Source organism: Lactuca serriola, chromosome 2 (assembly GCF_051521515.1).
Source record: "Lactuca serriola cultivar US96UC23 chromosome 2, Lser_US96UC23_V15, whole genome shotgun sequence".
Taxonomy (NCBI): Eukaryota; Viridiplantae; Streptophyta; class Magnoliopsida; order Asterales; family Asteraceae; genus Lactuca; species Lactuca serriola.
In genome coordinates this window covers 163,515,827-163,587,915 of record NC_136409.1, presented here as the reverse complement: position 1 = coordinate 163,587,915, position 72,089 = coordinate 163,515,827, and the positions used below count along the sequence as shown (strand labels likewise).

The 72,089-nt window shown below is 37.1% G+C and overlaps 1 protein-coding gene, 1 long non-coding RNA gene and 1 pseudogene across 3 annotated transcripts; all 3 read left to right on the top strand.

Annotated features, from left to right (window-relative positions):
* The first annotated feature begins 3,428 nt into the window (after positions 1-3,428).
* On the top strand, positions 3,429-4,356 carry LOC145090550 (uncharacterized). The gene is made up of 3 exons (XR_013701643.1): positions 3,429-3,602; positions 3,745-4,003; positions 4,087-4,356. It is a non-coding gene; the product is annotated as an uncharacterized LOC145090550 (long non-coding RNA).
* A 196-nt stretch (positions 4,357-4,552) lies between these two features.
* Positions 4,553-5,413, top strand: LOC145089732 (carbamoyl phosphate synthase small chain, chloroplastic-like; annotated as a pseudogene).
* A 30,012-nt stretch (positions 5,414-35,425) lies between these two features.
* LOC145090549 (DNA polymerase kappa-like) lies at positions 35,426-36,909 on the top strand. 2 transcript variants are annotated; one of them, XM_079028706.1, is made up of 5 exons: positions 35,426-35,648; positions 35,734-35,916; positions 35,988-36,114; positions 36,191-36,416; positions 36,684-36,909. In XM_079028706.1, exons 2-4 carry the CDS (start codon positions 35,884-35,886, stop codon positions 36,385-36,387), a joined length of 357 nt encoding a protein of 118 aa, XP_078884832.1. In that variant the 5' UTR covers positions 35,426-35,648; positions 35,734-35,883; the 3' UTR covers positions 36,388-36,416; positions 36,684-36,909. The 2 variants fall into 2 exon arrangements, with proteins under 2 accessions (XP_078884832.1, XP_078884833.1); XM_079028707.1 differs by lacking the exon at positions 36,684-36,909 and adding an exon at positions 36,498-36,604.
* The last annotated feature ends 35,180 nt before the right edge of the window (positions 36,910-72,089 follow it).

The following is a 72,089-nucleotide window of genomic DNA, read 5'->3' as shown; positions in this document are numbered from 1 at the left end:
GCTAATAGACTCAGCCTAGTGATTGGTTCTGTTTTGAATCAAGAACAATCTACTTTTATAAAAGGGAGGCAAATATTAGATGGTCTGATGATTCTATACGAAGTTTTCTCTTGGTTTAAGACTTGTAAATATAAAGTACTTGTTTGTAAGGTTGACTTTCAAAAAGCATATGACTCGATTCGTTCGGATTATCTTGATGATATTTTGTGGTTTCGGCTTTGGAGATAAATAGAGAATATGGATTCGTGACTATTTGTCCTCGTCTATGGGATCTGTTTTAGTTAATGGTGACCCCAACGAATGAGTTCCAGTTTCATCGTGGTTTACGCCAAGGAGACCTCCTCGCCCCTTCTTGATTTATCCTCATCATGGAAAGTTTACATATTGCTTACTAAAAAGTTACTAACAGAGGATTGCTTATAGGTCTTCTTGTGGGAACTGGGAAGTGATGATCGGGTTTCCTTTGTCTCACATGTCTTATGCGGATGATGTTATCTTCTTTGGCTAATAGTCTAAAGAAAATGGTGTGACCATCATTAGAATGCTTCATTGCTCTTACCTGATCTCATATCTCAAATTAATACTTTATAAAAGTCAGATTATGGTTATCGGTGTCAATCAATCAGTGTTAGATCAGATGATCGCTTCAATTGGTCGTGTGGCTAGCAAGTTCTTGTTTACATATTTAGGTCTTCTTATGGGAAAATACGTCTTTGGTGGAAGCTTGGAGTGATGTTATTTGTAAAGTTACTTGTAAGCTGTCAAATTGGAAAGTTAAATCTCTTTCAGTGGGTGGTAGATTGACATTCTTAAAATCAGCCTTTGGTGCTCTTCCCACTTATTTTATTTCTCTTTTAAGGCTCCGGAAGGTGTTCTTAAAAACCTTGAATCTATAAGAGATTCTTTCTTTTTGGGGGATGATTTGTAAGAAAATAAAATGATTTGGCTGAGTTGGAAGAAGGTGATGGCGCAGAAGGTTCATGGGGGTCTTCGGGTGAGCAACCTATTTTCTTTGAATCGTGCTTTTATTTTCATGGGTTTGATGTTTTATTTCTTCTCCCACTACTTTATGGGTTCAACTTGTTATGGCTATACATTGTGTATGTTTGTTCACAACCTCTATTCGGGGAGTCCGTATTCAATTTTGCTAATTTCTAATCTTCACACTTTGAAGCTGCAAATTTACATCCTTTGGGTGGACATATCAAGTCTTTACAAGAATCAGAAAGATTGTTTGGAAACATGAATCTTTCTACGATACAAGTTCTATGGAAATTCCAGAATGTGCTAATATTTTTTATAAAAAAATGGTACCTTCGACCAAATCGTATTCCAATAATTATTTTTATTACTATTGTTATTATTATTTTTTGCAAGGAAAACCTAAGTTCAAAGCAAATAGGGTTGTTGATTACTATTGCCACCTTTTTTTTAATCCTTTTCGTTGTAATGTTTAAATTTTTAAACATTGATCAAAGCAAGATACCAATGAAACTATAAGATGAAAAAGAAAACTGGTGTTGGTGTTATTGTTAGTATTGGTGTTCCACATATTAAGTAAACCGTCATATCCTGAGTTAAAAGAGTCACATGTTTACATTAGTTCAGTAAGATGTAAAGAATATGTAATAAAGGAACGATAAATATACCCAAAAAAAGGTAAATAATGAACAACTTAATTAATACCTTTTTAAGTGTCTGGATTCATAATACAACTTGGAGTGAATTCACAATCTACAAGTAGGATGCTATGATAAGCAAATAAAACAAAGTTTGTTGCAAATTTAAATATTCAACCAAAAGAAGAAAAAAATAATATTTCTTTGATGGCTTTGATACATTTATAGTCATGTAGCATGTTATAACAAGCAACTAAAGTAAGATGCTACAAGAAGCAAATAAAGAAAAGTACATTGCTATTTTTTTTACTTTACTAAAATCGGAAATATGATATTTTCAAATGGATTTGATACATCTATATTCATTTAGGATTCTATAATAATGAAAACACAAAGTACACTACTAACTTTTAGTTTAACAAAATTAAGAAAAAATAATAATTTCTAGTGGTTTTCACACATCTATATTAATCATGTGGGATGCTATAACAAGCCAATAAAGAAGAATGCTATAATAAGCAGATAAAGCAATTCATGATGGTATTTTTTGAGTTTAAACGAAAATATGATATTTAAAGCACGTTGGTATTTTTTAAGTTTAAACAAAAGTAGGAAAATATGATATTTTCATGTAGTATTGATGCATCAATAATTATGTGGAACAATATATCGTTACTAGAAAACAACCACTTTAATGACACGGATTGTGTATGATAAAGAGGTACGGATGACATGAAAATAGGTGTCATTAAATCCCCAGTCATAAAGGAGGGCGACACACATTTGCGTGTGACAAGCTTACGGCACGTATTTACAACACGCTACGCATTGCATGTCATTATAGTCTTTATCATAAAGGAATACGACACACATTTTTGCATGTCACGATATTAAATGTTCTAAAAAAATATAGTGGAAGGCGAGGGTTGACTTAGAGTTTGTAGAGAGAATGAAGGGAGAGAATTATGGCCGGCGTGTTGAGATCTAGAAAAGAGAGTGACGATATAGAGGAAGGCGAGGTACTTCAAATTTTTGGGGCTTTCATTCCCCTCCTAATTATTTAAAAGCGAGGGGCGCCTCAAATGTCGTGAAAGGCTTATATTTTTGTAGTGAAAAAGATTATAATGTAGGATGCCATAAAATCATATAAAGCATACTACGTTAAGATGCTTTATTTGCCACAATTTCCTTATGTAAAATCTTCAGTTGTTCGGTTTTCAGTTTTTTGGTTCTTTTTTTATATCACGGTTTTCTTGTTCTTCAGTTGTTTTTTTTTTATATCATAGGTCATTTGGTCAAACAAAAAAGGAAAATTTATATCATATTTTATAATGCCATGTTTAAGGCTACACTTTAGTCCTAATATTTAAATAATGCTTAATTAAAATGGTCTTAAGTAGGTACATTATATGTGATAATGTCATGTTTAAGTCACAATTTCTTCCTAATATTGAAATAATACTTATTCAATATATTGATATATTCACGACATTATTGTTAGTCATGTAGTAGTAACCATTATTTTTTGTACATATTATTTGCTAAATACCATGTTTTGTTGATAGTTATTTTTGTAAAATATATAGATTATCGTATTCACATGTTTTTATATTGAACTTTTTTGAAACACATGATATTATTAAACTAAGCAGAAATTATATATATATATATATATATATATATATATATATATATATATATATATATATATCCTCTCCTATCCTAATAAATAAGAGCTTTCTTTTTCACGTGGCATACTCTAAGCCCCTTCCAATCTATTTTTCCCGCTCCAATGTTTAAAGTGAAATACCAACGCTGCACTCTTATCATTAGGTTATGATTACGATTGCGATAAACTCCATCCTTCGCTTCATCTTCACATTCTTTTTAGTTCTCCCTTCATTTTACCTCTGATCCTTCTCCGATGTTTATTCTTCTCCATAAAATCAAAATCAAAATTCTAATTCTTCCAAATGAATTCAGGTATATTTCGTTTTTCCCTAGTCTTAAATATCAATAATTTTCTTCCTCTTTTTTTCTCTTGCTTCCAACGACCTTAATGGTGAAACCTTCAATATTAATCATTTTCCTAATGTACTTAACAATCTCTATATTTATACTATAGAGATTCCATCCAAGCCATTCGAAAACCACTAATCGGCCCATTCCGGTTTTGAAAGGGCTTCAGGTTAATTCGTAGGTTTTTAGGTTCGATAAGAGGTACAACGAGTGCCAATGTATGGATATAAATCAAAATTCAAACTCTCTCAAATGAATTCAGCAAGTTACGTTTTCCCCTGATCTTTAATATTAATCATTTTCTTCTTCTCTTTTTCTCCTGCTTCCAACGACCTTAATGGTGAAACCTCCACCCACTGAATCAGGTATACTAGAGTTTTAGTTGAATTGCGACCTTTATCACATTGTTCTTCCCAAACCCATTTCTCATCTTACATATTTGTTGTAGGTAGGGTTTTAATGAGTTTAGACAACCTGTATGACTCCTCATCAGTTCAATTGCAAAATCGTGTGCATAATGGTCTTGTGCTTGGAGATGCAGTGCTGGTAATTTACTGTTTCTTTCTACTTCCACTTTACACACCAACTGTTTGATACAATGCCCAAGTGAAAGTCGTGTTAATAGTTTTCTAATTTTGTTTAAGAAATTAGGTCATCATTTATTATGTATTTGGGAATTCATTCTAATGTATAACATTTACGAAATGTTATTAGCACATCTGTGCTTCAACATCTTTTATCACATTGTTTTCATCCATCTTATTCAAGAAAAACATAAAATTACTTTTATGTGGGATAAAAATGAACTGTTGATTATAACTTTGAATGTAGCTAAAAATTACTTTGATGTGCATATATAATTCTGCTTTATTTCTTCTATTTGTTTTCATTGTTTTGTGTATCCACATAGCTAAAAAGAACATCTGGAGATGTCACACACATGGGATATCGTTGGTAATGGCCTTGTCTACTCTATATGATATGGGAATCTTAAAAAGACCAAAATGTCTTCATTATATATGTTTACGTACGATTCAGTTTTTTCACTGAATTGCATTCCATTTCTTCGACATTTTCTGCAGGTGTGGATTTAATTTCTACCGTCACTTGTAAGAAGCCTTGTGAATGGGTTGGTAAGACCGATATGGAATGAGATTTTAATTTTTAACTCCAACAAAAGGCATGACGCGACTTTTCATGTGAGTTTCTTTTATAAACGCAACCAAGCATCGATGTACATGTTCAGAATTGTTGATTATAGCATCTTACTTTCATTTCTTCTTAATAGTTTTAACTTATTTATTAAATTCCTGTTTAAATGAAGGTGGTGGCATATGATTTTGGAATCAAGCACAATATATTGAGGCGATTGGCATCGTATGGGTGTAAAATCATGATTGTTCCTTCAACATGGCTAGCATCTGAGACTCTTAAAATGAAACCAGATGGGGGTACTTTTCAGCAATGGACCAGGTGACCCTTCTGCTATACCTTATGCTGTTGAGACAGTTAAGGCTATTATGGGAAATGTTCCTATTTTTGGAAATTGCATGGGACATCAGTTGCTTGGACAGGCCTTAGGTGGAAAGACATATAAAATGAAATTTGGTCATCATGGAGGAAATCATCCAGTTCGTAACCTCAGAAATGGAAGTGTTGAGATTAGTGCCCAGGTATTATATATTAGTATCATTATTGTTATTAATAGATATTATTAACTTAATGGGGGAATATATTTGTTGCAGAATCACAATTATGTGGTTGATCCTGAATGACTTCCAAATTGAGTGGAAGTTGACTGTTAGTCAGCTGACTTTTTTTTTCTTTTTTTTTTCAACATAAGATAAAATTATTAGGTTCACTTTTTTTGGCAATTAACGTGTAATACAATGGTTGTTGTACTTTGATTAGTATTATGCATTGTTGTGATACTGTACATAAAGTCCTCCGCCCCCAATGTTTCCGCCGTTCCGGATTGAGAGTGTGACATGTTCAATGAACGAGCTACACACCCATACTTTATTGACAGACAAATGAATCAATATCCAAAACTGAAACATGATTTTAGATTTCAAATTCACCTACCTCCATCATTACTTTTTCAAATCCCTAATAATTTATTTCACTAATTAAACTTCTTCTTTCATAAAAGTTGGAGGCATGATATAGCATGTATGATAAGAATCGTTTGTCAATTTAGAAAATAGAATAGATGAGAAAGAGAAAGACTCAAAGTACGTGAGAAGAAGAAGAATGAATCACATTAATTAGCATGCAAAGTACTTTTGCCCTTTTCGTCTTTCACTATTTATTTCTAAAAGTCAATTTTTTTACAATAGATTATGTTACAATGTAACTATCATCTATATCAAGTTGGTAAATTGGTTACTTTAACAAATTCTCTCTTCCAAATGAATTTTCCTTGTCTGATGTGTCATTTATTAACTTTTATCAATATTCCCCATCCATGTTAACCTTGTCCTAAAGGTTGAAATCATAATAAATTTTTAAGAAGCATTCTACATCTTCCCAGGTAGCAAAACAGAAATGTGACGCATTCCTTTCCATGCTATAATTATAACTGATGTTTAAATTGGCCCTCTTGATTTACCTCTACTTTATCCCATATACGTGACTGGCCTACAATAAATAAAATCTAATGGTAATGGAAAAGGAAATTCCAACGACTTCCCCATAATTTTTCCTTTTCAATGTAACATGAACAACATCATGAATTTGAGCATCAATCCGTAATTTCAACCTGTATGTAAACTCCCTATTTTTTTAGAATCGGAAAACTCCAATATACCTTTTTTTTCTAGCTTGTTGGGCATAGTTTTCAAGTGATGTGGTTACAACTTCACTATAACCAAGTCCCCTTTCTTAAAAGGAATCTTGTAATTCTATGTTATCTAATAATGCAATATGAAACATGGATGGAATGGAATCACATCCTGCATTGACATAGAGTGCTTTGTCATATACTCATATTTCCCTCACCTTGTAGTCGTATAGTCTCTTAGTTACAATTGTAATGCATCGTCAAATCTTTATAATTCAATAAAACTGGACCAAGATGTTGCATCCTAATATTTCAGATCATCTCAACCACATCATTATCCTACTTAACATTTTACTTCCTTTCTTTTAAGCAAATACCCACCTTCCAAAATTTCACCAAATAGTATTAGTATTTAATATAAAAAGTCTTTATTATTATTAAAAATTTTAACTAAAAACTTATAAATAAAAAAAAATTAATAATACCCAATTATTTTTCATTAAACTAAAATTTAAAAAATTATATAAACTTAACTAAAAATTACACCCCATTATCACAACAGTTTTTTGTTATTTCTCTCTTTTTTGCGCCCTTAGCCAAAATCATTCTTTCTTACCAAAAAAAACCATCTAGTACATTATGTCCTCTCAAGATTCTGCATATGTTTGTTCACATCCTCTGTTCGGGGAGTCCCTATTCAGCTTTACTAATTTCAAATCTTCACACTTCAAAGCTGCAGATTTAGATCCTTTGGGTGGATATATCAGGTCTTCACAAGAATCAGAAAGATTGTTTGGATACATGAATCTGAAATTGACAGCCAAAACAAAATGAAACTTATACTCTTTACCAAAATATTGTACAACTTAGTAGTGTTCATCTAGCCAAAAGAAATACTACAAGTTTCTCTAAATAATAATCAGAGTATTCGTACCCTTTTTGTTCTTCTTTTATACCGATGGCAAGCCGCAACCTCCAACATTCGTTCTTCATTTTCCCCTGTCAAACACCAAAACCCAAATACCCACACACAAACACAACCACAAAAAAAAAAAAAAAAAAAAAAAAAAAAAAAAAAAGAAGCAAACAAAACACCCTTGATCGAATTTCCTGTCTATTTCATCAACATGTTTACGGATACCAAATCAAAATAAATAAATAAATAAATAACAGGAAGGCTACCTATCACCACCGATCCCAAATAGCCCACCCCTCACAACCTCCACTTCTCCTTCGGTCGAGCAAAACCCAGCGAAGTGGGTGTTTCCCCGGAGCAAACACGGGAGGCGACAGCCCCCTTTGATCCCTTAACCTCGTACCTTTCCTTTCCTTCCGAGGATCCTTGCTGCCAATCCCTACCGAGGCCAACCACGACGTCGCTGCTGACCTATCCCCTCACGGACTCTCCTTCGGACCTCGTTCTTCATTCGCGCCTCGCAGCTAGACGAGAAAGAGAGAGCTTCGCTGCTTTCGTCTCTTCCCCTCCTTCGGTTCGGCCAGACACCAGAGAAGCTCCCTCATTCAATCGATTACCAACACCGAGACCACCTCCCTTCCGTTTCCGAGCTTCTCTTTCCACGAATCTAGCCAATATCGGGGGCGTATGGTCGCTGCCTTCGTGCCTCTTCTTCCCTCTCTTCGTTCGTCTGCTTGTAGTTGTTCTTCCCTTTGCCCGATAAACAAAAGGAAACGGGCATAAAAAGCCCTAACTTTTTATTAAGTTGGACCTTTAAACACAATTAGTCCCTCGATGAGAATCCTTTTCATAAAAGCGCTTATCCCTTTTAAATTCTATTAAAAATGACAAAATGAACCCTTATCAAAAACATTTATTTGAAATCAATGGAAACCCACAAATATTGGACCCATTTATTCAAAAAAAAGCCCTTCCTTGGTTATTTTAAGGAAAACTTATCCGAATATTCAAAAATTAATCCTATTTGAATCATTTTAGTCCCTCCTTTTATTTATTTTAACCAAAAGAATCTTATTTTTGTTAATTAAATTACTGAAATGGCCCCCAATAGTTTAAATTTATTATGAAATGGTCCTGAGAGTATCTCAAAGTTCAAGAATGATGGATTTGCGGTTTCTCACGACAAGTTTCTTAAAAAAAAAAAAACGAATTCAAACAAATGGAACGCACGCTTCAAGAGTGAGTGCTTACGTCCCCTTTTTAATATTTTTAATTATTTCGAGGGGGGAGTAGTGTGATACATGTGCCTATATGTTTTGTTTATACAAATATATTATCCTTTATGCGAAAATACAATAAATCTAGTTTTAAAAAATCTTATTTACCAATTTTCCATATTTTTACAAATAAACTAGCATAAACTTTTCGTATACGTAGTATAGTTATTTTACCGTAAAATAACTAGTCCACACAACACATCTTGCATGGTACAAAAACATATGATTTTTTTGTGACATTGTATACTATAACAAGCACCTTATAAAACTTTATAGTATTTTAAGGATTCAAGCTATTACTATTCATGTATATTGATATGTTTAAATACCTAAAGTTTATACACGTACATATGTCCTCATCTATGGGATCTGTTTTAGTTAATGGTGCCCCCAATGGATGAGTTCCAGTTTCATTGTGGTTTGCACCAAGGAGACCTCCTCGCCCCTTCTTGATTTATCCTCGTCATGGAAAGTTTACATTTTGCTTACCAAAAAGTTACTAATAAAGGATTGTTTATAGGTCTTCTTGTGGGAACTGGGAAGTGATGATCGGGTTTCCTTTGTCTCACATGTCTTATGCGGACGATGTTATCTTCTTTGGCTAATAGTCTAAAGAAAATGTTGTGACCATCATTAGAATGCTTCAATTTTTTACCTAATCTCATATCTCAAATTAATACTCATAAAAGTCACATTATGGTTATCGGTGTTAATCAATCAGTGTTAGATGAGATGACCGCTTCAATTGTTTGTGTGGCTAGCAAGTTCTTGTTTACTTTTTTGGGTCTTCCAATGGGAAAATATGTCTCTGGTGGAAGCTTGGAGTGATGCTATTTGTAAAGTTACTTGTAAGCTATCAAATTGTAAAGTTAAATCTCTTTCGGTGGGTGGTAGATTGACATTGTTAAAATCAGTCTTGGGTGCTCTTCCCACTTATTTTATTTCTCTTTTAAGGATTCGGAAGGTGTTCTTAAAAACCTGGAATCTATGAGAGATTCTTTCTTTTTGGGGGCTGATTTCTAAGAAAATAAAATGACTTGGGTAAGTTGGAAGAAGGTGATGGCGCAGAAGGTTCATGGTGGTCTTCGGGTGAGCAACCTTTTTGCTTTGAATCGTGCTTTTATTTTCAATGGGTTTGATGTTTTATTTCTTCACCCACTACCCTATTCAGCTTTGCTAATTTCTAATCTTCACACTTCGAAACTGCGGATTTACATCCTTTGGGTGGACATATCAAGTCTTTACAAGAATCAGAAAGATTGTTTGGAAACATGAATCTTTCTACGATACAAGTTCTATGGAAATTCCAGAATGTGCTAATATTTTTTATAAAAAAATGGTACCTTCGACCAAATCCTTTTCCAATAATTATTTTTATTACTATTATTATTATTAATTTTTGCAAGGAAAACCTAAGTTCAAAGCAAATAGGGTTGTTGATTACTATTGCCACCTTTTTTTATCCTTTTCGTTGTAATGTTTACATTTTTAAACATTGATCAAAGCAAGATACCAATGAAACTATAAGATGAAAAAGAAAACTGGTGTTGGTGTTATTGTTAGTATTGGTGTTCCAAATATTAAGTAAACCGTCATATCCTGAGTTAAAAGAGTCACATGTTTACATTAGTTCAGTAAGATGTAAAGAATATATAATAAAGGAACGATAAATATACCAAAAAATAAAGGTAAATAATGAACAACTTAATTTATACCTTTTTAAGTGTCTGGATTCATAATACAACTTGGAGTGAATTCACAATCTACAAGTAGGATGCTATAATAAGCAAATAAAACAAAGTTTGTTGCAAATTTATATATTCAACCAAAAGAAGAAAAAAATAATATTTCTCTGATGGCTTTGATACATTTATAGTCATGTAGGATGTTATAACAAGCAACTAAAGTAAGATGCTACAAGAAGCAAATAAAGCAATTCATGATGGTATTGTTTGAGTTTAAATGAAAATATGATATTTAAAGCACGTTGGTATTTTTTAAGTTTAAACAAAAGCAGGAAAATATGATATTTTCATGTAGTATTGATGCATCAATAATTATGTGGAACAGTATATCATTACTAGAAAACAACCACTTTAATGACACAGATGTGTGTGATAAAGAGGTACGGATAACATGCAAATAGGTGTCATTAAATCCCCAATCATTGTCACACCCCGAAACCGAAGGCGGAAACATTCCGGGGCGGAGGACATCATGAATATCACAACCAATGTATATAGTAAGCAAAGTAAACAACCATTACATTACATATTAGAATTTACATTTGTTTAAAAGTCAAGTGTTACAAATGTGATATATATATATATATATATATATATATATATATATATATATATATATATATATGAAAAAAAGTAAGACGTGTCTTCTACGTACTCCGTCTTCTCCAAAAAGGATCGCGGGTACCTGTCTAATGTGGACCTGAGAATACAAGCAATTTAAAAATCAGCATAAAGCTGGTGAGTTCATAAGCGGTTTTGTTTTCTGAAAATGTACAAGTTTCCTTCCGGTTTTTCTGAAAAAGTTACGAACCCAAGAAAATCCCATATTTTCTTAAAAGTAAAGTTTAGTTACCCGTTTGTTACCCAGTTTGATTAAGAACAGTTTGTTATCTGATTTTTACACACTCTTATTAAGAACAAGTTCAATTATCCCAGGAAAAACCCTTATTTTCCTAAAATGTTTGTGAAGTGTTATCGAATCTGAAAGTAATGTACAAGTATCTACCATACTTAAAGTGTGTGTGTGAAGTTTCCTGAAAGTTTGGTTACCTTAAAATGTACATTAGTTTTAACACGTATATAAAACTAATAAATAAGTATAAAGCTTTCAAAATCTTGATTGCGAGTTCCTTAACCATACTTCAGACCAGATATGCCTCGGAATGGGGCCAATATCTTTTATGACTTTTTTCACCCTTGAACCTTTCGGTTCGGCTGTAGCTAGCAACTAGGTGCGGGATAGTTAATCCCGTATAGATTTATACACTCAAGTCACGCTCTCCCATTCGGAGATTTTGGTTACAGGGATATTCCTCCACTCTCGTATCTAGGGGAAGTGTTCTGAAGGACGTGTCTCCAATCTTAAGATTTATGAATTTAAAACTAAAATTATTAATATAGAAACCCTGTTTTATTGGTCCTTTACTCTCGTATCTAAGGGGAGTACTATCTAGGACCTGACTAAGTTCTAATGATACCTGTCCTTCATACTCGTATCTAGGGGGTGTTTTATTAAGGACATCACCAAAGTTCTATGATTTCTAACAGTATATGTGTGAACAATCAATTGCGAAATGTAAAGTATAACACTATATAAGAAGAATTGAAATTGGTTTGAAAAACAACTCTGCAAGTCAAACAATTTGTTAATATGTTTTCAATTCTTAAAAGTGTACGGATTACGAAACCATTCAAATGAAATAATGAATTTAAGTACAAAATATTTTTGTACTTTTGCTTGTATTCCCCCCCCCCCTGAAAACATTGAAAAAGGGTAGGGGTATGAACTCACCAGGCGAGAAAACGTGACAGATTGGATGCTAAGTGTCGGTTCGGGGCTTGATAACGCGTGAGGTTCCTATGTAATATGAAATGATATACAAATGTATCTAATTAGACTTTGAATCACTAATTAGATATGATTATACACTCCAAGACGCGAAAACACTTCAAATCAAGTGTTTAGAGTGACCCGGGTGACATCTACGGACGAATAGGGCTTAGATAATGAGTTTGCTCTTCAAGAGTAAACTCCTTAGGGAGTTTACGGCCCTAAGACCATGACCACATGAGTTCACGGCCGTGAACTAATGGTTGATGGGTTTTAAGGTGCTAAATGGTCAAATATCACTTGGGGAAAAGTTGCTAGGATTTAATCTAAGGTATAGGAATAAGTTAAACCACCAAAGGAACCATCAAAGGGAGTTTACGGCCCTAAACTAGGAGTTTACGGCCGTAAGCTCCTATACCTTCCTTATATTAATGATTTGGTGGCCTTAGATCAATCACATGTGATTCAAACTAATTTTACAAGCCTTAGAATGGATTTAGGGCATCATTTGACTTGTGTATATGAGTTTACGGCCCAGGAACCCATCCTTGGGGTGTTTACGGCCGTGAAATCCTAAAGGGAAGGTTTTCATCATGTTTAAGGCCCCTAAATCGATTGTGGTTGGTTCTAGACTTTAATGCAAGGCTATTGGTGTGTTTAAGTGACATTTAAACACTTGAAATTGTGTTTACTACCCATGATAATGAGTTTATGGCCCAAGCATGTTCTTGGGCAGTAAACTCATGTTTACTCCCTAAAAATTAAGTTCAAGGTGTCCTAAGTCAAATCCGTTAAGTCCTTAAGTCGAATCCAAGCTCCATAAGTGATTTGGGAGGGTTTTTAGGCTCTAAAACCCAACTTATATGTGCTCACGGCCCAAGAGCATTCCATGGCCGTAAACACATGTTTATGGTCTTAACTCATAGATTGAACACAGATTTGGAAGCTAGAAAGGTTGTACAACAAGTTAGGAAGGTTACCTTGATGATTTTGGAGCTTTAATTTGATGATTTTGGACCTAAAGCTTGGATTTGAGGAGAGAGGTTAGGGAGAGAGTAGTGAGAGAGTGAAAAAGCTTCAAAATGAAGTCTTTTGAGCTTTAAATAGGTTCTAAGTTTGGGACACGGTGGAATTCTACCCGATACTGAAGTTATACGATGCTTTTGGTCGCACCCGATAAAGTTGTCGTAACCAGATATGGTCGATTCTAAAAATTTTCCGATTACTAAAATGGTGTGTTATTATGAGTTCTAAACGCTTTTGGACACCCATTAAGTCATAAAAGCAAGCTCAAAGTTAATGACTTAATTTAATAACGTAAACGGAAACGAATTTGAAAACGACGAATTTATTAACGGTAAGGGTTACAAATGGCGGAACGAACTTTGGGTTGTCACATTATCCCCCCGTTAGAGGGAATTTCGTCCCGAAATTCAGAATTAAGATACAAATCATGGATCTGGAAAGAGATGTGGATACTTCTGTTTCATCGGATCGTCAAGCCCCCAAGTGAATTCGGGTCCTTGCGTGGCATTCCAGGGAACCCTTCACTTATCAGGAATACGGCTTGTTTCGTACGTTTAACCTCTCGATCTATGATTTAGATTGGTTCTTCCATAGGGTTCAGACTTCCGTTGATTTCGATCTCATCAAAGGGATTACTATGGTTTCGTCGGGTAGGCACTTCTTATGAATAAAGACGTGGAATACCGGATGGATGCTGCTAAGTTCTGAAGGTAGTCGGAGTTTGAAGGTTACGGAATCGATCCTAACGAGGATTTTGAAGGGTCTAATGTACCACGAATTATGTTTTTTCGCGCTTTCCAAGGCGTACCATGTCTTTCCAGAGTAAGACCTCCAACAAGAGGGTACATCTTTCTGTGTCAGAATGGTTAGGGTTTTGACGATTCAGGAAAAATTTTGGATGAACCTGCAATAGTAGCCAACGAGACCCATGAATTGACGGGTTTCTGTGGGTACCTTCGGTGCCGACTAATTCTCTATTGTTTTGATCTTAGGAGGATCCCACATGTATGTCTTCATCGTCTACTACATGACCAAGGAAAATGGTTCGACCGATGTGCATCACTACGAACTTATAGTGATCATATCGAGTCCGGCATACTGACTACGAAACATCACTCTCATGGATTTGTAGCTGATGGTACCTTAACCTAAAGTTTATCTTTGAGAAGTGGCTGGTTCTCTGAAGTGGATCCAGAAGGTCATCTATTCGAGGAAAGAGGATATCGGTTTTGACGATCAACTCATCAAGCTGACTGGATAACTCCTGCATTTCTGCTGGAGCTAAGCGATACGGAGATTTGGCTACTGAAGTAGTTCTAGGAATTAGGTCGATGCGAAATTCAACCTGATGTTCGGAAAGAATTCCCGGAAGCTATATAGGAAATACATCAGGAAAGTCACAGACTTCGGGGACGTTCTCGAGGTCTTTAACTTCCTTTTTCTCGCGCATCACATGGGCTAGGAATACATGGCACTCCTTCCGGGGAAAACTCTTGAGTTTTGAGGCACGAAATGATACGAAGGTTGGAACCGAATTTATCGCTGTAGATCATGAGGGTCTGATCAGAGAGGAGATTGGGAAGGATGGATTTTTCAATGCAAGGGTATCAGCACGATTGGGACTCAACCAGTCCATGCCACAGATAACATCAAAACTATTTATGGAAACTGGCATAAGATCAATGGATGAAGGATGGTCGTTCAGAGTAAGGGTACAACCTATGGATGTATCGATAAAGTTTTCTTTCTCACTGTTAGTCGTCTCGATGGTGAATGTTTCATTTACTAGTGGAGGGCTAAGATTAAGAAGATGTCTGAATGAATAGTTAACAAAATTTTCTTTTAGCACTAGAATCGAAAAGGATTGCAGGCATAAGAGTTGTTGAGGAGGAATATACCTGAGGCGACGGTGGGATCAGTGGCTATCTCCTCTCGTCCTATTGCTAGAACTCTTCCGGTGTTGCCATTCGTTGCTGCCTTGGGGCATTTTCGCTTAAAATGCCCGACTTCTCTGCAACCATAGCAGGCCTGAACAATGCCCGCTCCAGAAGCTTGATTGGTTGATTGAGTTGGTGTCTTGCAGTTTTTCGTAGTGTGACCCTTTTTACCACAACTGTTGCAAAACACCTCTAGACATGGGCTGGAAGTGAGGTGATGATAGTTGCACTTGTCACAACTAGGGAGGGTTCCAGCATACCTACCGGTAGGTGTTCGAGCTGAGGATCCAACAACAGAAACAGCTACAGGGGTAGTAGCAGCGTGAATTGCCACAGTTTGCTGCCTCTTCGAAGACTCCTGCGATGTCTGACTTTTCTTCTTCTTCCTAATTTTTCTTTTCTCGCCACTCCTCTCTGTCGGCTCAGGAGTGGTAACTGCTTCCTCAAGGTCATCACTATGGTCGACTAAGGTTTGTGCTAAGCATTTGGTGTTGTCGTATGTATCCGGCCTCGCAGCTAAGACGTTTCCCTTTGTTGGCTGGGTCAGCCCCCCAGATGAATCTCTCTATCTTCTTACTCTCCAGGGTAACCATTCCCGGGCAGAGTAACGCCAAGTCATCGAACCTGGAAGTGTAAGCGGCAATATCGGAACCCTTCATTTTCAGGTTCCAGAGTTTGTGCTCTAATTTCTACATTTCGCCCCGAGGGCAGTACTCAGCCAGCAGAAGTTCCTTCATGGCTTCCCAACCCATGGCGTTTGTTGGGTTTTAGCCATAAGAACTTTCCTATGTGCGCATGCAAAACCCTAATGCTTGGATCTAGGCTTTCTAATAAATATGCTTTGAATCCAAGACTTCTAATTACTAATTAGGTTAAATAACAACATTGAAACAAATCTAGAATCATACCTTTGAGTTGCTTGTTGATCTTGAGGTCTTGGAGCTTCTAGAGTCACAAGTGTCACTCCTCTAATGGCTTACAAACACCAAAGCAACAAGAATGATTTAGGAGAGAGGAGAGGGGAGGAATTTCGACCAGAGGTTCCTTGCTTTTGGAGATGTGTCGAATTCCCTATGCCATAGGGTCTATTTATACTTGTAGACTCCTTAAGGGTTACAACCTAAACCCTAATTGGATAATCTTCTCTTAAGGCTATCCAAATCGATTCCTAAGATAATCATATGGACGATTTTAGCTATCCTAAACCTCTTAGAATTCGTCCATACCATATCCAAATGGATTTACAGTCTAAAGCTTAACTATCAAACAATTGACAGTTTATACCCCTTTATTTAATTAATCTCTTTAAGTCACCAAATTAATTCTAATTAATTCTATGACTTATATTAATCAAATAACAAATATATTATTCATTATATTATTCACATAATATATTCATAATATTTACTCTCTCTTAATAAATCATCCTATCAAGTTGCTATGGTGAAGGCAACCCAAAAGGACCATGCACAACCGGATCAAATACTTGCCTAATATAGTTGCGGCCTTAGACACTATTCCAACAGTCACCCACTTGGATAAGTCTAGTAACTATACAAGTACAATTCGGTTTGCAATCATAGCTCTCAAAGACGCTGTCAACTCTGATCTAATCAATCTTGTCCTTTAGATAAGGGAACGTACAGTCCTCTGTTAGATATCATGCTGACAATCCTATGGAATGGTTAGTCACGCATTTAGGTTTCTCGATCTCTGATTTATTTGACATAGAACTTAATCGAACACATCAATTCAGTTCTGACCGGGCCCGACACATAAGTCAAATCAAATCATCGAGCGGCCGAGATATCGCTTTTACCTTCTTAGATAAAAGTTACAGATAAACTTCGACTTATATGCATTTACTTATTCATTTACCAACTATACACAACAGTACGTTTTATAACATCAAGTTACTGATGCGTTTTCGTATTATCAATGTACAATTAATTAACAAATAATAAACCATATATCTAGGTTTTAATACTATATGATATTATCGTCTTACGATCACCTTTTATATCGTATTCCATAAGGTCATTCCAGCAAGCGCGGGTTTATTCCAATGCTCAAAACTAGTTCATAAGCACTCATGAACGTTGCAGCAATCCTTTGCTATGTCTAACACCATTTAGACATTCTACACACCAATTCATGACAATCTTCTTTCATATCTACTTCCAACATATGAACGATTGTGGACCATTTGAATAATTCGATTATTCCTAATAACCTCAATTATTCTGGAAGTCAAAACATGCAAAGTGAAACAATAGCTAAACAATTAACATAAGATAGTAACATTACTCATAAATAAAACTCCTTTATTTAATCATCAAATGTCAATTACATTTATCTATTACACGTTTCAAATTCTATCTAATCTACGCTAATATCATCCTTCAGCCTAATACTCCTAGCATGCTGCAAGTGCTTAACCCTACTCAGTCCCTTCGTAAGCGGATCTGCTGGGTTATCTTCTGATGATATCCTCTTCACTACGAGTTGTCCTTCTTCTACACGATGTCTAATGAAGTGATACTTTTTGTCGATATGTCTTGATCTACCATGATCCCTCTGTTCCTTGGTTAAGGCAATCGCTCCTTCATTATCACAGAAAATCTCCATGGGCTCCTTTATGGCAGGTACGACTCCAAGATCACCGATGAAGTTCTTTAGCCATATTGCCTCCTTCGACACTTCCCTCGCTGCAATGTACTCTGATTCGCACGTTGAATCAGCTACGGTTTCCTACTTGGAACTCTTCCATGTCACTGCTCCTCCATTTAGGGTAAAGACCCAGCCCGACGGCGAACAGTAGTTGTCCCTGTCAGTCTGAAAACTGGCGTCACTATACCCTTGCACCTTCAAGTCATCACTCCCTCCGAGGACTAAGAACCATTCCTTCGTCCTCCGAAGGTACTTAAGGATATTTTTCACCGCAATCCAATGTGCTCTGCCAGGATTCCCTTGATATCTGCTAACCATGCTCAAAGCGAAGGCTACATCAGGGCGAGTACAAGTCATAGCGTACATGATTGAGCCAACTGCGGAAGCGTATGGTACTCGGCTCATTTCTGCTAACTCAGCTTCGGTACTCGGACTTTGAGTCTAACTCAACTTGGCATTACTTTGTATCGGTAATTCTCCCTTCTTCGAGTTTTCCATACTAAATCGTTTTAGTACTTTATCCAAGTAAGTATTCTGACTAAGTCCAATTAGTCTCTTACTTCTTTCTCTTACTATCCTTATTCCCAAAATGTAAGAAGCCTCTCCGAGGTCCTTCATAGCGAAGCACTTCCCGAGCCAGGACTTAACCTCCTACAGAGTCGGGATGTCGTTTCCTATGAGTAATATGTCATCGACATATAGAACGAGGAAGCTTACTATACTCCCACTGGCTTTGACATATACACATGATTCGTCTTCGCTTCGTACAAATCCAAACTCTTTGACTTTCTCATCGAAGCAAAGATTCCATCTGCGAGATGCTTTCTTAAGTTCATAAATGGACTTCTCAAGCTTACACACTCTATTTGGATGCTTCGGATCCACAAACCCCTCTGGCTGAGCTATGTAAACATCCTCAGCCAACTTTCCGTTAAGGAAAACGGTCTTGACATCCATTTGCCAAATCTCATAATCATGAAATGCGGCAATTGATAGCATCACTCTAATAGATTTTATCTTCGCAACTGGTGAGAAGGTCTCATCATAGTCAACTTCGGGAGTTTGAGTAAAGCCCTTCGCAACCAATCGTGCTTTATATGTGTGTACTTTTCCATCCACGTCGGTCTTCTTCTTGAAGATCCATTTGCACCCAACGGTCTTACGTCCAGGCACATAATCAACCAAATTCCAAACTTGGTTGTCATACATGGATTGGATCTCGCTATCCATTGCCTCTTTCCATTTTGTAGACTCCGGGCCTGCCATGGCTTCCTTATAGCTATTAGGTTCATCTAGATTTATTAGTGTACCATCACTAATATACGTGTCCCATTTGGTAGTAATATGAAAACCATAAAACTGGGGATGAACTCTAACTCTATCGGAACGTATAAGAGGTAAGGACTCGTCAATCGGTTCAACCGGAGTTTCCTCCTCGGGTTGAGTGCCAGCGGTAGAGGTTCCTTCATCTATTGACTCTTGAATCTCTTCAAGCTCGATTTGCCTCCCACTATCTCCTTGGCTTATGAGTTCTCGCTCTCGGAAAACTCCTCTCCTCGCAACGAAGACAACATTGTCCTTCGGTCTATAGAAGAGATATCCAAAGGATGTCTGCGGGTAGCCGATGAAAATACATCGCTCACTTCGAGGTTCAAGCTTGTCGTGAGTATCTCGTCTTACGAAAGCCTCGCAACCCCAAACCTTGATATGTGCCAACGAGGGAGCTTTCCCTGTCCACATCTCGTGAGGCGTTTTGGCAACCTTCTTGGTAGGGACTCGGTTAAGGATATGGGCGGCAGTCTCTAAGGCATACCCCCAGAAAGAGATATATATATATATTAAAATTACATGATTAGGATTCAACAGACATAGAATTTGTAATTTAACTTCATTTCCTGTTCTTTGTTTGGTTTTGGGCTTGAGGTAGAATTACTTATTCAAATGTCTATTTAATCACAATTAAATAAATACTACATTTATATAAGTATAAAAAGGTTTTCAAACTTGTTAAACAAAAATATGAATTATGCAAACTATTTTAGTACCATTTGGATATAAACATTGGATTTCAAGGAAACTACCAAATTACAGATTTTACAAATTTGACAAAGGTTTTCACTACAGTAAAACATGAACATATAAACTATAGTAGGTATAGTTTATGAAACCTACACATTGCTTTCAAGGTTCAGATTACAAAACAGACAACAAACATATAAACTATAATGAGTATAGTTTATGGACATTATGCACTACTTTACATATTCAGAGTACATTATAGAAAAAAATATGTAAACTATATTAAATATAGTTTATGAAACATACTTACAGTTTGTTCATTACAAGGTAACTTTTCATTATTCTACGTGTAATCATCAATATAGCATTTGTGAGACACACTTCAAGTACATATCTAACAACCAACCAAGTCCTAAAATTATAACCAGAGTCACCTGTAGGGAGAAAGTGACACTTGTCTATAGAGTTATACGGGGCTGACAATCCTACAACAGATTTGCCTTCAACAGCTAGGCTGGGTGGCCTATGGTGAAAAATGTCATACCGATTATGACGCCTGAAGAACGTCGTGTTCAGGCCATCTTAGGTCATCAAGCATGGTTATAATAACTCACAATTTGGAATTGAACAAATTGATTAGTGTTTGAATAAGTAAACAACTTCACATAGTTTTATTTAATAATAAAGCTATCATACACTAGATGATTACAAACACATGGTTTGCATACAAGTACAAATACAGAATACTATTTCAGTACTGAGAAAACATACTTTTCATGGTTTTATGTGAACTAAACTACATTTTACTACTTCATAGTACAATAACATTCACACGTTTTGCTTACAACATACTACAAGAGAAAATATAGGATTTTCTCGGAAAAACATATTTACATTATCAAGGAACAAGAGAACACATTTCAGTTACTAACATGCTTATGAACTCACCGCCTTAATTGTTGATACTATTTTCAAAACTACTTGTATTCTTAAGAAATCAATAAACATGTAGCCACATGTTTTGAGAATACGGAGCTTTATAGACTCATGTCTTTTAACTTGTACTTTTTTGTGTTAATATACAATGGTTTGAACACAGATGTAAACCTTATACTTTGTTAATACAATGGTTGTTGTACTTTGATTACTATTATGCATTGTTGTGATACTGTACATGATGTCCTCCGCCCCTAATGTTTCCACCGTTCCGGATTGGAAGTGTGACATGTTCAATGAACGAGCTACACACCCATACTTTATTGACAGACAGATGAATCAATATCCAAAACTGAAACACGAATTTAGATTTCAAATTCACCTACCTCCATCATTACTTTTTCAAATTCCTGATAATTTATATCATTACTTAAACTTCTTCTTTCATAAATGTTGGAGAAATGATATAGCATGTATCATAGGAATCGTTTGTCAATTCAGAAAACAGAAGAGATGAGAAAGAGAAAGACTCAAAGTACGAGAGAGAAGAAGAATGAATGAATCACATTAATTAGCATGCAAAGTACTTTTGCCCTTTTCGTCTTTCACTATTTATATCTAAAAGTCAATTTTTTACTACAGATTATGTTACAATGTAACTATCCTCTATATCAAGTTGGTAAATTGGTTACTTTAACAAATTCTCTCTTCCAACTGAATTTTCCTTGTCTGATGTGTCATTTTCTTAACTTGTACCAATATTCTCATTCCATCTTAACCTTGTCCTAAAGGTTGAAATCATAATAAATTTTTAAGAAGCATTCTACATCTTCCCAGGTAGCAAAACATAAATGTGACGCATTCCTTTCCATGCTATAATTATAAACTGATGTTTAATTTGTCCCTGTTGATTTACCACTACTTTATCCATATACGTGACCGGACTATAGTAAATAAAATCTAATGGTAATGGAAAAGGAAATTCCAACGACTTCCCCATAATTTTTCCTTTTCAATGTAACATGAACAACATCATGAATTTGAGCATCAATCCGTAATTTCAACCTGTATGTAAAGTTTTTTTAGAATCGGAAAACTCCAATATACCTTTTTTTCTAGCTTGTTGGGCATAGTTTTCAAGTGATGTGGTTGCAACTTCACTATAACCAAGTCCCCTTTCTTAAATGGAACAACACTTTGTTTGAAATCCTGTAATTCTATGTTACCTAATAACGCAATATGAAACATAGATGGAATGGAATCACATCCGGCATTAACATAGAGTGCTTTGTCATATACTCATATTTCCCTCACCTTGTAGTCGTATAGTCTCTTAAATACAATTGCAATGCATCGTCAAATCTTTAACATAGAGTGCTTTGTCATATACTCATATTTCCCTCACCTTGTAGTCGTATAGTCTCTTAGTTACAATTGCAATGCATCGTCAAATCTTTATAATTCCATAAAACTGGACCAAGATGTTGCATCCTAATATTTCAGATCATCTCAACCACATCATTATCCTTCTTAACATTTTACTTCCTTTCTTTTAAGCAAATACCCACCTTCCAAAATTTCACCAAATAGTATTAGTATTTAATATAAAAAATCTTTATAATTTTTAAAAATTTTAACTAAAAAATTATAAAAAAAAAAAGATTAATAATACCCAACTATTTTTCATTAAACTAAAATTTAAAAAATTATATAAACTTAACTAAAAATTACACCCTATTCAACTTTACTAATTTCAAATCTTCACACTTCAAAGCTGCAGATTTAGATCCTTTGGGTGGATATATCAGGTCTTCACAAGAATCAGAAAGATTGTTTGGATACATGAATCTGAAATTGACAGCCAAAACAAAATGAAACTTATACTCTTTACCAAAATATTGTACAACTTAGTAGTGTTCATCTAGCCAAAAGAAATACTACAAGTTTCTCTAAATAATAATCAGAGTATTCGTACCCTTTTTGTTCTTCTTTTATACCGTTGGCAAGCCGCAACCTCCAACATTCGTTCTTCATTTTCCCCTGTCAAACACCAAAACCCAAATACCCACACACACACAACCACAAAAAAAAAAAAAAAAGCATATAGAACACCCTTGATCGAATTTCCTGTCTATTTCATCAACATGTTTACGGATACCAAATCAAAAAAAATAAATAAATAAATAACAGGAAGGCTACCTATCACCACCGATCCCAAATAGCCCACCCCTAACAACCTCCACTTCTCCTTCGGTCGAGCAAAACCCACCGAAGTGGGTGTTTCCCCGGAGCAAACACCGGAGGCGACAGCCACCTTTGATTCCTTAACCTCGTACCTTTCCTTTCCTTCCGATGACCCTTGCTGCCAATCCCTACTGAGGCCTACCACGACGTTGCTGCTGACCTATCCCCTCACGGACTCTCCTTCGGACCTCGTTCTTCATTCGCGCCTCACAGCTAGACGAGAAAGAGAGAGCTTCGCTGCTTTCGTCTATTCTCCTCCTTCGGTTCGGCCAGACACGAGAAGCCCCCTCGTTCAATCGATTACCAACACCGAGACCACCTCCCTTCCATTTCCGAGCTTCTCTTTCTCCGAATCTAGCCAATATCGGGGGCGTATGGTTGCTGCCTTCGTGCCTCTTCTTCCCTCTCTTCGTTCGTCTGCTTGTAGTTATTCTTCCCTTTGCCCGATAAACAAAAGGAAACACGCATAAAAAGCCCTAACTTTTTATTAAGTTGGACCTTTAAACACAATTAGTCCCTGGATGAGAATCATTTTCATAAAAGCGCTAATCCCTTTTAAATTCTATTAAAAATGACAAAATGGACCATTATCAAAACATTTATTTGAAATCAATCGGAAACCCACAAATATTGGACCCATTTATTCAAAAAAAGCCCCTCCTTGGTTATTTTTAGCAAAACTTATATGAATATTCAAAAATTAATCCTATTTGAATCATTTTAGTCCCTCCTTTTATTTATTTTAACCAAAGCAATCTTATTTTTGTTAATTAAATTACCGAAACGGCCCCCAATAGTTTAAATTTATTATGAAATGGTCCTGAGAGTATCTCAAGGTTCAAGAATGATGGATTTACGGTTTCTCACGACAATTTTCTCAAAAAACCGAATTTAAACAAATGGAACGCACGCTTCAAGCGTGAGTGCTTACGACCACTTTTTAATATTTTTAATTACTTTGGGGGGGGGGGGGAGTATGGTGATACATGTGCCTATATGTTTTGTTTATACAAATATATTATCCTTTATGTGAAAATACAATAAATCTAGTTTTAAAAAATCTTATTTACCATATTTTTACAAATAAACTAGCATAAACTTTTCGTATACGTAGTATGGTTATTTTACCATAAAATAAGTAGTCCCTGCAACACATCTTGCATGGTACAAAAACATAGGATTTTTTTGTGACATTGTATATTATAACAAGCACCTTATAAAACTTTATTGTATTTTAAGGATTCAAGCTATTACTATTCATGTATATTGATATGTTTAAATACATAAAGTTTATACATGTACATATGTCCTCGTCTATGGGATCTGTTTTAGTTAATGGTGCCACCAATGGATGAGTTCTAGTTTCATCGTGGTTTGCACCAAGGAGACCTCCTCGCCCCCTCTTGATTTATCCTCGTCATGGAAAGTTTACACATTGCTTACCAAAAAGTTTCTAACAGAGGATTGTTTATAGGACTTTTATGGGAACTGGGAAGTGATGATCGGGTTTCCTTTGTCTCCCATGTCTTATGCGGACGATGTTATCTTCTTTGGCTATTGGTCTAAGGAAAATGTTGTGACCATCATTAGAATGCTTCATTGTTTTTACCTAATCTCATATCTCAAATTAATACTCATAAAAGTCACATTATGGTTATCGGTGTCAATCAATCAGTGTTAGATGAGATGACCGCTTCAATTGGTTGTGTGGCTAGCAAGTTCTTGTTTAATTATTTAGGTCTTCCTATGGGAAAATATGTCTCCGGTGGAAGGTTGGAGTGATGCTATTTGTAAAGTTACTTGTAAGCTGTCAAATTGTAAAGTTAAATCTCTTTCCGTGGGTGGTAGATTGACATTGTTAAAATCAGTCTTGGGTGCTCTTCCCACTTATTTTATTTCTCTTTTAAGGATCCGAAAGGTGTTCTTAAAAACCTGGAATCTATGAGAGATTCTTTCTTTTGGGGGGCTGATTTCTAAGAAAATAAAATGACTTGGGTAAGTTGGAAGAAGGTGATGGCGCAGAAGGTTCATGGTGGTCTTCGGGTGAGCAACCTTTTTGCTTTGAATCGTGCTTTTATTTTCAATGGGTTTGATGTTTTATTTCTTCTCCCACTACCCTATTCAGCTTTGCTAATTTCTAATCTTCAAACTTCGAAGCTGCGGATTTACATGCTTTGGGTGGACATATCAAGTCTTTACAAGAATCAGAAAGATTGTTTGGAAACATGAATCTTTCTACGATACAAGGTCTATGGAAATTCCAGAATGTGCTAATATTTTTTATAAAAAAATGGTACCTTCGACCAAATCCTGTTCCAATAATTATTTTTATTACTATTGTTATTATTATTTTTTGCAAGTAAAACCTAAGTTCAAAGCAAATAGGTTTGTTGATTACTATTGCCACCTTTTTTTGTCCTTTTCGTTGTAATGTTTACATTTTTAAACATTGATCAAAGCAAGATACCAATGAAACTATAAGATGAAAAAGAAAACTAGTGTTGGTGTTATTGTTAGTATTGGTGTTCCACATATTAAGTAAACCGTCATATCCTGAGTTAAAAGAGTCACATGTTTACATTAGTTTAGTAAGATGTAAAGAATATGTAATAAAGGAACGATAAATATACCCAAAAATAAAGGTAAATAATGAACAACTTAATTAATACCTTTTTAAGTGCCTGGATTCATAATACAACTTGGAGTGAATTCACAATCTACAAGTAGGATGCTATGATAAGCAAATAAAACAAAGTTTGTTGCAAATTTATATATTCAACCAAAAGAAGAAAAAAATAATATATCTTTGATGGCTTTGATACATTTATTGTCATGTAGGATGTTATAGCAAGCAATTAAAGGAAGTGTTGGATTAGTGTCTAAGTCTATAACTATTTTGGTATGTACTTGACCCGATTATGAGCATGGTCCTTTTGGGTTGCCTTCACCATAGCAATATGTAGGATGCATTAAGGAAAGAAAGGTTTAAATATGATTTATTAATATATTATGAGAATAATATATTAAAAGAGAAATCATATTGTTTAATTAATATTAGTCAAGAATTAATTAAGATTTATTTTTGTGGCTAAAAGAGATTAACTAAATTTAGGGGACTAGACTGCAATTATTGGATAATTGAGTTATTGGGCTAAGGAATGCTAAAGGAACAAGGGGTGAATGAAATTATGATGGGAGACCATCATATTTTCGTCCATGGCCTTATCCAGAAGGTTCCATGGGCTGCTTAGAGTTTAAGTTGTCCATTAGGGTTTTGACTAAAACCCTAGCAGCCCACACAAGTATATAAAGGACCCCTTAGGCCCCAAAAACGTGGACAACTAATTCTCTAGGGTTTCTAGTCGTTTTTGGGCAGCCTCCTTTCTTCACCTCTTCATCCAAGTTGCATAAGGTGTTTGTGACTCCATTAGAGGTGCAGCACTTGAGGCACTAAGCTTTCTAAAGTCAATCCAAGCAAGGAATTGATTGTTATTGCTATATAACAATCAAAGGTAATTCTCTAAACCCTAATTCAGTTTATAATATGTTAGATCTAAGTTTATTAGTCTTGAATTCATTGCATGTACAATAGAGAAACCTAGATCCAAGCATTAGGGTTTGTATGAGCACATTGGATTTTTCTTATGCCTAAAACCCATCAGTGGTATCAGAGCCTTGATTTGTTTCAGTTGTATGTGATGCTTAACTGTTTTGTTTGCTAAAAATCGATTTTTTGGCCTCTGCCCGACTCAACTCGGCGAGTCAGTATCTGGACTCGCGAGTTGGCCCTACTCGGCGAGTCCAGGTCTGACTCGGCGAGTTTGTGCGCCAAGAAGAGGGTATTTCGGGATTTAGCTGTTGTTTTGACTTGGATTTAATGCCTAATTCGTTTTTTGAAGTTAAAATCCGATTTTTATCTTAAATTAGTGACTATCCTTGCCAAAACTATAGATAATATCAAATCTTTTAGATATTGGTTGTTTATATGATAAATATGGATTATTTCAAATTATTTGGTAATTATCTAGTGACTAAAATAAGATTATGTCAAATATAGATAATGACTAAATTATTTGTTATTTGATCCTTTGTGATGTGAAAAAGTTTCAATTGCACCCTTTAGGTTTTATAGTTTAAATTTGAACTTCAAAGTTTTGTTTATGAAATTTAAATAAGTTAAACCCTAATGTTTTGAATTGTTTCAAAACTTGCCCTCAAGTTTTGGAATTTAAAAGTTGATTAAAAGTTTAATTTTGAAATGTTAAATTCTAAAACCCTAGTAATTTGAAAAGTTCAAATCACACCCTTATGGTTGTATTAATTAATTAAAGTGTATAATTAAAAGTGATTTAATAAACCCATAAAGTTTTGGTTTACATTTAATTAAATTAAAAGTATAATTTACTAAGTTAAACCACCTAGTATTTTAAAAGTGTAAAATACACCCTATAATATATATATAACGTTAAAAGTCTAATATTATATATGTATGAGTAAACAGTCAGTCTTACCGTTAGTAGGCCTCATTCACGAAGCTGGTCTATAAGGGGTGTTTAAGGAAATTGCCTATAAAATGGGGATTGAATGGGTATCCACTCTTACCCACCGCACTCTTGACTAGTGGAGGGTCGTTAACCGAACGGGTAGGATATGACAAAAACCTTCCATTATAACTATAATGAAGTACAAAGTAACTAAATGCTTTTTCAAATTCCCAAATCATAGTTACTTTAGGAAAAATGTGAAATTGTACGCTAATCCATAGAATTACACTTCGTACCCTTGTCAAACATTAGTGGAGCGTGTGTGGTTAACCGGCACACTAATTTGGGGATGACATTAGTAGCGAAGGGTGACTCGATGTTTGTCATAGATCAATGGAGCGTGTGTGGCTAATCGGCACATTGATTAGGTGATTGTAGCATTGGGTGCACCACGTGATTCATATGGTTATTCACACCTTGTTTGTGATCCTCGGCATCCCAGTCACAAATAGTAGGGCATAATCGAGATTAAACATGCCATTGAAAAGTTTAATGAATCTCAAAAGATCTAGGAGTTTCAATTCATTTAAAACTTAATCTTCCTTTTTGTTTTTCATGGTGGAAATTGGTAAATCGTCATTTACCTACCTTCAAATATTCTGCAACTAGATTATGGCATCCCTCTTCTAGGTTGTAGAGTATTGTGTTGGATCCTAGCTTGATGTTTCATTTGGGTGTTGCATCAAGAATTCTAATCAACTTAACTTGAACTTTCTCCCGTTTTGTAGATGTCTAGTTTTGACAATCATGGTCTTCCCAAATCCCATGGAACAAGTTTTCCAAATGAAGATGACATTCCGAGATACGATCAAGGAAATGAGAGTCATGCTTCACTTCCTCCACCTCCTCCAATTGTTCTCCCTAACCCACAAGTTCAAAGGCTTGAAAATTTCAAGCTCACTCAAGCCCTTTTGGCAAGTAAACACAAAGATGGGAAACCTGTGTGTGCGCACGTCTTAGAGATGAAGTCACACATTGATAGGTTAAACATGTTGGGTGTCGAGATTTCAAGTGAGTTGGCTGTTGACTGGGTTCTTCAGACACTTCCTGAATCATATAGTGAGTTCGTTAGAGAGTATTATATGATGGAACACGACATGACCCTAATTGATCTCACCTATTTGCTTATCGCTGCTGAATCAGCAATGATTTGGCATGCTGGTCAAGCAAATTTGTATGGTGAATCAAGCTCCCAAACTTCAATGGACACTGGCAACATTGGAAGTCCAGAAAGAACTAAGTCTGTGATTGTCCAATGTGCTGTGCCAAAGGAGTCCATTTGCTTTTATTGCCAAGAGAAGGGGCATTGGAGACGAAGCTGCTCTATTTACCTGAGAGATCTAAGAGATGGGAGAGTCAAGACGTATGGCTCTACTTCAGGTAAAATCCATTATCTAACTTTTTTAAGTTCCTATTCTAGATTCTTAATACATGATGTGATAAGATTACATTTTGATGTTTTGTAGGATCGAAGAAAAGAGAGGAAGCTTAAGGGAAGAAGTGAGCTGAACCTGATCGTGAAGAAATGGATTTCGATCGCATTACTTGAAGATTGGATTCTTGAGCTACTACTTGGAGTCAGAATAGATTGTTAAGAAATATGTAATAACATAGTTTCTCAATTGAATTGCATTGTAAGGACAAATTTTTTCCGCAATAAAATGATTTTTGATTTTATCTTATTTATTTATCCTTTCAATGGCATGTATGAAAAATTAATGTTTGAATGTTTCTATTATTAGCAATAATGGATTTGATTCTTATTTATATTATTTGTGGAAATATCAAAAGTTTACCAAATAGGGAGTGTTTCTCATTGCCCAAGTTTCAATTGGACAGAAACTTGGAATCATGCAACGTGTATTGTATGATGAATGAAAAGCTTTCACATTTGAGAAATTTAGACTAATTCTTTGACAAAGTGTCAATTGAAGGACTAGGAGATCAAGTACACTGGGTTGTGCGTTGATCAAGTCCACCTCAAGAGTGACAAAGATATTCGTCATGAATTACTAAAGTGTAGTAAATATGATTATACTTATAAGATTAAGTGTAATTCTGAGTTGATTGAAAGAGTTTCAATGAATAGTAGAACGAATAAAGAAGAATCAAGTAGGTAGAAAGATAAAAGTTTCTCTATTCTAAGAAGAAGGGAGATTACCTTTTATTGTGTTTTATGATAAGTCTTAATGATTAAGAACCATGTCTCAATTGATCCTCTAAGTGAGTCTTAGTGCAATTACATGTCTAAGAAGAGGAATCGAGAATTGTAGAAATGGTTAAACCAAGAAGTCAATCATACTTCGTTCCAATATCAAGTCTTAGAGTCAAGATTGTGACATTGAGTGAAAAGTCTTAAGTAGGTTTATAACACTCATCAAATGTGGAATTTGGAAAGATTTTCTTATTCTTGCACATTTGAAATTGGTAAGTTGTGTTGTCTTGGATAAGACAAAGACCAACTAGGACCAATTATGTGAAGTGTTTTGTCTTGATAAGAACTACACTAACTCTTAAATATTTGCTTTGTCAAGAAATGTTTCTTGACAAGAGAATCTTATATGTCAAGGAGTCAGTGGGAGTATTAATGGTCTTGAAAGGTTTCAAGAACAAACCAAGAATAAACCTTATCGATCATCACTAGCACACGACTTGAGGTTTACAACCTATCGTGTTGACATTATTTTGTTTCTTTGCCATTGCAATTGAGTTAATTGTGTATGTGAGTTCTATGAGTTCTCATTTGAACGCATACTAGCGCCTTAGTCAATGGAAAGTACATTGATATGTAAGGACAAGTTACTAAACTACTTGGAAGACATGGTGGACACTCGTGTTACCATAAGGCAAGAAATCAAGATAAAGAAAGTTCACTCCATATGAGTTTGGATTTGTCGCAAACCTTGGTTTTAGCGAATTCACATGGATAGGAACTCGTACACCATAAAATCTAAGTGTCATAAGATTCCCTCCTTCATGAAAATGACTGTGAGGAAATGCTTTCACTAAGAGAGATCTTAAGAAGATAGCAATTGTGAAAATTGTATTCTCAAATTCGATTATGGTTACGACATCCCTTTCCATAGTTCGAATTGTGAGATTTGGCAGTTAGTTTGAACATTTGGAACTTGGTAACATAAGTTCTAAATTGTTTAAGCACACATATGAGCTATCTAAGGCAAAGGTGTATAAGTTTAAGAAGCTTAGATAAAGACTTATCGAAGCATCTGGTATTAGAAATATGAATTTCAGAAATTCAATAGGCATTGTTTTTTGGAAGTTCATTTGTTTTCTAAATACATGTCAAAGCTAGTGGGAGCATAAGTGTTATGCTTATACGATAATCATGATAATGGGAGCATAAGTGATATGCTTGTATGATTATTATGGCGAGTATTGCAAGTTAGCAATATTAATTATAGAAAAACAAAGATTCCATTTGCAAAGTTGCATGGGTTGAAAAGTTGTTTTGCTATAATTAAGGGAGAGAATATTATACTTCATTTCAAAATCTAAAGCTTATATTGAGAAATTTTAATATTTTCAGTCAAAGGATACATTGTGTGTTCTCAAATTTTGATTATGATTACGGCATCCCTCTTCATAGTTCGAATTGTGAGAACATGACACATAAAATATTATGGCAAAAGATTGGTAAAGTATCATATCTTTATGTAAGACATTATGCATCGTGTCCCATACGCTTCGGGTATAGGATCGATTGCAAATGCTATAATATTTTACCATTCTAAAATTTTCCAAATGTCTAGCGCATTAAGAGGGAAAAAGGACTAGAATTGGTTTTGACTAAAATAATTAAACAACTATCAAAGGACGATCCAAAGTTCATTGAGGATTGGTCGCTTGTGAGTAGTTGGAAGTATGGTATTGGATGGACCATATCGACATTATTATGAATAGATAAGATTCTATTAAGAATGAGTTTTCCTATGGCAAATGTGGAAATGTTTCCATATTGGGAGTTGGATATTGAGAGTCTATGCCTAGATTAGAAACTTTTATGCAAGAAGGATGTTCAAATGAATGTACTTTGAATGTGAGACTTCACGTCTATAGAATTGTCTTGTAACAATTTCCGATAGAGTACTTCATAATTTCATTAGCTAAGTCTTGGTGACTTTTGTGCTATGACTTTACGAAAGGATCGTTGCATAAGATGTAAGAATCTAGCATATTCTAATAGTGGCAAAGAACCTTGCATTCTTACACTAATGATAAGGATTGAGAATTGTGAAATAAGCATCATTGAAAAGCTTTTTCAATTGATCTATTTCACAAAGTAAGGACCATAGGAAACATAGTGTGCATGCTTTATGCATGGGATATCTATTGTTGTAATTTGAGTAATAAGTTGATTTTCTGAAACAGTAAACGATAATAATGAGTAATCAATATGGTGGTTAAATAGAAGTGTTTTATTTACTCTCACAAGTTTGAGGCCATATAGGATTAAGTATTATTGTTATGTTTCAAATTTGTATGAGCACATAGGATTGTTCTTATGCCTAAAACCCATCAGTAAGATGCTACAAGAAGCAATTAAAGAAAAGTACATTGCTATTTTTTTACTTTACTAAAATAGGAAATATGATATTTTCAAATGGATTTGATACATTCTATAAAAATGAAAACACAAAGTACACTACTAACTTTTAGTTTAACAAAATTAAGAAAAAATAATAATTACTAGTGGTTTTCACACATTTATATTAATCATGTGGGATGCTATAACAAGCCAATAAAGAAGGATGCTATAATAAGCAGATAAAGCAATTCATGATGGTATTTTTTGAGTTTAAATGAAAATATGATATTTAAAGCACGTTGGTATTTTTTAAGTTTAAACAAAAGGAGGAAAATATGATATTTTCATGAGTATTGATGCATCAATAATTATGTGGAACAGTATATCATTACTAGAAAACAACCACTTTAATGACACAGATTGTGTATGATAAAGAGGTACGGATGACATGCAAATAGGTGTCATTAAATCCCCAATCATAAAGGAGGGCGGCACACATTTGCGTGTCACAAGCTTACGGCACGTATTTACAACACGCTACGCATTGCGTGTCAATAAAGTCTTTATCATAAAGAAAGACGACACACATTTTTGCATGTCACGATATTAAATGTTCTAAAAAAATATAAAGGAAGGCGAGGGGTGACTTAGAGTTTGTAGAGAGAACGAAGGGAGAGAATTATGTCCGGCGTGTTGAGATCTAGAGGAGAGAGTGGCGATGTAGAGGAAGGCGAGGTACTTAAATTTTTTGGGGGATTTCATTCCCCTCTTAATTAGTTAAGAGAGAGGGTGCGCCTCAAATGTCGTGAAAGACTTATATTTTTGTAGTGAAAAAGATTATAATGTAGGATGTGATAAAATCATATAAAGCATACTATGTTAAGATGCTTTAGTTGCCATAATTTACTTATGTAAAATCTTCAGTTGTTCGGTTTTTAGTTTTCTGGTTCTTCTTTTTATATCACGGTTTTCTTGTTCTTCAGTTGTTTTTTTTTTATATCATAGGTCATTTGGTCAAACAAAAAGCAAAAATTTATATCATATTTTATAATGCCATGTTTAAGGCTACACTTTAGTCCTAATATTTAAATAATGCTTAATTAAAATGGTCTTAAATAGGTACATTATATGTGATAATGTCATGCTTAAGTCACAATCTGTTCCTAATATTTAAATAATACTTATTCAATATTTTGATATATTCACGACATTATTGTTAGTTATGTAGTAGTAACCATTAATTTTTGTACATATTATTTGCTAAATACCACGTTTTGTTGATAGTTATTTTTGTAAAATATATAGATTATCGTATTTACATGTTTTTATATTGAACTTTTTTGAAACACATGATATTATTAAACGAAAAAGAAAATATATAATTATATAATATTATATATATATATATATATTGTAATAAATGAAAGTTTTTTTTGCCAGATGTCTTTTTCTCCTTTTATTTGACACATGTAATTTTCTCATAATTTTTGATTTATTTGTTTTCCACATGTAATTTGCTTATTGACTCCATTTTATTTTTAGTGAAAATCATTGAATTAATTAATTCAATTCATTCTTAAAAGAAATTATAATAAATTCCATTCATGAATTCGTTACTTGCTTCTACAAACATGGTTTTGTTTTCCTTTTTTATTTTTATTATTTACATAAAAGTAATTTTTTTCAATTTAGACTTATTTTTACATAAATTTCTATTACTTTGGATTCATTTACATATTTAATAATCAAAGCTTTTTGTATAAAAAATTATTACTTTTCAAATTGTCTAAGGTTTATAAGATTAGATTATTTTTTAATTAACCAGTGCAATACACGGGTCTCACAACTATTATATATATATATATATATATATATATATATATATATATATATATATATCCATTCCTAATAATTGCCTTTCGTAAATGCCACGTGTCATTATAAACACCTGCATTCTACGTGTCAATCTTGCAACTATCTTATCAAATGTTTTCCCGCCCATTGCTTCATTGAAGAATCGACATCATCTCCTACTAATAAGCAATTTGGTTATCTTCAACTCATTCCCCTCGCAGCAATTTCAAAATCTGTCTTTTCCATAAGTACAATCGCATAAAATAAGGTAATTTCCCTATTTGAAATCGCATACACCTTGTACACAAACATTTGAATTCTCGTCTTTTACTTTTGCAGCTCTCTAAAACCCTAGCGCCCAGGAAGAAGATAAACACTTTGATTTGTGCATCAACTACTACCACTTTTGCTGATACAACATTATTCCAGTGCTTGGCTCCTTCTATTGTAAGTTTTGTTTAATCTTCTTGAAGTTCTAGCAAACACGATTCTTAACGCAAGTAACCGAGCATCAATTAATCATGAATTTATTGATGGGAAGCTAATCGCCTATGGTTGTTATGGTTTTGAATGGTTTTTGTTTTCGTTACTTTCCATGGTGGATTAGATCTTTCATGCCTTACATGAAATGCTTATTGCGGATCTGATGATTCTCTCCCTGTATGTTTTCTACCTGAATCTTTGACCCACTCCACCTCTCTCACTTTCAAACCCTATGTATGTTCCAATTTTACATTTCTTTTATATAGGGGTTTTCATTGCTTTGGGTGGTTTTCAGATTCCCTGATGTGGAATTAATGATTGTCACTCCTTTTATTTTTCTTTTTGCTCTCTAGATGGGAACAGACTTGAAGGATGAAGAGATTTCTAGGTCTTTTCTTGCTGCTGTATAGAAATTAGGTAAATACTTTAGTTTGTAAACAATTTTAGTCGCTAACATTCTTTGAACTTAAGACCTTTTACTTTCTTCTTTCATTTTTTGTTGGTTTTTTTGAAAAGGTAATACTCCTTGATTTGTTTTTCAAATATCATACTATACCAAAATTCATTTATCATGAAGGAGAATATTTTCAGGTAACATACCCTTTTATCTTCACCGTTTACTAATTAGAGAATGATGCCAACATATTTGCATATTATGCTCATGAAGATTTGTAAATTAGATCTACTTTGGGTTACACAGGTAAAACTTAGAGAGATAAATCCAATTACCTCATCACAAGAACCAAAAGAAGCGTTAGGAATGACAGACAATGCTCCTCCTCCATGGTTTATTAATATTCACGTGAGTGTGTCACTTAGCTTTGTTCTGATACATCTTTTTCAGAGCTGTTTGAATGTGTGGTTTAAAGTTGAAAGCTTTAGGACTGCGAAATGATATTTGTACATGCAGAATAGAGGCTTGTGTGTATCATTAAAATCCATACCTAATATGAAAGACTGAATTTGGATTTTTTTTTTTTTTTTAAATCTTCTTCGAGAAGAGATGTGGATTGAAGAAGAAAGAAATGGTTTCTCATTTCACTCTAAATACTTTTCTTTCATGAAATATTTCATAAATTCTCCTCTAACTTCAATCCAGTCTATCGTTAATATGATCCAGATTTCACTACTACAAGTCTTGATGAAGCATACCTGGATATCACAAAATTCTGCAAGGAAAGGGATTTATCTGGTGGAAAAGTGAGTCAATTTTTTTCTTTCTTTTCATATATGTTGAAAAAAATAAAAATTGTAAATCTTTTTCTTTTTTAATATTTATAAAAAGGTTACTGAAGAGCTTAGAGAAAATGTGTATAAAGCTACTGGATTAACATGCAGTGCTGGAGTTGCTCCAAATCGGTTACTTGCAAAAGTTTTCTCAGATAAAAACAAGCCAAACAGACAGTTTGTTTTACCTAATGATTGCGTTGCTATAATGACATTTATATCCTCACTTCCTATACGAAAGGTAGTGCATAATGACTTATATATCCTTTATCCTAATTTCACTTTTTTTTCTTACCAAAATTCATCTTTTAGATTGGGGGAATTGGAAAAGTAACAGAGCATATCTTAAAAGTTGTATTTGAGATCAAGACATGTGAAGATTTGTTGCAGAAAAACTCCTTACTTTTTGCACGATTCTCTCCTTCATCTGCATCTGCAGGTATTGTTTTTTTTGAAATTTTAATTTTTGTTGGTAAAAAGACAATACTACCCCTGATGGTTTTTGTACAATGTAGAGTTATTTGTGTCTGTAGGGTTAGGACTTGGGGGAACAGAAGCACCGAATGTTAGATCACGAAAAAGTATGAGCAATGAGAGAACATTTTCTGCAACTAAATATGAGACCTTTTTTAATCAGAAGTTAGGTCATTTATCATTTTATCATTTTTTTCTGCTGACATGGAGAAACAAGGTATACATGGAAAGACATTGACACTCAAACTAAAAGCCGCATCATTTGAGGTACAATTTCGTTCTTTTTTGATAGAAGGGCATTTTTGTCTTTTTCACACAGCCAAGAGATAAAAATATTGAAATTTTTAGGTGAGAACTTGAGCGATGACTTTTCAGAGTTATATAAGGTCAAGTAAAGATATACTGAAGCATGCTTCAAAGCTTCTCAAGGCTAGACTTCCTGTATCACTTAGATTAATCGCTAATGTTTAATGTAAAAAAATTAATTTATATAAACTAATAATGTTTATTAACGATAATAATTTCTTTTTGTAGGATTGCATATGTCTCGTTTTAATGAAGATAAAGGTGGCAGTGGTGTATCGGATCCTACACAAAGAACCCTTTTGAATTTTATAAAATCTGGAGATGATAACAGGGAAAGTGTAGATAACGAGCAATCAGATTCAGATACATGTTTTGATCATTTTTCTAAAAAGAAAATTTATCGCAATATCAAGCTCTAAGCTTTGAAGACTAAAAGAATTTAAGTTATAATTTAATTAAAATTATTTTTAAATTATTCATCTGTGGTGCCCACGGGTTATAACCTTGTGTGTGTGTCTGTGTATATATATATATATATATATATATATATATATATATATATATATATATATATATATAATGTCATTAGTAGTTTTTTTTTACAGAAGTATTTACCTTGTTATTTACGCATTAACTTTTAGTACCATCTGAGATGTCTTAATAAGACATGTGAAAGATATTGTGAATAACTCATTAAACTGTGTTCAAACCCAACCACTGCCCAACCCACATGTTCATGGAGGTTCGCATGCGTCGACTCTTAGGAATGAGTCAAAATCTTATTTTAATTCACAAAAAGAGATGAGTCGTTTCACAAAAGCTGGACTGGAAACGCTTATTAGGAAAGTTCATTTTCCGAAATCAATTAAAAAGATATTAACTTTTCTAAAAGAAAAAATAAATTTGTGTATGTTGAAATAGTTTATAATATTATTTATTATTCACAAATCAAAAGGAAAATTATAGTATATAAGAAGTATAAAAAACTGGGAGAAAAAACAGATTAAAAAAAAAAAAAGATAAAATGCCGCTGCCAGGACTTGAACCTGGACTCCTGGTTTAGAGGAGTGAGTTATGCCCCCAAAGTGGCAGATGTTATGTTTTAAATGTGCTACAGCGGCTTATGATTCTTAGAATGCCCCGTATTTTATTTATTACTACTTTCCCATAATTGTATTAGCTCAAAAAGTCAAATTAAAACTTATATACAATTTATCACATCTTAATCTCCCTCCGTATGCTTTCCCACCCGTTCCCATTCTCCTTCTTATAACATCTTTCCCTTCTCTATCTCTTCTAAGCCTCTCATATTGGCATCAATTCCACGCCAGTCTTCCTACACTTCCCTCAACGACAATATATGCAGTCCTTTCTGGAGAATGATACAGATCACTTCCTGCAGCAACATCAGTGGTTCGATGCTGCTATATATGGAAGTGTAGTAGACGAAAAAGAATTAGGGCAGCAACATTAGAAGCAGGTGAGAAATAGTAGGAGAAGACCTAGGACTCAGAGTTCTCAGTATCGTGGTGTAACTTGCATATGTGGTTAGTTGATTATTACAAATATAAAATACACTATCAACTTCTTTAGGAGTAAATCTCAATTCATGTAACCAATTTTGTTAAAAACCGTTGGTCATCTATTTGTTACAATACAAATTTCAGATTAAATTACCGACAAACATGTGTTTAAACATTGTAGTTTAAACACTTGATGAAAATGGCATTCGGACTATTCATTACTTATTTTTCTTCACAATTATCTATTTAAGCCATCGTTCTATACCTTTTTTGCTTCAAAAACATTGTAGTTTGTTACAATGTGCCCAAATTACCATTTGCTCATAACTCATGTCCATTTTTAATTCTTTTTTATCGGGGAACGTCTATTGAGAATCAAATTTGGTCTTGACAGATTCAACACCCGTACACATCAGCTCGTCATCTCTTTGTTGCAATCTCATTAGGGCTAATTCAACAAACAATTTTTCATCATTATAATCATCTAATGGGTGTTGTTGGAAGGTGTAGATGTAGTATTCTGCAGAAAAACCAGTTGACGGGATAAATGGCAGAAGTAAATACCTACACTCCTTACACATTTGTAACTAATTTGTCCTCAAACTCCTGTTATTGATTTATACCTAACTAGTTCGTTATCACATTGAAAAATCATAGATGTCAAAAGGGTAGATCATGATGCACAGTGAACATATAGTTATGTCGAAAGTTTTACTGCCAGTCCCATGGGTTCTAAATTCCATATTTGGATCAGGTCTTTATTCTAAAAACTTCACTATAATCTAATAAGACGAGAATTTGATGTTTTTTATTTTATTCCAAATCCATTGAACAAAGTAACCCCATAATACTTACTTCGGAAAATAAATTGATGCCAATCCTCTTTTATGACATCTTTCACTTTTAACCATTGAGAAGGAGTCAGTAACTCTCGTTGCCAATCATATTAAGACAATAGTAACTCTAAAAATAACAAAATAACCCTGATAAGTATGTTGATGGGGTGTTTGGGATTTGTTAGTTAACATACCTTATGTTTTTCTTTTAAAAAAGTTTATTAGATTATTCGACCAAAATTGAGTTTTCAAAAGGACATCGTCCAATAAATTCCAGGCTCTTCAATTCTTCATTTCCGCATTCAAAAATCTCAAATTTACGCAGTTCAAAATCCAGTTATCTCTATTATAAGCTAAAAAATATGTTAATTCAAAGAAAATTAATTGTTTTAGCGCAAAATTTACAAAAGACGAAATTTATTGAGTAAAGATTAAGATGATATTTACGTTTGGAGTTGGGGTCACGATACCTGTATCCTTTAAAAAATATGTTAATTCAAAGAAAATTAATTGTTTTAGCGCAAAATTTACAAAAGACGAAATTTATTGAGTAAAGATTAAGATGATATTTATGTTTGGAGTTGGGGTCACGATACCTGTATCCTTTTCGCTATTAATTTCATTTATATTAAGATGTGACGTGATTCAGTTCAATATGATATTTTGCATCACTGACATTGACATCATCATAAATGTTCAACTCGGTCAACGGACCTTAGTTGCAACCTTGGTATGGGTGTTCTGTGACAACCCGTTATTTTCAATCTTGTAAAACTCAACCAAAGTCAACAAAGGTCAAACATATCTAATAAAAGTTAGCTTTATTGTTTTGTTAATTTAATAAAGTTAAAATAATAATGGTTGTATATATAAACCTTTAATTAAAATGTAGTAAGAATTAATAGTAAGATCATCCAAAAACCTAGAAGTCTCGCAAGTATCTTCTAAGTCTCAGACCGAAAACAGCTCCCAACCGAAAACCCTCAGATAAACCTTTATCCTCGCACCGAAAATCCCTCTTTGGCTGTAAACTTACCTCGGACCAAAACCCCTTGGTTCTCGGCCACAATCATGCGAAGCCGACTAGAGTTCTTGGCCGAAGACTACTCTCTCGGGTGGAGTTCCTGACCGAGAACTCCTTTCTCGGATTATGTTCTTGACCGAGAACCACTAAACTACCACATGTTTTCATTTATAAATACATATAACCGAAAACATAAGCTTATTCTTACATCTTTCAACCGAAATCTTCATCTTTTTCTATCAAGAACACATGCAAAATCACTCCATCCTCTTGATTATCATGCGAAAATCCTTTGAATCTTCTTACGATCTTGTGAGAATCATCCATTGTTCTTATTATCATCCGAAAACACCCACCAATCTTCATATATAGGACCTAAAACACCCAATATCACTAACTTTCACGAAGAACACACACACTATTCTAAGAATTTTTGTAACTTTTCTTACAATAATTAAGTGTTGTGTTGCACTTTAAACTTTACTAGATTATCTAATTTTCAATCAATATGATGTTAATATAAATTAGGATTCAGTTTTATCACGGGTTCTAACTTGTAGAATTAAATCTACTACACCATACCTTCACTCGGACACTCACAAAATGTGAGTTGATACCCCTACGTTTTCATAATTTTTAACTGTTTAGGGAGGGGGGGGGGGGGGGGAATACAAGTGTAACACAATAAAAATTGTGTTAATATCTAAATATTTTTAATGTTTATAATTTTTTTTCCGTTATCACAATTATATATATATTAAAATTATATGGTTAGGATTCAACAGACTTAGAATTGGTAATTTAACTTCATTTCCTGTTCCTTGTTTGGTTTTGGGCTTGAGGCAGAATTACTTATTCAAATGTCTATTTAATCACAATTAAATAAATACTATATTTATATAAGTATAAAATGGTTTTCAAACTTGTTAAACAAAAATATAAATTATGCAAACTATTTTAGTACCATTTGGATATAAACATTGGATTTCAAGGAAACTACAATATTACAGATTTTACAAATTTGACAAAGGTTTTCATTACAGTAAAACATGAATATATAAACTATAGTAGGTATAGTTTATGAAACCTACACATTGCTTTCAAAGTTCAGATTACAAAACAGACAACAAACATATATACTATAATGAGTATAGTTTATGGACATTATGCACTACTTTACATATTCAGAGTACATTATAGAAAAAAAAATATGTAAACTATATTAAATATAGTTTATGAAACATACTTACAGTTTGTTCATTACAAGGTAACTTTTCATTATTCTACGTGTAATCATCAATATAGCATTTGTGAGACACACTTCAAGTACTTATCTAACTACCAACCAAGTCCTGAAATTATAACCAGAGTCTCCTGGAGGGAGAACTTGACACTTGTCTATAGAGCTATATGGGACTGACAATCCTGCACCAGATTTGCTTGCAACAGCTAGGCTGGGTGGCCTGTGGTGACAAATGTCGTACTGATTGCACATAATGGTCTTGTAAACTGCGTATTTTTTTTGAATTGGAAAACTCCAATATACCTTTTTTTCTAGCTTGTTGGGCATAGTTTTCAAGTGATGTGGTTGCAACTTCACTATAACCAAGTCCCCTTTCTTAAAAGGAACAACACTTTGTTTGGAATCTTGTAATTCTATGTTACCTAATAACGCAATATGAAACATAGATGGAATGGAATCACATCCTGCATTAACATAGAGTGCTTTGTCATATACTCATATTTCCCTCACCTTGTAGTCGTATAGTCTCTTAGTTACAATTGCAATGCATCGTCAAATATTTATAATTCTATAAAACTGGACCAAGATGTTGCATCCTAATATTTCAAATCATCTCAACCACATCATTATCCTTCTTAACATTTTACTTCCTTTCTTTTAAGCAAATACCCACCTTCTAAAATTTCACCAAATAGTATTAGTATTTAATATAAAAAAATCTTTATAATTTTTAAAAATTTGAACTAAAAAATTATAAAAAAAAAGATTAATAATACCCAACTATTTTTCATTAAAATAAAATTTAAAAAATTATATAAACATAACTAAAAATTACACCCTATTCAACTTTACTAATTTCAAATCTTCACACTTCAAAGCTGCAGATTTAGATCCTTTGCGTGGATATATCAGGTCTTCACAAGAATCAGAAAGATTGTTTGGATACATGAATCTGAAATTGACAGCCAAAACAAAATGAAACTTATACTCTTTACCAAAAAATTGTACAACTTAGTAGTGTTCATCTAGCCAAAAGAAATACTACAAGTTTCTCTAAATAATAATCAGAGTATTCTTACCCTTTTTGTTCTTCTTTTATACCGATGGCAAGCAGCAACCTCCTTCTTCATTTTCCCCTGTCAAACACCAAAACCCAAATAGCCACACACACACACACACCACAAAAAAAAGCGAATAAAACACCCTTGATCGAATTTCCTGTCTATTTCATCAACATGTTTATGGATACCAATTGAAAAAAAAGGAAGGCTACCAATCACCACCGATCCCAAATAGCCCACCCCTCACAACCTTCACTTCTCCTTCCGTCGAGCAAGACCCACCGAAGTGGGTGTTTCCCCGGAGCAAAACACGGGAGGCGACAGCCCCCTTTGATCCCTTAACTTCGTACCTTTCCTTTCCTTTCGATGACCCTTGCTGCCAATCCCTACTGAGGCCTACCACGACGTCGCTGCTGACCTATCCCCTCACGGACTCTCCTTCGGACCTCATTCTTCATTCGCGCCTCGCAGCTAGACGAGAAAGAGAGAGCTTCGCTGCTTTCGTCTCTTCCCCTCCTTCGGTTCGGCCAGACACCAGAGAAGCCCCCTCATTCAATTGATTACCAACACCGAGACCACCTCCCTTCCGTTTTCGGGGGCGTATGGTCGCTGCCTTCGTGCCTCTTATTCCCTCTCTTCGTTCGTCTGCTTGTAGTTGTTCTTGATAGGTTTTAGCCATAAGAACTTTCCTATGTGCGCATGCAAAACCCTAATGCTCGGATCTAGGCTTTCTAATTAAACATGCTTTGAATCCAAGACTTCTAATGACTATTTAGGAATAAGAACAATGTTGAAACAGATCTTGAATCATACCTTTGAATTCCTTGTTGATCTTATTGTCTTGGAGCTTCTAGAGTCGCAATTGTCACTCCTCTAATGGCTTACAAACACCAAATAGCAAGGAGGATGATTTGGGAGAGAGGAGAGGGGAGGAAATCGGCCAGGGTTTCTATGCTTTAGATGAAGTGCCGATTTCCCTTAGCCATAGGGTCTATTTATACTTGTAGACTCCTTAAGGGTTACAACCTAAACCCTAATTGGATAATCTTCTCTTAAGGCTATCCAAATCCATTCCTTAGATAACTCTTGGACGATTTGAAGTATCCTTTAGCTTCTAGAATCCGTCCAATCCATATCTATATGGATTTCCAGTCTAAAGTTTAACTATCAAACAATTGACAGTTTATACCCTCTTATTTAATTAATCTCTTTAAGTCACCAAATTAATTCCAATTAATTCTATGACTTATATTAATCAAATAACAATATATTATTCTTTATATTATTCTCATAATATATTAATAATATTTACTCTCTCTTAATAAATCATCCTATCAAGTTGCTATGGTGAAGGCAACCCAAAAGGACCATGCACAACCGGGTCAAATACTTGCCTAATATAGTTGCAGCCTTAGACACTATTCCAACAGTCTCCCACTTGGATAAGTCTATTAACTATATGCATAAGTACAATTCGGTTTTCAATCGTAGCTCTCAAAGACGCTGTCAAACTCTGATCTAATCAATCTTGTCCTTTAGATAAGGGATCATACAGTCCTCTGTTAGATATCATGCTGACAATCCTATGGAATAGTTAGTCAAGCATTTAGGTTTCTCGATCTCTGATTTATTTGACATAGAACTTAATCGAACATATCAATTCAGTTCTGACCGGGCCCGGCACATAAGTCAAATCAAATCATCGAGCGGCCGAGATATCGCTTTTACCTTCTTAGGATAAAAGTTATAGATAAACTTCGACTTATATGCATTTACTTATTAATTAACCAACTATACACAACAATGCGTTTTATAACACCGAGTTACTGATGCGTTTTCGCATTATCAATGTACAATCAATTAACAAACAACAAACCATATATCTAGGTTTTAAGACTATATGATATTATCGTCTTGCGATCACCCTTTTATATCATATTCCATAAGGTGATTCCAGCAAGCGCGGGTTTGTTCCAATGCTCAAAACCAGTTCATAAGCACTCATGAACGTTGCAGCAATCCTTTGCTATGTCTAACACCATTTAGACAATCTACACACCAATTCATGACAATCTTCTTTCATATCTACTTCCAACATATGAACGATTGTGGAGAATTCGAATAATTCGATTATTCCTAATAATCTCAATTATTCTGGAAGTCAAAACATGCAAAGTGAAATAATAGTTAAACAATTAACATAAGATAGTAACATTACTCATAAATAAAACTCCTTTATTTAATCATCAAATGTTAATTACATTTATCTATTACACGTTTCTAACACTATCTAATCTATGCTAATATCATCCTTCAGCCCAATACTCCTAGCATGCTGCAAGTGCTTAACCCTACTCAGTCCCTTCGTAAGCGGATCTGCTGGGTTATCTTCTGATGATATCCTCTTCACTACGAGTTGTCCTTCTTCTACACGATGTCTAATGAAGTGATATTTTCTGTCGATATGTCTTGATCTACCATGATCCCTCGGTTCCTTGGTCAAGGCTACCGCTCCTTCGTTATCACAGAAAATCTCCATGGGCTCCTTTATGGCAGGTACAACTCCAAGGTCACCGATGAAGTTCTTCAGCCATATTGCCTCCTTCGACGCTTCGCTCGCTGCAATGTCCTCTAATTCTCACGTTGAATCAGCTACGGTTTCCTGCTTGGAACCCTTCCATGTCACTGCTCCACCATTCAGGGTAAAGACCCAGCCCGACTGCGAATGGTAGTTGTCCCTGTCGGTCTGAAAACTAGCATCACTATACACTCGCACCTTCAAGTCATCACTCCCTCCGAGGACTAAGAACCATTCCTTCGTCCTCCGAAGGTACTTAAGGATATTCTTTACCGCAATCCAATGTGCTCTGCCAGGATTCCCTTGATATCTGCTAACCATGCTCAAAGCGAAGGCTACATCAGGGCGAGTACAAGTCATAGCGTACATGATTGAGCCAACTGCGAAAGTGTATGGTACTCGGCTCATTTCTGCTATCTCAGCTTCGGTACTCGGACTTTGAGTCTTACTCAACTTGGCATTACTTTGTATCGGTAATTCTCCCTTCTTTGAGTTTTCCATACTAAAACGTTTTAGTACCTTCTCTAAGTAAGTATTCTGACTAAGTCTGATTAGTCTCTTACTTCTTTCTCTTACTATCCTTATTCCCAAAATGTAAGAAGCCTCTCCGAGGTCCTTCGTAGCGAAGCACTTCCCGAGCCAGGACTTAACCTCCTGCAGAGTCGGGATGTCGTTTCCTATGAGTAATATGTCATCGACATATAGAACGAGGAAGCTTACTATACTCCTACTGGCTTTGACATATACAAATGATTCATCTTCGCTTCGTACAAATCCAAACTCTTTGACTTTCTCATCGAAGCAAAGATTCCATCTGCGAGATGCTTGCTTAAGTCCATAAATGGACTTCTCAAGCTTACACACTCTATTCGAATGCTTCGGATCCACAAACCCCTCTGGCTAAGCCATGTAAACATCCTCAGCCAACTTTCCGTTAAGGAAAGCGGTCTTGACATCCATTTGCCAAATCTCATAATCATGAAATGCGGCAATAGCTGGCATCACTCTAATAGATTTAATCTTCGCAACTGGTGAGAAGGTCTCATCATAATCCACTCTGGGAGTTTGAGTAAAGCCCTTCGCAACCAATCACGCTTTATATGTGTGTACGTTTCCATCCATGTCGGTCTTCTTCTTGAAGATCCATTTGCACCCAACGGTCTTACGTCCGGGCACATAATCAACCAAATTCCAAACTTGGTTATCATACATGGATTGGATCTCGCTATCCATTGCCTCTTTCCATTTTGCAGACTCCAGGCCCGCCATGGCTTCCTTATAGCTGTTAGGTTCATCAAGGTTTATTAGTGTACCATCACTAATATACGTGTCCCCTTCGGTAGTAATATGAAAACCATAAAACTGGGGATGAACTCTAACTCTATCGGAACGTCTAAGAGGTAAGGATTCGTCAATCGGTTCAACCGGAGTTTCCTCTTCAGGTTGAGTGCCAACGGTAGAGGTTGCTTCATCTATCGACTCTTGAATCTCTTCAAGTTCGATTTGCCTCCCACTGTCTCCTTGGCCTATGAGTTCTCACTCTCGGAAAACTCCTCTCCTCGCAACAAAAACAACATTGTCCTTCGGTCTATAGAAGAGATATCCAAAGAATGTCTGCGGGTAGCCGATGAAAATACATCGCTCACTTCGAGGTTCGAGCTTGTCGTGAGTATCTCGTCTTACGAAAGCCTCGCAACCCCAAACCTTGATATGTGCCAACGAGGGAGCTTTCCCTGTCCACATCTCGTGAGGTGTTTTGGCAACCTTCTTAGTAGGGACTCGGTTAAGGATATGGGCGGCAGTCTCTAAGGCATACCCCCAAAAAGAGATAGGTAGTGAAGCACGACTCATCATTGAGCGAACCATATCCAATAAGGTTCGATTACGCCTTTCTGCCACACCATTCAACTGCGGTGTCCTAGGAGGCGTCAATTGCGAAACTATTCCACACTCCTTGAGATAATCGTGGAATTCAAGACTTAGGTACTCTCCTCCTCGATCGGATCGAAGCATCTTGATTTTCCTGCCACTGTTTGAACTTTTCAAAAGTTTCTGACTTTTGCTTGATTAAATAGATATACCCATATCTACTATAATCATCGGTAAAAGTCATGTAGAAGCGGTTCCCATCCTTTGTGGTTGATCTAAACGGTCCACATACATCGGTATGTATTAAGTCCAATAGACCTTCATCCCTTTCACACGTACTCGTGAAGGGTGACTTAGTCATCTTTCCAAGTAAACAAGACTCACATGTGTCATCTTCCCTAAGACCGAATGACTCCAACACTCCATCCTTTTGGAGTTGGGCTATGCGTTTCTTTTTGACATGTCCAAGACGACAATGCCACAACGATGCTTTATCCATACTAGTGGAAGAATCTATGTTCAAAACATCATTTCCTAAGTTATCAACAATCATAACAGTTTCATAAATTCCATTACATGGTATAGCTTCAAAGTAAAAGACACCATTTAGATAAGCTAAAATAGAACCATTCTCATTATTAAAAGAAAATCTAAAACCTTGTCTAAACAAACCATGAAATGAAATGATGTTTCTAGCCATTTCTGGCGAATAGCAACAATTGTTCAAATCTAAACACAAATTATTCCTAAGCACTAAAGAATACACTCCAATCTTGGTTACAGGCGAAGATCTTCTGTTCCCCATGATTAGATTGATTCTTCCTTGCTCCACATCCCTACTTCTTCTTAGTCCCTGCACATTTGAACAAATGTGATAACCACAACCGGTATCAAGAACCCAAGAAATAGCATGATTAGAATCGTTAGATTTAATTGTGTATATACCTGCGAAAGATGGCTTGATCTTTCCTTCCTTGATGGCTTGCAGGTACTCTGGGCAGCTTCTCTTCCAATGTCCTATCTTGTGGCAGTGGTGGCACTCTGCCTCCTTAGGGTTAGGGCAGGGCTTAGCGGGATCAACTTTGGTCCTACTAGAAGAGGCACCGTCTCGGGCTTTAACCTTGAGATAGTTCTTAGACGAAGCCTTCCTCTTCTTTCCCTTTCCTTTACCAGTAGCCAAGACAGGAGCAGCGGGTGGATTGGGAGTTGGTGCAACAGACTTGTCTTTGAAGTTGCTCTCAGCGACCCTCAAGAGACCTTGGAGTTTACTTAGGGTGACCTCCTCTTTGTTCATGTGATAGGTCATCCTAAATTGATTGTACATCGGAGGCAAAGAGTGAAGCACCATGTCGATCGCCAAGTCTTCCCCGAAGTCAACATTTAACTTGCGAAGGCGGTCGACATACATTTGCATCTTTTGCAAGTGCATGGTAAGAGATTCTCCATGACCCATCTTAGCGGAAATCATGTTAGTGAAAATCTCATAACGCTCTTGTCTCGCGTTCTGGTGGTATCTCTCTAATAGGTCTTGATGCATCTCGTACGGGTACATGTCCTCGTAGGACTTTTGGAATTAGGAGTTCATGGTGGCTATCATGATGCAATGTACCTTCGTTGCATCTCGCTCATGAGTTTCAAAAGCGGTGATTTCAGCCGGAGTAGCGATTTCAGGATTGATTTTCTCGAGCTTCTCATCGAGGACATACTCCTATCCTCATAGCGAGCAATGGTGCGAATGTATCTTATCCATTCGCTAAAGTTCGTTCCATCGAAGATGACCTTTTGGCAAAGGCTCATCAACATGAAAGAACTAGCAGCAGCGTTGTTTGCGTTCGACATCTACGATTAGAAAGGACAAAGATAGATTAGAATATAAATCCCTAATTATCACCCAATAAGAAAATTAGGGCTAGGATCCAACAATAACATTTACATATTAGAAAAGGGATGCCGTATTCTAACATGCAAATAAATTGAAGGTAAGTGAATGACGATTCACTAATTCTCCACCATAAAACCTAACAATTAGTCCTAAATGTATTGAGAATTCCTAGGATCGGACGAGATTCATTGAAACTATTCAATGGCATGTTTAAATCTCAATATGCCCCTCTTGTTTGTGACTGGGATACCGAGGATCACAAAGCGGGTGTGAATTACCATACAAATTCACATGGTGCCTTCATTGTAACGATCACCTATTCGATGTGCCAGTAAACCACACACGCTCCATCGAACTATGATAAACAATGAATCGCCCTTTGCCACCTTTGCTTAGAACCAATTAGTGTGCCGGTAAACCACACACGCTCCACTAACTTCTTAGCAAGGGTGCAAAGTGTAATTTCATGGGATTGCATCAATTCACTTTTCCTAAAGTAACTAAGATTGGGAAATTTTAAAAAATATGTGTAGTTACTTTGTATTACTTATTATACTTTTAATGAAAGGATGAGGTTGCCCTATCCTACCCGTTCGGCTAACGACCCTCCACCGATCAAGCAAGCGGTGGGTGTGAGTGTACACCCATTAAGCATCATTTTATAGGCCGCAACCTTATACCCACCTTATAGATCGGCTTCGTGAATGAGGCCTACTAACGGTAAGACTAGCATTTTAGTTATACATATATATATATATATATATATATATATATATATATATATATATATATTATTCTTGTAATATTATATTAGTATATGTCACACCCCAAAACCGGAACGGCGGAAACATTCTGGGGTGGATGACGTCATGTCAAGTATCACAACACATGCATTATAGTAATCAAAGTACAACCAAAACATTGCATTAATAGAATAATTTTACATGGTTACATTACAATACACCAAAGTAATACAAGTAAATATAAGTATGTACGGCCTGGCACTAAGCTATCTTCATCAACAGCTCCGAGGTGTACCTGTCTAATGCTAACCTGAGAATACAAGTTATTTGAAAAGCGAGTATCAGCATTTTTACAAATGCTGGTGAGTTCATAAGCATTTAGTGACGTTTCATTCAAATAACTTAATAAAGTAATAGTTTAAGTGTTTACTGTGTATTAGAGTTCTTTCCAGAAAATCCTATATTTTCTTTTAATAAAGCAGCCTTCTACCAAGGCTGGTCAGTGGTGTGTGGTAAAAAGTAGTTTTCCCTAAGTTGCTATCATTATCAAAATACTGAATTTGATTATTGAGGAAAGCAAACGACATCAGGGAATACTATATGCCTCAGCAGTGAGGACTGCTGACTAAGGCAAGGAACCATAGACTCCAGGAAATTATCAAACGAACAACACGCCTGGTTCAGTCTAACATGTGAAGACACAGACCCCAGAAGGTACCAAATGAAAGGTACAACTAGTAAGGTCTAAAACAGTGAATACAGACCGCGAACAATATCAAATGAAAGATACGTCTAGCAAGGACTAAAACAATGAACACAGTGAATATAATGAATACAGTGGATTCTGTGAATACAGTGGATACAGACCCCAGACAGCATCAAATGAAGGATACGTCTTGTAAGGTCAAAACAGAGGAGACAGACCCCAGACAGTATCAAATGAAGGATACGTCTTGTAAGGTCAAAATAGAGGAGACAGACCCGAGACAGTATCAAATGAAAGATACGTCTTGTAAGGTCAAAACAGAGGAGACAGACCCCAGACAGTATCAGATGAAAGATACGTCTTGTAAGGTCAAAACAGTGTGACTCTGAAATTGAATTACCAGCATACAGTGTAAATTGCTGGCAAAATACCGTTACCTTAAAGCCAATGAATTATAAGGTAACCCGGGATACTCGTAACCATACTGACTAGAGTACCAGACGCCCTACGAGCATCTAAGATGTAACATTTGTCACCCGTTGGCTTGGTAGGCCGGGACTGTAGCTAGCAGTTTGGGTGCGGGGTTGTCAATCCCGTATAGATCTATACACACAATGTCCGCTCTCCCTACAGGAGACTCTGGTTACCAACTAGACGACGGAGAAGGCCGTGTCCTGAAGATGCATCCCAAATAGTGGGTAGAGACTTCCAACTAGTGGGTTTCTAATGTAAGTGCTGAACTAGAGGTATAGACTCTTAACTGAATTGACTGAAGTAAACCCGTATGTCTATGCTTGTGTACATAATATATAAGTAATGAATCAAACGACCTTCGGATGGACATCCGATCCCACCAGACCACATCTCAACGAAGAAAAGGAAATAGGGCGGACAAGCCTTCCTAAGTCCTTCAATCATTATCTATATGCATCTATACAAGCACGGACATACATCTAACTACAAATGAGTGTGTATCAAGTAGAAGTGATTCTTGTGAAGTAGGAGTGTCTAATAAGTGAAGTAGGAGCGGTCGCAAGTGAAGTAGGGGTGTCGAGCAAGTATAAGCATATCACGAAGTAGAGACGACAATAAGTGAAGTAAGAGCATATCGAGTATAAGTGAAGTATAGTCGATATCAAGTATAAGCGAAGTGGAATCGTATCACTAAGTAAGAGTGTGAATAAGTATAAACGTCCATCAGGTATAAGTGACTTCAAGTATAAGTGAAAGCGTTACAGAGTAGGAGTATAAAATAAGTATAAGCGAAGCAGCAGTATTTAACAAGTAAAAGTATACGTCGAAAAAGGGAAACTTTGATGGAAAACCTTTATATCCGGAGAAAATCACAATTTGTATTCTTTTGTAAAATATGTTTGAAAAGCTTAGAAAATCTTTCATAAACCAGCTTAGAATGAATTTAGATAAAACAGTATAAGTAAGAGTTTTGAAACAATTGAAAACCATTATAGTGTCCTACTCGGTAAAACAGTATACAGTGGTAAAATCTTGTGCGTGCGGGTTATCAATCACATGTGATTGATATGATAACTGGCATGTTTAACTTGTATTCCCCCCCCCCCCTATAAAACATGTTAAAACATTTAAAAGGTTCATTCAGGGGTATGAACTCACCTGGTGTAAGTAGGTCCGACGAAAGTGCCGTTTGGGCGTTCGGTGTCACGCAAGGACTTGAACACACACAATGACCTATTTAATATATGATAACATATGTTTACATACAATTAGCATATTTAATACTAATTAAACAAATATACGTGCTCACAGGAGCGGAAAACACTTTGGTTAAGTGTTTGGGTGTCCCGGGTAGCGTTTAAGGGTGTGTATGGCTAAGGAATGGAGTTTACTCTCCAATAATAAACCCTTATTACATAGTTTACGGCCCAGGGACTACTCACCATGAGTTTACGGCCGTAAACTCATGGTGATGGGTTCTAGGGTGGTTTAAGGCTTCTACTTGCATCATGGAATTATTCTAAGTACTTTTCCTAAAAGGCATGAGTGGGTTCAAGGCTCCTAAGGGCTTTATATTGGAGTTTACGGCCTAGGGACACTCCTAAGGGAGTTTACGGCCGTAAACTCTCACCCTTAGAGTTTTTTGAAGTTTCAAGCCCTTATTGCCTTACTAGCAATTTATAATGAATTGTGATGTTATTTTGGGGGATTAAATCTATCATTTGGATGAGTTTTGGGGAGTTTACGGCCTAGACACTTGCTTGGGCCATAAACTCCTTTTTATCCCTCCATTTCTTGTGTTTAAGGCCTTGATTCAATCCTAGTATTTTATGGTAAATGTCTAAGGCCATTTGGGGGGCAAAAACCACACTTTTGGCACATTTAGGGGTGTTTACGGCCTTGGTATACACCTGGGCCGTAAACTCCTTTTTCCCTTTCATTTCATTGTGTTTAATTGTGCTAAACCCAAAATACTAAGTCCCTAAATTATGTATGGAGCCTAAGGGTGATTTGGGAGTGTTTTTGGGGCATTTTGACAAGGTTTTGAGGGGTTTACGGCCTAATCATGTGCTTGGGCCGTAAACTCTCATTTATGCCCTAAATCATTGTGTTTTGATGTTTAAACACTCCTAGGCAATTCCCTTAATTTATTTCCAAGCCTATAGGGACAAGTTTGGGGTCTTTTGGCCTTGTTTAAGGGGTTTACGGCCTAAGAAGGAGCTTAGGCCGTAAACTCCATTGTAATAGCTTCTAAGTCCGAATTTTGGGCTATAAACATGAATCAATATGTTTAGAATAGGCTAGGGTAAGCGGACTTACAATTTGGAAGCATTTGGTTGCAGATTCGGGGCGACAACGGGTCTAGAGAGAGAGTGTGTAAAAAGTCTCCAATGGACTCCACTCACCCTTATATAGGGTTCCGAGTCGGGGCTCAGTGGAATTTTACCCAATACTGCCGTTAAACGGGGCTTTTGGTCGCACCCGATTTAGTGGTCGTAACAATAAAACTTAACATTTTCCAAATAAATGGAAATGGGTGTTATGTGTTTTTATTTCCTTTTATCATGACTTAACGGCATTTTAAATGTAAACAATTGGGATGTTTATTAAATTGACGACCTCTAATTAACGGAACTTTTATACAGTGGAATATTCCGTTAACAGTAACGGGAAATGTAACGGAACAACTTGGGTTGTCACATCATCCCCCCGTTAGAGGGAATTTCGTCCCGAAATTCAGGTCTAGGCAAGGAAGTAGGTATGTATGGCCAAGTAGAGGTAAGGGAGTACTTCCTATATGGTTGTCCTCGCATTCCCAAGTGATCTCTGGTCTGTGTTTGTCATTCCAACAGACTCTCATGTACGGGACGCGGACTTCGTCTCGTGTAGCTAGTGGTTTCCAACTGGTGTATCTACGAGGTTAGGGTTCTCCATGGATTCTATCAAGATGAGTGACGCACGAAGAGTGTTGTCGGGAGATCACATATCATGTCTAAAAAGTGGATCGATCGGGTGTGAAGCTTACGGGGTATCCGAAGGTAGTAGCGACCTGAAAAGGGTTGGACCAAGTCTCCATGAGGATCTCGGATGGTCCTAAGCTCTCAGAATGGGTAGAGCTTTTCAGTACTAAGAACATAGTGTACTTCTATGGCAAGATCATCACTGGCATGATCGCCATTCCGAAGTTCCTAACGTTCCCTCTCATACTGGTAGTGTAGTCCTTCAGGTTGGTTCTTAGAAATCTTGAGTGGTATTTGGTTTCGTGTTTTCTGTCAACTGGTTGATAGAGACTTTCTAGATCTTCGTGTGGGTTGCGTGACTATGGTGATCGGTTTGTTATAGAATGCCTATCCCAAACTCGTGCAAAATGGACCTGCACTAACGATGCTACGGAAACCCTGAGGGTCGGGGAGATAGGGTTTCACCAGACGAGTGTTGGATTATCTCCGGAGGTGGTTCTAGTATCTCAGCGTGAGATGGTATTCGTGGAACACCTAATAGTCCAAGGATTCTCCAAGACTTTGGTTTATCCTAGTGCGGAAAGTGTATGTTCCTGCATAACCCTTCGACTAACACAAAGGCTGGTGTCAAGTCTATAACCTCTTCGGGATATGGGTCATGAGACTTAACGCAACTACTTTCGTACTTGGCCAAGTATTCTTGGCTGTGAAGGTTATCCTGTGGTTCTCGGTATCCTAGTGTTCAATTCGGAAAGTGTAATCCATCGTCTACAGGGCGACGACGATTTCCTCCTTGCGAGAGGGTGGAGGATGATAAGTACCACTTGTCTATACTGGGTGGACGAGGTGCATGAGTAGTGCGAGCATCTACTGCAACTACTCTTCCGAAGGTTCTGAGTTTTTCTCGGTCTAGGTCAAATCTAGTGGGTATAGGGTCTCATCACTCGGAACTTTACTAGCTCAATCCGCAGTGGTTCTCTTGACTCCGGCTCCTATGTTATGGAATAGGGTGAAAGCGTTTTGCAAAGAGGTCTGTGGTAGAGCTCATGCTTGGCTTAACCGCCAATACTTGATGTATGCCAGCAGTATGCCTGGTTATAGTGGTCAGCCTCATGAGTTCTATTCTCTAGGTTCACGAACCTGATGTGCGAGGTGCGAAGGGCCTCCCCGGGGAATCTACGGAGTATGCTTCGGTTGGTTGTCGTCTACTGAAGTTTCTACAGTGTCCTTCGCTTCGGTGTTCATCTGACTAAGAGGGGTCGGTCGACGGCGCGTGGTACCCTCTCTTGGGTACTTTGGAAGGTTTGAGATAAGAGAGACGATTGACGGATCGCATTAAGTTTGATTATTTGTGTTAGGTTTAGGTTCGGAAGAACCTTTCTTTGCCGACATGGCTATGGAGAAAGTTCTTTTTGCACAGCACTAAGGATGTACACATGGTTGCACGAAGTCAAACCATGATCAATAGAGTCGTCGAAGTTGGCACACTCCGACATGATATAAAGTGAATATCGATAGAGCCATGTGCCGAACAGGCACACAAGTTCTAGGCGTCTCGGGTTCCGTCCTATGTATCACTACCGCGGATACCTGGACCGATAGAGTCGACGCAGAACTATAGAGAGTCCTAAGTGTTTCCGAATAGAGTACCTTTTCATGAATGGATTCTCACGAGGCATTTCTATAATCGCCTCACATATGCTAGTCATGTATATTTAAGGTGGGGAGGATTGTTGAATAAGCGACCCTGCCCTAAATCCACAACCAAACGAGGAACAGGAAATGAGGTGGCATTCACTCACTCTAGGTCTGTCCATCTTAAATATACATGGCCATAACGTATATGTTTAGCCATTATAGTTTTACCTAATGAATTTTAAATTTTATAACAGTGCTGCAACTTTCGTCTTACTGGGAAGAATTTACATTTGAATTAGTCTTTTATTGTTCTTAGTTTAGTTATCCGAGATCGAGAGACGTACCAAAATCTAACGAGTTCCTTGCCGCTTCTCCCTAAGCAGTAGTGTCAAGCTCCTTCTGTGTCTTTGTCTTTCTCTTTGGTTGGGCAGTCCTTCTTGAAGTGTCCCATTTTACCACATAGGTGGCAAACTGTACGGGTCACCACATTGGTGGTTGATGTAATGAACTCAACCGGGGTTCTGCAGACGCGAGCAGTATGCCCCAACATGTGGCACCTAGCACAATTGAGCTCTCGGCAGACCCCATGATGATGGTAGCTGCACTTGCTGCAGTGGGGAAGGTCTCCTAGGTATGGTCTTCTTGAGGTCAGGAGGGAAGGTTTTACAGGAGCATTGGCCGTCTCAGCTCGTTGCCCTTTGGAAGGTCCTTGAGCCGAGGTACTTCCCTCCTCAATCTTGAGTTTTCTCTTTAGTGGGTTCGGTGAAGGTTCTTGGGTGACTGGGTATGGAAGTGTCGGCTGCTGCTATCCATGGCCAGGATTGGAAATCCCGACAGGCCCCTTGCTAACTTTGGCGGTGTTAGCATTCAGGTGAGCCATGACAGCTGCTACGGCTGTTGAGACTGCAGCTTGGAACGTAGCTTCATCGAATAAGAGAGCAGGTTTCTTACTTGCGGATTGGTTATGCTTCTTCGGTGGCATGGTTTTCCTACACGGAAAGGAATACAAGGTAATGAGAGACGATGGTTAACCCTGGACATTTCTGTCCTGAACGTATTAGGCATAAATTCTTCCCGTGCCCTGGGTACTGGTCGTCTGAGTGTCGACCTACATCCCTATGATGTAGTCCTAGTGATCAAGGTAGGAGTATGAGTATCGGAAAAAAAGCCATAAGATGCGAGTCGTTCCTACTAAGTTACCTTTATACTGGGAAAGGTTTCACTCTCCGGCCTGGAGAGATTTTGAGAACGGTTCGGAACGAAACTGCGGAAAGAGAGGCTCATGAAAGCTCATGGCTAAGCACTCTCAATAAAGGTGCGGGGACCCACCCTAATCGTGTGTCTGGCAACGAGAATCGACGATTTACCTAACACATAGCGTGAGTAGTGTAACCACTAACTCACTAAATTGTATTATTTTATGGGTGTATTAGCGTGACGAACACGAGGAAAACACAATTCCCGGGTTCCATGTACTGGCTCCCTCGGTCTGCCTCGTATCTTTGACTGGAATCGGCATTGGTTTCCTTCGGGTAGTTTCCTAGGGTTCTCTTCTCGTATGGACATATAGAATTTCTACTCCGCCTTCCTTCTGATTCCAATTCTGGGTGTCATCAATTCATGATGGATGACTGGGAATCCCCGAAGTTTAGGCGAATTCCTCACCGATGTCCCTAAAAGAATATAGGCACCTGGTGAATTCAATAGTCTCGACCCGGTTCATTTATTTCCGAACAGGAAATCTTCTCAATGAACCTCCTCGGGGTTGGAATCAACTCTTCTGTCAAGCACTGAAGTGGGTAGGGTTTTCTACAGGGTTCGCTCGAGAATGGAAATGTCTAAAGAATCCTAAGAGATTATTAACATTCCACTGGATGATCCATATCGAGTCCTGCTACGATTACACAGGGTATACAAATCATATGTGATACTACTCTAGAACCACATCCCAACGAGGAAAAGGAAATAGAGTGAAACCACACATTCTTAGCCTATGGGATCCTTATTATATATAACCTTGGGAGTATACTCTCTGTAGTTGTAGGTATATCAATAAGGATCTTTTTAGTTATTCCCACAAGGTTGTTAATGGATTCTAAAATACCCCTATGGTATTTTAATTTTTCTTTGATTCTTATCTTCTGATTATGATTCTGGGATTAGTGTGAATCTTTTAGCGTTCTAAAATACTCCTATAGTATTTTAACTTTATGTTTGGCTCTAGCATTTCTAGTTGGTAAGTTTCAGACTTGTTGTACACCACTATCTAGGGATGAAAGTGGGTCCAAACCCGGACCGGATGGACCCGAACCCGGAAAACCCAGAACCGGTTAACGGGATTTTATAGAACCGGAAACCGGACCGATATATAGGAACCGGTTCCGGTTCGGTTCCGGGTATGGTTCCGCGTAAAGTGGGTCTAGAACCGGAAAACCCGGAAACATCAAAGTGGGTAGGTTGGAACCGGATAAAGTGGGTTTAGAACCGGAAAACCCGAAAAAACCGGAATTTTTTGGTAATTACTTACTACTTAGTGGGTTAAACTTTGAAAATTTTCATATTGATATCCCGACTTTGGGGGGTTGTAACTTATTGAATACAAAACCACAATTAACAAAATTAGAGTCTAAAATCATGTACAAACTCTAAAATACACTCTGGAAAAACCCGCATGTCAATCCGAATTTAAACGAATGAGATATGCTTGTGTTAGTATTTTCACATAATACAAAGTACAAAAACAAATAGCTGAAAAGTTGAAAATTTTCAGTTTTGATATCCCGACTTCGGAGGACTGTAAATCATTGAATGTTAAACCAAAAATGACAAAATTATAGTCTAAACTCATGTACAAACTGTAAACTAGAAGTTGGAAAAAACCACATGTCAATCCGACTTCAAACGAATTAGATATGCATGTTTTAAAACTTTCACCGAATACAAAAAAAACTAAAAAACTAAAAACTTCCAGCTTTGATATCTCGACTTTTGAGGACTGAAGTCAATGAATATAAAACTAAAAATGACAAATTTATAGTCTAGAATCATGTAAAAACTCTAAACTACATGTTGGAAAAAACTGTATGTCAATTGGAGTTGAAACGAATAAGATATGCATCTTGTAAACGTATCACAAAAACCGGTTCCGACCCTAAAAGTGGTTCCGGTTCCAAAAACCGGTTCCGGATTTTAGACCCGGTTTACCCGGACCCAATGGACCCAAACCCGGATTACCCGGAACCCGGATAAAGCCAATTCTTAAACCCGGAACCGGACCCGGTTCTATATATTCCGGTTCTAACGGGTCCGGTTCTGGTTCGGTTCCGGTTCCGGTCTGGTTTTGCAGTTCTAAATTTCATCCCTACCACTATCACTCCCAAGCACATGTTCATCGCATCTCGGATAAATGTAGTTGATCAGGTTACATTTATCCCAGCTTACGATTACATAACTGCCCAGGTTTGACTGTAGTGCTCAACATCCTAAGACTTTTATTATTGTTCTTCTTGTGATACTTTTGTTCGAGTGTTTAGATTTTGGATGTTATTATACTTTGGTAAAATATGGTTATATTTTAAAGTATAATTCTTGGTCAGAGTGTTTTATCCCTTTGTGTTTATAGGTTGTATATCTTTTATGAATTGATATACTTAGCTCACTATAAACAATGCTCTGATACCAATCTGTCACACCCCAAAACCGGAACGGCGGAAACGTTCTGGGGTGGATGACGTCATGTCAATTATCACAACACATGCATTATAGTAATCAAAGTACAACCAAGACATTGCATTAATTGAATAATTTTACATGGTTACATTACAATACACCAAAGTAATACAAGTAAATATAAGTATGTACGGCCTGGCACTAAGTTATCTTCATCAACAACTCCGAGGTGTACCTGTCTAATGCTAACCTGAGAATACAAGTTATTTGAAAAGCGAGTATCAGCATTTTTACAAATGCTGGTGAGTTCATAAGCATTTAGTGACGTTTCATTCAAATAACTTAATAAAGTAATAGTTTAAGTGTTTACTGTGTATTAGAGTTCTTTCCAGAAAATCCTATATTTTCTTTTAATAAAGCAGCCTTCTACCAAGGCTGGTCAGTGGTGTGTGGTAAAAAGTAGTTTTCCCTAAGTTGCTATCATTATCAAAATACTGAATTTGATTATTGAGGAAAGCAAACGACATCAGGGAATACTATATGCCTCAGCAGTGAGGACTGCTGACTAAGGCAAGGAACCATAGACTCCAGGAAATTATCAAACGAACAACACGCCTGGTTCAGTCTAACATGTGAAGACACAGACCCCAGAAGGTACCAAATGAAAGGTACAACTAGTAAGGTCTAAAACAGTGAATACAGACCGCGAACAATATCAAATGAAAGATACGTCTAGCAAGGACTAAAACAATGAACACAGTGAATATAATGAATACAGTGGATTCTGTGAATACAGTGGATACAGACCCCAGACAGCATCAAATGAAGGATACGTCTTGTAAGGTCAAAACAGAGGAGACAGACCCCAGACAGTATCAAATGAAGGATACGTCTTGTAAGGTCAAAATAGAGGAGACAGACCCGAGACAGTATCAAATGAAAGATACGTCTTGTAAGGTCAAAACAGAGGAGACAGACCCCAGACAGTATCAGATGAAAGATACGTCTTGTAAGGTCAAAACAGTGTGACTCTGAAATTGAATTACCAGCATACAGTGTAAATTGCTGGCGAAATACCGTTACCTTAAAGCCAATGAATTATAAGGTAACCCGGGATACTCGTAACCATACTGACTAGAGTACCAGACGCCCTACGAGCATCTAAGATGTAACATTTGTCACCCGTTGGCTTGGTAGGCCGGGACTGTAGCTAGCAGTTTGGGTGCGGGGTTGTCAATCCCGTATAGATCTATACACACAATGTCCGCTCTCCCTACAGGAGACTCTGGTTACCAACTAGACGACGGAGAAGGCCGTGTCCTGAAGATGCATCCCAAATAGTGGGTAGAGACTTCCAACTAGTGGGTTTCTAATGTAAGTGCTGAACTAGAGGTATAGACTCTTAACTGAATTGACTGAAGTAAACCCGTATGTCTATGCTTGTGTACATAATATATAAGTAATGAATCAAACGACCTTCGGATGGACATCCGATCCCACCAGACCACATCTCAACGAAGAAAAGGAAATAGGGCGGACAAGCCTTCCTAAGTCCTTCAATCATTATCTATATGCATCTATACAAGCACGGACATACATCTAACTACAAATGAGTGTGTATCAAGTAGAAGTGATTCTTGTGAAGTAGGAGTGTCTAATAAGTGAAGTAGGAGCGGTCGCAAGTGAAGTAGGGGTGTCGAGCAAGTATAAGCATATCACGAAGTAGAGACGACAATAAGTGAAGTAAGAGCATATCGAGTATAAGTGAAGTATAGTCGATATCAAGTATAAGCGAAGTGGAATCGTATCACTAAGTAAGAGTGTGAATAAGTATAAACGTCCATCAGGTATAAGTGACTTCAAGTATAAGTGAAAGCGTTACAGAGTAGGAGTATAAAATAAGTATAAGCGAAGCAGCAGTATTTAACAAGTAAAAGTATACGTCGAAAAAGGGAAACTTTGATGGAAAACCTTTATATCCGGAGAAAATCACAATTTGTATTCTTTTGTAAAATATGTTTGAAAAGCTTAGAAAATCTTTCATAAACCAGCTTAGAATGAATTTAGATAAAACAGTATAAGTAAGAGTTTTGAAACAATTGAAAACCATTATAGTGTCCTACTCGGTAAAACAGTATACAGTGGTAAAATCTTGTGCGTGCGGGTTATCAATCACATGTGATTGATATGATAACTGGCATGTTTAACTTGTATTCCCCCCCCCCCCCCTATAAAACATGTTAAAACATTTAAAAGGTTCATTCAGGGGTATGAACTCACCTGGTGTAAGTAGGTCCGACGAAAGTGCCGTTTGGGCGTTCGGTGTCACGCAAGGACTTGAACACACACAATGACCTATTTAATATATGATAACATATGTTTACATACAATTAGCATATTTAATACTAATTAAACAAATATACGTGCTCACAGGAGCGGAAAACACTTTGGTTAAGTGTTTGGGTGTCCCGGGTAGCGTTTAAGGGTGTGTATGGCTAAGGAATGGAGTTTACTCTCCAATAATAAACCCTTATTACATAGTTTACGGCCCAGGGACTACTCACCATGAGTTTACGGCCGTAAACTCATGGTGATGGGTTCTAGGGTGGTTTAAGGCTTCTACTTGCATCATGGAATTATTCTAAGTACTTTTCCTAAAAGGCATGAGTGGGTTCAAGGCTCCTAAGGGCTTTATATTGGAGTTTACGGCCTAGGGACACTCCTAAGGGAGTTTACGGCCGTAAACTCTCACCCTTAGAGTTTTTTGAAGTTTCAAGCCCTTATTGCCTTACTAGCAATTTATAATGAATTGTGATGTTATTTTGGGGGATTAAATCTATCATTTGGATGAGTTTTGGGGAGTTTACGGCCTAGACACTTGCTTGGGCCATAAACTCCTTTTTATCCCTCCATTTCTTGTGTTTAAGGCCTTGATTCAATCCTAGTATTTTATGGTAAATGTCTAAGGCCATTTGGGGGGCAAAAACCACACTTTTGGCACATTTAGGGGTGTTTACGGCCTTGGTATACACCTGGGCCGTAAACTCCTTTTTCCCTTTCATTTCATTGTGTTTAATTGTGCTAAACCCAAAATACTAAGTCCCTAAATTATGTATGGAGCCTAAGGGTGATTTGGGAGTGTTTTTGGGGCATTTTGACAAGGTTTTGAGGGGTTTACGGCCTAATCATGTGCTTGGGCCGTAAACTCTCATTTATGCCCTAAATCATTGTGTTTTGATGTTTAAACACTCCTAGGCAATTCCCTTAATTTATTTCCAAGCCTATAGGGACAAGTTTGGGGTCTTTTGGCCTTGTTTAAGGGGTTTACGGCCTAAGAAGGAGCTTAGGCCGTAAACTCCATTGTAATAGCTTCTAAGTCCGAATTTTGGGCTATAAACATGAATCAATATGTTTAGAATAGGCTAGGGTAAGCGGACTTACAATTTGGAAGCATTTGGTTGCAGATTCGGGGCGACAACGGGTCTAGAGAGAGAGTGTGTAAAAAGTCTCCAATGGACTCCACTCACCCTTATATAGGGTTCCGAGTCGGGGCTCAGTGGAATTTTACCCAATACTGCCGTTAAACGGGGCTTTTGGTCGCACCCGATTTAGTGGTCGTAACAATAAAACTTAACATTTTCCAAATAAATGGAAATGGGTGTTATGTGTTTTTATTTCCTTTTATCATGACTTAACGGCATTTTAAATGTAAACAATTGGGATGTTTATTAAATTGACGACCTCTAATTAACGGAACTTTTATACAGTGGAATATTCCGTTAACAGTAACGGGAAATGTAACGGAACAACTTGGGTTGTCACATCATCCCCCCGTTAGAGGGAATTTCGTCCCGAAATTCAGGTCTAGGCAAGGAAGTAGGTATGTATGGCCAAGTAGAGGTAAGGGAGTACTTCCTATATGGTTGTCCTCGCATTCCCAAGTGATCTCTGGTCTGTGTTTGTCATTCCAACAGACTCTCATGTACGGGACGCGGACTTCGTCTCGTGTAGCTAGTGGTTTCCAACTGGTGTATCTACGAGGTTAGGGTTCTCCATGGATTCTATCAAGATGAGTGACGCACGAAGAGTGTTGTCGGGAGATCACATATCATGTCTAAAAAGTGGATCGATCGGGTGTGAAGCTTACGGGGTATCCGAAGGTAGTAGCGACCTGAAAAGGGTTGGACCAAGTCTCCATGAGGATCTCGGATGGTCCTAAGCTCTCAGAATGGGTAGAGCTTTTCAGTACTAAGAACATAGTGTACTTCTATGGCAAGATCATCACTGGCATGATCGCCATTCCGAAGTTCCTAACGTTCCCTCTCATACTGGTAGTGTAGTCCTTCAGGTTGGTTCTTAGAAATCTTGAGTGGTATTTGGTTTCGTGTTTTCTGTCAACTGGTTGATAGAGACTTTCTAGATCTTCGTGTGGGTTGCGTGACTATGGTGATCGGTTTGTTATAGAATGCCTATCCCAAACTCGTGCAAAATGGACCTGCACTAACGATGCTACGGAAACCCTGAGGGTCGGGGAGATAGGGTTTCACCAGACGAGTGTTGGATTATCTCCGGAGGTGGTTCTAGTATCTCAGCGTGAGATGGTATTCGTGGAACACCTAATAGTCCAAGGATTCTCCAAGACTTTGGTTTATCCTAGTGCGGAAAGTGTATGTTCCTGCATAACCCTTCGACTAACACAAAGGCTGGTGTCAAGTCTATAACCTCTTCGGGATATGGGTCATGAGACTTAACGCAACTACTTTCGTACTTGGCCAAGTATTCTTGGCTGTGAAGGTTATCCTGTGGTTCTCGGTATCCTAGTGTTCAATTCGGAAAGTGTAATCCATCGTCTACAGGGCGACGACGATTTCCTCCTTGCGAGAGGGTGGAGGATGATAAGTACCACTTGTCTATACTGGGTGGACGAGGTGCATGAGTAGTGCGAGCATCTACTGCAACTACTCTTCCGAAGGTTCTGAGTTTTTCTCGGTCTAGGTCAAATCTAGTGGGTATAGGGTCTCATCACTCGGAACTTTACTAGCTCAATCCGCAGTGGTTCTCTTGACTCCGGCTCCTATGTTATGGAATAGGGTGAAAGCGTTTTGCAAAGAGGTCTGTGGTAGAGCTCATGCTTGGCTTAACCGCCAATACTTGATGTATGCCAGCAGTATGCCTGGTTATAGTGGTCAGCCTCATGAGTTCTATTCTCTAGGTTCACGAACCTGATGTGCGAGGTGCGAAGGGCCTCCCCGGGGAATCTACGGAGTATGCTTCGGTTGGTTGTCGTCTACTGAAGTTTCTACAGTGTCCTTCGCTTCGGTGTTCATCTGACTAAGAGGGGTCGGTCGACGGCGCGTGGTACCCTCTCTTGGGTACTTTGGAAGGTTTGAGATAAGAGAGACGATTGACGGATCGCATTAAGTTTGATTATTTGTGTTAGGTTTAGGTTCGGAAGAACCTTTCTTTGCCGACATGGCTATGGAGAAAGTTCTTTTTGCACAGCACTAAGGATGTACACATGGTTGCACGAAGTCAAACCATGATCAATAGAGTCGTCGAAGTTGGCACACTCCGACATGATATAAAGTGAATATCGATAGAGCCATGTGCCGAACAGGCACACAAGTTCTAGGCGTCTCGGGTTCCGTCCTATGTATCACTACCGCAGATACCTGGACCGATAGAGTCGACGCAGAACTATAGAGAGTCCTAAGTGTTTCCGAATAGAGTACCTTTTCATGAATGGATTCTCACGAGGCATTTCTATAATCGCCTCACATATGCTAGTCATGTATATTTAAGGTGGGGAGGATTGTTGAATAAGCGACCCTGCCCTAAATCCACAACCAAACGAGGAACAGGAAATGAGGTGGCATTCACTCACTCTAGGTCTGTCCATCTTAAATATACATGGCCATAACGTATATGTTTAGCCATTATAGTTTTACCTAATGAATTTTAAATTTTATAACAGTGCTGCAACTTTCGTCTTACTGGGAAGAATTTACATTTGAATTAGTCTTTTATTGTTCTTAGTTTAGTTATCCGAGATCGAGAGACGTACCAAAATCTAACGAGTTCCTTGCCGCTTCTCCCTAAGCAGTAGTGTCAAGCTCCTTCTGTGTCTTTGTCTTTCTCTTCGGTTGGGCAGTCCTTCTTGAAGTGTCCCATTTTACCACATAGGTGGCAAACTGTACGGGTCACCACATTGGTGGTTGATGTAATGAACTCAACCGGGGTTCTGCAGACGCGAGCAGTATGCCCCAACATGTGGCACCTAGCACAATTGAGCTCTCGGCAGACCCCATGATGATGGTAGCTGCACTTGCTGCAGTGGGGAAGGTCTCCTAGGTATGGTCTTCTTGAGGTCAGGAGGGAAGGTTTTACAGGAGCATTGGCCGTCTCAGCTCGTTGCCCTTTGGAAGGTCCTTGAGCCGAGGTACTTCCCTCCTCAATCTTGAGTTTTCTCTTTAGTGGGTTCGGTGAAGGTTCTTGGGTGACTGGGTATGGAAGTGTCGGCTGCTGCTATCCATGGCCAGGATTGGAAATCCCGACAGGCCCCTTGCTAACTTTGGCGGTGTTAGCATTCAGGTGAGCCATGACAGCTGCTACGGCTGTTGAGACTGCAGCTTGGAACGTAGCTTCATCGAATAAGAGAGCAGGTTTCTTACTTGCGGATTGGTTATGCTTCTTCGGTGGCATGGTTTTCCTACACGGAAAGGAATACAAGGTAATGAGAGACGATGGTTAACCCTGGACATTTCTGTCCTGAACGTATTAGGCATAAATTCTTCCCGTGCCCTGGGTACTGGTCGTCTGAGTGTCGACCTACATCCCTATGATGTAGTCCTAGTGATCAAGGTAGGAGTATGAGTATCGGAAAAAAAGCCATAAGATGCGAGTCGTTCCTACTAAGTTACCTTTATACTGGGAAAGGTTTCACTCTCCGGCCTGGAGAGATTTTGAGAACGGTTCGGAACGAAACTGCGGAAAGAGAGGCTCATGAAAGCTCATGGCTAAGCACTCTCAATAAAGGTGCGGGGACCCACCCTAATCGTGTGTCTGGCAACGAGAATCGACGATTTACCTAACACATAGCGTGAGTAGTGTAACCACTAACTCACTAAATTGTATTATTTTATGGGTGTATTAGCGTGACGAACACGAGGAAAACACAATTCCCGGGTTCCATGTACTGGCTCCCTCGGTCTGCCTCGTATCTTTGACTGGAATCGGCATTGGTTTCCTTCGGGTAGTTTCCTAGGGTTCTCTTCTCGTATGGACATATAGAATTTCTACTCCGCCTTCCTTCTGATTCCAATTCTGGGTGTCATCAATTCATGATGGATGACTGGGAATCCCCGAAGTTTAGGCGAATTCCTCACCGATGTCCCTAAAAGAATATAGGCACCTGGTGAATTCAATAGTCTCGACCCGGTTCATTTATTTCCGAACAGGAAATCTTCTCAATGAACCTCCTCGGGGTTGGAATCAACTCTTCTGTCAAGCACTGAAGTGGGTAGGGTTTTCTACAGGGTTCGCTCGAGAATGGAAATGTCTAAAGAATCCTAAGAGATTATTAACATTCCACTGGATGATCCATATCGAGTCCTGCTACGATTACACAGGGTATACAAATCATATGTGATACTACTCTAGAACCACATCCCAACGAGGAAAAGGAAATAGAGTGAAACCACACATTCTTAGCCTATGGGATCCTTATTATATATAACCTTGGGAGTATACTCTCTGTAGTTGTAGGTATATCAATAAGGATCTTTTTAGTTATTCCCACAAGGTTGTTAATGGATTCTAAAATACCCCTATGGTATTTTAATTTTTCTTTGATTCTTATCTTCTGATTATGATTCTGGGATTAGTGTGAATCTTTTAGCGTTCTAAAATACTCCTATAGTATTTTAACTTTATGTTTGGCTCTAGCATTTCTAGTTGGTAAGTTTCAGACTTGTTGTACACCACTATCTAGGGATGAAAGTGGGTCCAAACCCGGACCGGATGGACCCGAACCCGGAAAACCCAGAACCGGTTAACGGGATTTTATAGAACCGGAAACCGGACCGATATATAGGAATCGGTTCCGGTTCGGTTCCGGGTATGGTTCCGCGTAAAGTGGGTCTAGAACCGGAAAACCCGGAAACATCAAAGTGGGTAGGTTGGAACCGGATAAAGTGGGTTTAGAACCGGAAAACCCGAAAAAACCGGAATTTTTTGGTAATTACTTACTACTTAGTGGGTTAAACTTTGAAAATTTTCATATTGATATCCCGACTTTGGGGGGTTGTAACTTATTGAATACAAAACCACAATTAACAAAATTAGAGTCTAAAATCATGTACAAACTCTAAAATACACTCTGGAAAAACCCGCATGTCAATCCGAATTTAAACGAATGAGATATGCTTGTGTTAGTATTTTCACATAATACAAAGTACAAAAACAAATAGCTGAAAAGTTGAAAATTTTCAGTTTTGATATCCCGACTTCGGAGGACTGTAAATCATTGAATGTTAAACCAAAAATGACAAAATTATAGTCTAAACTCATGTACAAACTGTAAACTAGAAGTTGGAAAAAACCACATGTCAATCCGACTTCAAACGAATTAGATATGCATGTTTTAAAACTTTCACCGAATACAAAAAAAACTAAAAAACTAAAAACTTCCAGCTTTGATATCTCGACTTTTGAGGACTGAAGTCAATGAATATAAAACTAAAAATGACAAATTTATAGTCTAGAATCATGTAAAAACTCTAAACTACATGTTGGAAAAAACTGTATGTCAATTGGAGTTGAAACGAATAAGATATGCATCTTGTAAACGTATCACAAAAACCGGTTCCGACCCTAAAAGTGGTTCCGGTTCCAAAAACCGGTTCCGGATTTTAGACCCGGTTTACCCGGACCCAATGGACCCAAACCCGGATTACCCGGAACCCGGATAAAGCCAATTCTTAAACCCGGAACCGGACCCGGTTCTATATATTCCGGTTCTAACGGGTCCGGTTCTGGTTCGGTTCCGGTTCCGGTCTGGTTTTGCAGTTCTAAATTTCATCCCTACCACTATCACTCCCAAGCACATGTTCATCGCATCTCGGATAAATGTAGTTGATCAGGTTACATTTATCCCAGCTTACGATTACATAACTGCCCAGGTTTGACTGTAGTGCTCAACATCCTAAGACTTTTATTATTGTTCTTCTTGTGATACTTTTGTTCGAGTGTTTAGATTTTGGATGTTATTATACTTTGGTAAAATATGGTTATATTTTAAAGTATAATTCTTGGTCAGAGTGTTTTATCCCTTTGTGTTTATAGGTTGTATATCTTTTATGAATTGATATACTTAGCTCACTATAAACAATGCTCTGATACCAATCTGTCACACCCCAAAACCGGAACGGCGGAAACGTTCTGGGGTGGATGACGTCATGTCAATTATCACAACACATGCATTATAGTAATCAAAGTACAACCAAGACATTGCATTAATTGAATAATTTTACATGGTTACATTACAATACACCAAAGTAATACAAGTAAATATAAGTATGTACGGCCTGGCACTAAGTTATCTTCATCAACAACTCCGAGGTGTACCTGTCTAATGCTAACCTGAGAATACAAGTTATTTGAAAAGCGAGTATCAGCATTTTTACAAATGCTGGTGAGTTCATAAGCATTTAGTGACGTTTCATTCAAATAACTTAATAAAGTAATAGTTTAAGTGTTTACTGTGTATTAGAGTTCTTTCCAGAAAATCCTATATTTTCTTTTAATAAAGCAGCCTTCTACCAAGGCTGGTCAGTGGTGTGTGGTAAAAAGTAGTTTTCCCTAAGTTGCTATCATTATCAAAATACTGAATTTGATTATTGAGGAAAGCAAACGACATCAGGGAATACTATATGCCTCAGCAGTGAGGACTGCTGACTAAGGCAAGGAACCATAGACTCCAGGAAATTATCAAACGAACAACACGCCTGGTTCAGTCTAACATGTGAAGACACAGACCCCAGAAGGTACCAAATGAAAGGTACAACTAGTAAGGTCTAAAACAGTGAATACAGACCGCGAACAATATCAAATGAAAGATACGTCTAGCAAGGACTAAAACAATGAACACAGTGAATATAATGAATACAGTGGATTCTGTGAATACAGTGGATACAGACCCCAGACAGCATCAAATGAAGGATACGTCTTGTAAGGTCAAAACAGAGGAGACAGACCCCAGACAGTATCAAATGAAGGATACGTCTTGTAAGGTCAAAATAGAGGAGACAGACCCGAGACAGTATCAAATGAAAGATACGTCTTGTAAGGTCAAAACAGAGGAGACAGACCCCAGACAGTATCAGATGAAAGATACGTCTTGTAAGGTCAAAACAGTGTGACTCTGAAATTGAATTACCAGCATACAGTGTAAATTGCTGGCGAAATACCGGTACCTTAAAGCCAATGAATTATAAGGTAACCCGGGATACTCGTAACCATACTGACTAGAGTACCAGACGCCCTACGAGCATCTAAGATGTAACATTTGTCACCCGTTGGCTTGGTAGGCCGGGACTGTAGCTAGCAGTTTGGGTGCGGGGTTGTCAATCCCGTATAGATCTATACACACAATGTCCGCTCTCCCTACAGGAGACTCTGGTTACCAACTAGACGACGGAGAAGGCCGTGTCCTGAAGATGCATCCCAAATAGTGGGTAGAGACTTCCAACTAGTGGGTTTCTAATGTAAGTGCTGAACTAGAGGTATAGACTCTTAACTGAATTGACTGAAGTAAACCCGTATGTCTATGCTTGTGTACATAATATATAAGTAATGAATCAAACGACCTTCGGATGGACATCCGATCCCACCAGACCACATCTCAACGAAGAAAAGGAAATAGGGCGGACAAGCCTTCCTAAGTCCTTCAATCATTATCTATATGCATCTATACAAGCACGGACATACATCTAACTACAAATGAGTGTGTATCAAGTAGAAGTGATTCTTGTGAAGTAGGAGTGTCTAATAAGTGAAGTAGGAGCGGTCGCAAGTGAAGTAGGGGTGTCGAGCAAGTATAAGCATATCACGAAGTAGAGACGACAATAAGTGAAGTAAGAGCATATCGAGTATAAGTGAAGTATAGTCGATATCAAGTATAAGCGAAGTGGAATCGTATCACTAAGTAAGAGTGTGAATAAGTATAAACGTCCATCAGGTATAAGTGACTTCAAGTATAAGTGAAAGCGTTACAGAGTAGGAGTATAAAATAAGTATAAGCGAAGCAGCAGTATTTAACAAGTAAAAGTATACGTCGAAAAAGGGAAACTTTGATGGAAAACCTTTATATCCGGAGAAAATCACACAATGACCTATTTAATATATGATAACATATGTTTACATACAATTAGCATATTTAATACTAATTAAACAAATATACGCGCTCACAGGAGCGGAAAACACTTTGGTTAAGTGTTTGGGTGTCCCGGGTAGCGTTTAAGGGTGTGTATGGCTAAGGAATGGAGTTTACTCTCCAAGAATAAACCCTTATTACATAGTTTACGGCCCAGGGACTACTCACCATGAGTTTACGGCCGTAAACTCATGGTGATGGGTTCTAGGGTGGTTTAAGGCTTCTACTTGCATCATGGAATTATTCTAAGTACTTTTCCTAAAAGGCATGAGTGGGTTCAAGGCTCCTAAGGGCTTTATATTGGAGTTTACGGCCTAGGGACACTCCTAAGGGAGTTTACGGCCGTAAACTCTCACCCTTAGAGTTTTGTGAAGTTTCAAGCCCTTATTGCCTTGCTAGCAATTTATAATGAATTGTGATGCTATTTTGGGGGATTAAATCTATCATTTGGATGAGTTTTGGGGAGTTTACGGCCTAGACACTTGCTTGGGCCGTAAACTCCTTTTTATCCCTCCATTTCTTGTGTTTAAGCCCTTAATTCAATCCTAGTATTTTATGGTAAATGTCTAAGGCCATTTGGGGGGCAAAAACCACACTTTTGGCACATTTAGGGGTGTTTACGGCCTTGGTATACACCTGGGCCGTAAACTCCTTTTTGCCTTTCAATTCATTGTGTTTAATTGTGCTAAACCCAAAATACTAAGTCCCTAAATTATGTATGAAGCCTAAGGGTGATTTAGGAGTGTTTTTGGGGCATTTTGACAAGGTTTTGAGGGGTTTACGGCCTAAGCATGTGCTTGGGCCGTAAACTCTCATTTATGCCCTAAATCATTGTGTTTTGATGTTTAAACACTCCTAGGCAATTCCCTTAATTTATTTTCAAGCCTATAGGGACAAGTTTGGGGTCTTTTGGCCTTGTTTAAGGGGTTTACGGCCTAAGAAGGAGCTTAGGCCGTAAACTCCATTCTAACAGCTTCTAAGTCTGAATTTTGGGCTATAAACATGATTCAATATGTTTAGAATAGGCTAGGGTAAGCGGACTTACAATTTGGAAGCGTTTGATTGCGGATTCGGGGCGACAACGGGTCTAGAGAGAGAGTATAGAGAGAGTGTGTAAAAAGTCTCCAATGGACTCCACTCACCCTTATATAGGGTTCCGAGTCGGGGTTCAGTGGAATTTTACCCAATACTGCCGTTAAACGGGGCTTTTGGTCGCACCCGATTTAGTGGTCGTAACAATAAAACTTAACATTTTCCAAATAAATGGAAATGGGTGTTATGTGTTTTTATTTCCTTTTATCACGACTTAACGGCATTTTAAATGTAAACAATTGGGATGTTTATTAAATTGATGACCTCTAATTAACGGAACTTTTATACAGTGGAATATTCCGTTAACGGTAAATGGAAATGTAACGGAACAACTTGGGTTGTCACGGTATAGGGTTGTATTTTAAACCTTTTAAAAATCTAGGGTTTGAAATTTAAGTTGTCTAAATTAAAACTTTTTAATCACAAAATATAAATTTCAAAACTTGAGGACAAGTTTTAAACACTTAAAACATGGAGGATCAAATAACAAATAATTTCAATTAACAATTAATTTCCTAATTATCTATATTTGATTTATTCAAAATTTCTTTCAAGATAATTACCAAAATAATCAAAATAATTAATTAATTATCATATGAGGAAATTAAATATTTTATTAGTTGATAAATATCTTTAATTAGATCAAGATTATAGTCATATATATCAAAAAATCGGATTAGGGTTGATCTAATATGATTAAGGTAAGTTTCCATAAGATAATCATGAAGAAATCCCGAATCTGGCCATTCCTGACGCTTGGACTCGCCGAGTCAAGTCAACTCGATGAGTCCACTTTGGAACTCGCGGAGTCCATGACTCAGAAACACAAAAACCAAATTTTGCAGTTAAGTTTCAGACAATTAAGCAACAATTTAATGAAAACCAAGCTAGGCTCTGATACCACT

Coding starts and splice junctions, on each gene's coding strand:
- LOC145090549 (XM_079028706.1), top strand. CDS start 35,884: ATGACATTTATATCCTCACTTCCTATACGAAAG. Junction 35,917..35,987: donor CCTCACTTCCTATACGAAAG/GTAGTGCATAAT, acceptor TTCATCTTTTAG/ATTGGGGGAATTGGAAAAGT. Junction 36,115..36,190: donor TCCTTCATCTGCATCTGCAG/GTATTGTTTTTT, acceptor TGTACAATGTAG/AGTTATTTGTGTCTGTAGGG.